The 72,089-nt window shown below is 36.3% G+C and overlaps 6 protein-coding genes and 1 long non-coding RNA gene across 10 annotated transcripts; all 7 read right to left on the bottom strand.

Moving 5' to 3' along the window:
• Positions 1–586: 586 nt before the first annotated feature.
• On the bottom strand, positions 587–6,346 carry LOC145062249 (putative nicotianamine synthase 4). The gene is made up of 3 exons (XM_079009879.1): positions 5,921–6,346; position 4,363; positions 587–1,264 (listed from the first exon to the last, which is right to left on the bottom strand). Exons 1-3 carry the CDS (start codon positions 6,344–6,346, stop codon positions 714–716), a joined length of 978 nt encoding a protein of 325 aa, XP_078866005.1. The 3' UTR covers positions 587–713.
• A 7,228-nt stretch (positions 6,347–13,574) lies between these two features.
• On the bottom strand, positions 13,575–14,776 carry LOC145062093 (putative nicotianamine synthase 4). Its single transcript, XM_079009713.1, has one exon. It carries the CDS (start codon positions 14,695–14,697, stop codon positions 13,720–13,722), a length of 978 nt encoding a protein of 325 aa, XP_078865839.1. The 5' UTR covers positions 14,698–14,776; the 3' UTR covers positions 13,575–13,719.
• A 7,363-nt stretch (positions 14,777–22,139) lies between these two features.
• Positions 22,140–23,341, bottom strand: LOC145062147 (nicotianamine synthase-like). The gene has a single exon (XM_079009784.1). The coding sequence runs from the start codon at positions 23,260–23,262 to the stop codon at positions 22,285–22,287; it is 978 nt and encodes a 325-aa protein (XP_078865910.1). The 5' UTR covers positions 23,263–23,341; the 3' UTR covers positions 22,140–22,284.
• Positions 23,342–30,697: 7,356 nt separating this feature from the next.
• LOC145062146 (nicotianamine synthase-like) lies at positions 30,698–31,899 on the bottom strand. The gene has a single exon (XM_079009783.1). The coding sequence runs from the start codon at positions 31,818–31,820 to the stop codon at positions 30,843–30,845; it is 978 nt and encodes a 325-aa protein (XP_078865909.1). The 5' UTR covers positions 31,821–31,899; the 3' UTR covers positions 30,698–30,842.
• A 7,356-nt stretch (positions 31,900–39,255) lies between these two features.
• On the bottom strand, positions 39,256–40,459 carry LOC145062086 (nicotianamine synthase-like). Its single transcript, XM_079009707.1, has one exon. It carries the CDS (start codon positions 40,376–40,378, stop codon positions 39,401–39,403), a length of 978 nt encoding a protein of 325 aa, XP_078865833.1. The 5' UTR covers positions 40,379–40,459; the 3' UTR covers positions 39,256–39,400.
• Positions 40,460–59,964: 19,505 nt separating this feature from the next.
• On the bottom strand, positions 59,965–62,975 carry LOC145062153 (uncharacterized). Of its 4 annotated transcripts, none has more exons than XR_013687448.1 (3): positions 61,712–62,943; positions 61,526–61,563; positions 59,965–61,255 (listed from the first exon to the last, which is right to left on the bottom strand). It is a non-coding gene; the product is annotated as an uncharacterized LOC145062153 (long non-coding RNA). The 4 variants fall into 4 exon arrangements; XR_013687447.1 differs by having other exon boundaries at positions 59,965–61,251; XR_013687449.1 differs by having other exon boundaries at positions 59,965–60,942; positions 61,712–62,942.
• Positions 62,976–67,120: 4,145 nt separating this feature from the next.
• On the bottom strand, positions 67,121–69,658 carry LOC145064360 (uncharacterized). The gene is made up of 3 exons (XM_079011825.1): positions 69,163–69,658; positions 67,945–69,051; positions 67,121–67,827 (listed from the first exon to the last, which is right to left on the bottom strand). Exons 1-3 carry the CDS (start codon positions 69,656–69,658, stop codon positions 67,121–67,123), a joined length of 2,310 nt encoding a protein of 769 aa, XP_078867951.1.
• Positions 69,659–72,089: the final 2,431 nt, after the last annotated feature.

The raw sequence follows: 72,089 nt of genomic DNA, 5'->3' as shown, positions 1-72,089 counted from the left end.
CTTTTAATGCTAAATTCATTTTCATAGGTGTGATCAAAGTGTGTGGTTTTCGCATTAAGTCACATAACCTTTTTGACATTAAAAAGGTTATTTGACGCAATAAGCTCTTGAAAAATGCTCATTATGTGATTGCGCCAACAGTCTATATATTTCATAGTGAAAATGATTGTCATTAATTCGTCTACACAAATGGATATTTCTTTCGTTTTACATGCAACTTTATGATCATTTTAGCATCATAAGAACTTAGATTCAAGCATAACTAATGAACATAACAATGTAAGTTGCAATCGCTACAAGTGTTAAAGTTCTTTTTCTTGTGTCTTCATATCTCTTTGAATTCTGTGGTGGTGTAAATATTTCTTTGAACATAGTCAGAACTTATATTTAAGCATGATTTCCTCTCTTGCCAGCTGACACGTTCCAAGAGTGTAAATATTTCTTTGAATTCTGTGGTAGTGTAAGGGCTTCTTTCTTAAGATACACAGGATATTATAAGAGGAACTATAATTTAGTGAAAAAAGTAAATGAGTTTTTGAATCAACCGTTTGTAAATAGGCCGATGATATAAAACATAATATAGGGTTCTTTATTTCCGGAAATTCAAGTAAGATAAGAGAAAACCGAGACAATCAAATTCATTCTCACACTTTCAAGCAAGCACATATGATAAGTTTATATGCATACCAATCCTATTTAACGTAGAATGAGATCTAATTATCAATCATTTTTATCTGGCCAAGAGGATTGTTGAAAGCTTGGAACTCACAATACTTGCAACTTAATGGCATGAGGGACTCGATCCCCAACTCATGGTGATGACCATGATTATCACCATGATCATTGTTAACAGGATCTGCAATCTTACGTGAAATCACGACTGAATTGATGACGTCATCATTTGGATGAAAAACGGAGAGAACTTCGAACCCTTGAAGTTGTTGTGCTTCTACCACTGGATAGAGAAAGACACGGGCACCATGAGAACTCCTCAGCATGAGCAAAGCACCTGGGGCCATGTACTTTGCCAAATGATCAATGACCTTAACCTTCTCATCAACATCCATCCCTACAAGTGCAGCCAAGAAAATGACATCATATCCCTTCAACTCATCTGTCACATCCATTATATTGACAATGTGGAATACCATTCTTTGGGACAAATCAGAATCAGAGGAAACAAGATGAGAGGCCATCAAATTTGCAGAAGAGTCTATATCATAGTTGTGAAAAATGGTGTCCTTGAGATGATAAGAGGCTAATACTATTAACCAAAATATATACCTTCTATATATTCCTGATCTTATATTTACTGTGTAATTAATGCATATTACTTCTTCCTTATTTAGCCTAGATTTTCCCCTATTTCCTCGTGTAATCACTCTGTACAGTGGGTATTTAATCCCATCCTTTATCAATGAAAGGCATCGATTCCTTTATAATTATATGGTATCAGAGCCAAGTGCTCCTTACCTCAAAATCTCTCCCCACTGTCTCAGCTACTGCGGGACATCTTTACTTTGTTTCTGCTCATCCTCACTATTCACGATGACAGACAAACAAGACCCAACTCTTGTCAAAGCTCTCCATCCCGTCTACACGGTCACAAACATACAGAACAAGATCCGCACCCTTGATGGTACCAAGGTATCATACTCTTCGTGGGTTCGCTTGTTCAGACTTCATGCTAGAGGTTACAAAATTCTTGCCCATATCAATGGTTCCGACCCTCCATCCAAGACTGACCCGACCTATGAAAACTGGTTAGAGATTGATGCCATCGTCCTCCAATGGATTTATGGAACGATTTCAGACGATCTCCTTGCGCGGGTGCTTGAACCGGACTCCACAGTATATGAATCCTGGTTCAAAATTCAAAATATCTTCCTTAACAACAAAGGATCTCGTACTGCTACTCTTCAACACGAGTTCACAAACCTTACCCTTCGAGCAATGTCGTCCCTTGAAGCTTATTGCCAACGTCTCAAAGATCTGGCAAGTCAACTGAATGACGTCGATTGCCCTGTCAACGAGAAACGTCTAGTTCTTCAACTTATCCGCGGGTTGCCATCCGAATTTGACACAGTCGGGGCCTACATCAATCAGACCCTACCTCCATGGGATACCGCATGCTCCATGCTTCAACTTGAAACTCAGCGACAACGTGCTCGAGATTCTCACTCATCCACTGAGACCGTTGCTGCTGTTGAACACAACCCACTAGCAAACTCTAATTTCCGACGTGGCGAATCTGGAAACAAAGGCCGCCCTAACCAGTAGCGGAACACAAATCGTCAAGCGCCTGTATCTGCATCTCCTTCTCGACTTGGTTATATGTCCTCTGGTCGGCCAACACAAAACCAGTCAAATAATCGTAGAAGCCCTATGTCCAATAAAACACACCCTACATGGGCCGGATACCCACCACCATTCTGGGCCCACCCATATTGGGCTTCAACACCACCTTTTCCATATCCTACTCAAGCTGGATGGGCTTCTCCCTGGCCTACCTCCTCTTCCCAGCAGCAACCACGACAACCACTAGCTGAAGCCAATCTTACGGAGGCAAACCCACTTGAACCTTCTGAACTCGGGGCTGCTTTTTCAGCTATGACTCTGGACCAAGAGCATGCTGATTGGTACATGGACACTGGATCTACATGTCATCTCACAGCCAACAAAGGTAAAATCTCGATCCATAGTTTGTCTTCTATTAAATCTGTGATTGTTGTAAATGGAAATCAAGTACCAGTTCTTGGATCAGGTCATACAACATTACCCCATCCATCCAAACCTATTCATCTAAAAGATGTACTCCACACACCTCATACCGTTAAAGATCTTATATTTGTTCATAAATTTTTTCATGATAATTCATTTTCTGTTGAATTTGACTCCTTTGGTTTTTCTATAAAGGATTACAAGACCAAGAAACGGACACGACAGTTCCTGCGATCTCTACCCCTTCACCAAACAAGCCAACGCTCCAGCTTCATCTTTTTATGTTTCTTCTAGTTTGCCTCTTTGGCATTTTAGACTCGGTCATCCGGATCATCATGTAATAGATTTTCTTAGTCAAAATAAAAATATTTCTTGCAATAAAAATGATCGTTTATCAGTTTTTCATTCTTGTCAACTTGCTAAACACAAACGTCTACCATTCAAAAACTCCACATCCTTTACTCTCAAACCATTTGATCTAGTTCACGCCGACCTTTGGACCTCACCTATCCACAACAAAACTAATTTTAAATACTACCTCATCATTATTGACGATTTCAGCCATTTTACATGGGTGTTTCCCTTAAAATACAAATCAGAAACTTTTCCCAAAATCACAGCCTTCTACAAATATATCCACACTCAATTCAATATCACCCTCAAAACCTTCCAATGTGACAAGGGCGGTGAATTTGACAATCACCACTTCCATAATTTTGCTTCCACCACCGGTCTTCACATTCGCTTCTCGTGCCCACACACCTCTCAACAAAATGGCACAGCCGAACGAATGATCTGTCGCATAAACGAAATCATGTTGTCCTTACTTACCCATGCTTTTTTACCACCTTCCTTTTGGGTCGAGGCCCTTCATACCGCTACCTATTTGCACAACATCCTTCCTACTCCACGACTTGACAACCGAACCCCTACCTCCGTCCTCAACCTCAAACATCCAACTTACGACCACCTACGAATCTTTGGTTGTGCCTGCTTTCCCAACCTAACCGCCACCCACCAACACAAACTAGCACCTCGGTCTATACCTTGCCTTTTTCTAGGTTACCCAGCCCAATACCAAGGATATAGATGCCTCGACATGTCCACCGGTAAAGTCATTCTCTCCCAACATGTAACGTTTGATGAAACTTCTTTTCCTTATGCATCTCACACACCAAACCCACCATACAATTACTCTTTCCTTGAAACAGAACCCTCTCCTCTCCTCTTCCACCCTCCAACAACATCAATATCCACTCCCACTCAACCACCTACGTCCCACCCTACCCCTCCTCCACCCTCATACTACCCACTTACTTACTCCCGGCGAAGCCAACCACCCCCTCCACCTCCGCCACCCCCTCCTACATCATGTCACCCCATGACTACCCGGTCCAAAGTTGGGATCACCAAACCAAACCCACCACTCAACCTTCACACCAACACCAACACCTCCACCATTTCACCTCTTCCTAAATCCCACAAACATGCCCTATCTGATCCAAACTGGTACTCCGCCATGACCGATGAACATCGAGCTCTAATAGATAACAACACATGGGAACTTATACCTCGTCCCCCCGAGGCTCATGTCATACGTTGTATGTGGATATACCGGCACAAATTTCATGCAAACGGAACCCTTGCACGATATAAAGCATGCTTAGTGGTTAATGGAAAATGCCAACAAGTCGGAGTAGACTGCGATGAAACATTCAATCCCGTAGTGAAACCTATCACAATCCGCACTGTTCTTAGTCTTTCTGTTTCCCGATCATGGCCTATACACCAACTAGATGTAAAGAATGCTTTCTTACATGGGAATCTCAACGAGATCGTGTATATGTCCACCCCCTGGTTTCACGGATCCGCAACACCCAACACATGTGTGTCGGTTACGCAAATCTTTGTACAGGCTTAAACAAGCTCCGCGAGCTTGGTATCATCGTTTTGCAACATTTATTCACACATGCGGTTTTAAAAGCACCAAAAGTGATACCTCTCTTTTTGTCTTCCAACAAGGCACAAAAATGGCATATCTTCTTCTTTATGTGGATGACATCGTCTTAACCGCTTCCAACAACGCAACTCTTCGCCAATTCATCACTCTATTATCCAAAGAGTTTGCTATGTCGAACCTTGGGCCACTTCATCGCTTCCTCGGCATCCAAGTGAAACATCAAAATGGAGGATTATTTCTTACACAAGAACAATATGTGGATGATATTCTTCACCGTGCGAACATGCAACAATGTAAACCTTGTGCCACTCTAGTCGACACTAACTCTAAACTCAGTGCAACTGCCAGCGACCTAATGCAAGACACAACTCCATATTGCAGCCTTGTTGGAGCATTACTGTACTTAACCTTCACTCGCCCCGACATTGCGTATGCTGTCCAACAAGTATGCCTTTTTATGCATGCCCCTTGCGATCCACATTTTAACTTTCTAAAACGTATTCTACGATATCTCCAAGGCACCCGTCATCATGGACTTCATATTTCTCCCTCCAAATGTACAAAGCTCACTGCTTACTCCGACGCAGATTGGGGGGGGGGGTTGTCCTGACTCTAGACGGTCCACATCTGGCTACTGTGTATTTCCCGGTGATAATCTCGTTTCATGGTCGTCCAAATGACAACCAACTATCTCCCAGTCCAGTGCTGAAGCCGAGTACAAAGGCGTCGCCAACGCCGCAGCTGAAACTACATGGCTACGCAACTTACTCCTCGAGTTACATCTTCCGCTTCGCCAGGAGACGATTATATATTTTGACAATATTTCAGCTGTATATCTTACTCAAAACCCGGTTCAGCACCAACGCACGAAGCATATTGAGATCGACATCCATTTCGTTCGCGAAAAAGTTCGCATGGGTTCCCTTCGCGTTCTTCATGTCCCTGCTGATTACCAATACGCAGATATATTTACCATGGGATTACCCCGTCAGCTATTCACCCGCTTCCATTCCAGTCTCTCTATTCGGCCAGCCAACCATTCGACTACGGGGGAGTATTAACCAAAATATATACCTTCTATATATTCCCGATCTTATATTTACGTAATTAATGTAGATTACTTCTTCCTTATTTAGCCTAGATTTTCCCCAATTTCCTCCTGTAATCACTCTGTACAGTGGGTATTTAATCCCATCCTTTATCAATGAAAGGCATCGATTCCTTTATAATTATAAATACAACAGATGTGAGAGTCAAGGGGCCAGAACCCACAAAGGCAAGACGCTTAGGGGCTTGTCCAAATGAAGAATAGTGTTCAGTAAGAATGTCAAACTCAAGACGGCTAAGCTTTAGGTAATTGGAGTAGTAAGGGAATTCTTTTAGATGGTGAAGTGGATTTGGGAAAGAGCCTAAAATGGTGGAGAAGTGGGCTTCAAGATGGCCTTCAGCCTCACCACAAAGTCTTATGAGCTTTGACCTTATTTCTTGAATATTGGCCGGGAGACTGGATATGTTAATAGAAGAGGGTGGGATGCATGTGCGGACCAGCTCAGTGAACAGGCTATCAACATCTTTGGAGGGTTTCAGATTGTCAAGCTTTGAAATTTTGTGATAAATCTCACACACTTTCTCTACCAAAACATTCTCTTTCTGGAGTGATTCCATGTCTGACACTAAACAATCGGATATTTCTTGGACCAGCTTTTAAGATAAACTCTTTGTATGTCAGAAAACAAAGAACTAATTGTGTCTGTATGTAATTCTCAAATTAAGGATGTGTGTTATTTATAGCCATCTTCAGGCCCCACATAAAATTGGTGAAGAGGGACGATCCTTGCTCTATTTTTTATTTGACAGCAACACCAAATATTCTAAGTTCATTAGACCCCTAAAAACATAGAGTTTTTATTTTTTAATACCATTAATGGTCCAATTATCAGCCGAGGACTGTAATGCGTATTTTACATTCGGGTATGTTATGATACGTTTTCAACCCGTTTGAAATGACTCATGTGTTTTGAATACGAATTACGTAACTATTTGAGTTTAGTTATTGTTTTTTTATTACCGTAATATAAAGATATATATTAAACTTTTTCTTCACTTTTTCTTTTTTTATGTTGTTTTAGGACCTCAAAAAAAAATATGTCAATATATAAATTATACTCTTTTAGATGAAAAAGTTATAAGAAATACTTGGAAATGAAATAAGATCTACATACAAATATATATTAAGTAGTACTTAGTGGATGTGCTTAACCCAAGCCTTGTTATTATTTAACTACATATGACATGACATTATTAAATTTATTAAGTTTGTGAGACTAGATGCTTTTAAATTCTTATGCTTTCACATTTCAATTGTTCATACATGTTTTATATCTTTAAAATTTCCTCGCTCATTTCTAAACTAAGACAGTTACTAGAAACAAGCATCGACAACAAAATGTTGTTGCTCCATCGCCGTACTAACTCCAGATGTCGCTACAAGTGCTTCACGAGTGTTTTACGAATGAATTAATTTCGTACTTATAGACGGGTTTTGTCATTATTGCTTTACTAATTTCTATGTAGATAACCAACGATGAATGAATAACACATGTATAAAACATAATTTAAGCGACTTCTAGAAACTGATGTTCCAATCTGATGGTATTTTAGAAGAAAAGTAACAATATATAGGCACTAGATAGTTCAACAATATTATTGGTCTTATGTTTTCAAATATGAGTGTAATAGATATCAACACTTCTTAATTGATTGAATGAAAACATGTCCATAATATAAATACAAGAGACGAGATAAAATAGGAAGGGATAATCACTAAAGCTAAACAAAATACCCTAAACAAAACAAGATACATAGAAAATGGACGGTTTCCTTCACTCCCCCTCAAGCTCGAGCATGGATAGTACGAATGCCCAATTTGCCTCAGAAAGAACGTAGATCTTTGTCATTGAGAGCTTTAGTAAAAATGCCAGCCACTTGATTTGTAGTGATGATGTATTTTGTAACGATTTGTTTAATCTCAACTCTCTCTCGAACAGAATAACAATCCTTTGCAACATGTTTGGTAAGTTCATGGAAGACGGGATTATTAGCGATTTGCCTAGCAGCTTGATTATCACAGAAAAACTTGGTAGGACCATCTTGAATCACGTTTAGTTCACTTAATAGCCAACGCATCCAAAGAATCTCACTTAAACCGGTAGCCATTGTTGTGTATTTAGGTTCAGTTAAAAAACGTGAAACGATTGATTGTTTTTTTTGTTCGCCATGAAATTGGGGCTCCTCACAACAAAACAAGGCATCAAGTTCAATATCGTCTAGAGAACTGACACCCCAACCATTCAGCATTACAGCATCACAACATGACAACATCAAAGTAAGCCTAAGGCCTCTTGTTTTTCGAAGAAGAATAACTTAACCTTGGGTGGCTTTTAAGTAATGAACGATACACATGACAACATCCAGGTGTTTTTTCGAGGATAGGAGACAAATTAGCAGAGCAAATTCACTGCACAAGAGATGTCCGTTACTCGTAAATACAAGAGTCGGCCAATCAGTCGAAGATATTTAGTGTTATCAACATAAGGGCTATTAGTTTCTAGACCGAGTCGTAAATTGTACTCCATGGGAAAGCACTTGGTCGACAACCTTCTTGACTACTGTCTTTAAAGATATCTAGGGTGTACTATCTTTGACTAAGCACCAACCCTTCAGTTGTGCGAATTGCTTCAACTCCCAAGAAATAATTTAGAGGACGAAGATCTTTGATGTTGAACTGATTGTGTAGATGTAGTTTTGAATTATGTAATTTAGCACCAACCCTCTTGTCTCGGCTTTCAGTAGTACGAGCCCATACTACCTTCCACATCTATCCGTACTTTCCTCAAGAACCGCCTTGACTCCACCAAGTCACTTCTACAAGTGCTAATCTCTGCTACTCTCATCCTAGGCTTGCCCTAGGGAAACCTCAGACTCAACTCAATTAGTCCTCAGCTGCTGAAGGTCTCCCTATAATGCTAGTTAGCCACCACCTGAACACCATCACATGTGACGAGGATCAGATAATCCTTAAAGTAAAAGACCCGTCCCTATAACGGTTGGACTCAAACAAGAGTTGCGCCATAGGGCCAGTTCCAGCACTCTGGGATTATTCAACCCTGATCACATGTGATGTGACGTGTTCACCTAATGGCTAACTCCCATCATTCAGAGTCCCACAAGGCACAAAGCAAGCAGCATTCGGATAAGGGAAACATACTCAGGCAAAACTATCCTTATAACGAGAAACTGTACTAGCATACAGTGCTAAGCTCATACTATCAGGCATAACCTAAACAGGCTATCCTACTGCTGTCTGGTCAATACTAGCATGCAATACTCATAAAGCTGTAACACATAAAGCAGGCACATAAGGCATCCTCCTAGATCCTTAGTCCTATACTAGCATGTTGTTCTACTGAAGCTGGAACAATTAATCATAATAATAAAACTCGTATTGGTAATTTGGGAGTACTTACTTGAGCTCGGCTGATCGCATGCACCACACCCTTATCTTGTTAAAAAAAAAATTCTTTGTTTCTAAGTGCTTTCAAAATTCTTTTAGAAAACATTTCCTTTTTAGAAAAATCTTTTTATTTCCCTTAGTTTGAGTTCAGATACACCCGGAAGTGCATCCGAATCCCTCAAACCAGGGCTCTGATACCAACTTGTAACAACCCAAAAATACGACCCAAAAAAAATTTTCATTTTTCAATATAACCAAAACCATAATCTGAGTGTCACATCATAAAAACCATAAATGATGTATCCCAAAAATAATAAAAACAACACTGTGCGGAAACTGTATCATATCCATGTCATATAAAAATCAAAAACTAAATCAACTCCCAGGCTAAAAGCTGAAGCTGTGGTGTGTGCGATGTCATCATCCCGAGCTCTTCCCTCTGCTAGCGGAAGTACCTGAAACCAAAACTAAAACTGTAAGAACGAAGCTTAGTGAGCTCCCCCAAACTACCACATACCATACAATACACATAAGCACATACTGGGCCTTGCCCACCGCATCAGACCGAAGTCTGAAACTAGCTGCATCGGACCGAAGTCCGGAACTGACTGGGACCTTGTCCCCTGCATCGGACCAGAGTCCGGAACTGACTGCATCGGACCAAAGTCCGGAACTAACTGCATCGGACCGAAGTCCGGAACTGACTGATCATGGCATAGCATAAAACATAACAACTATTATAAACACATAAACTGCATACTGCATCGGAACAGAGTCCGGAACACATAACACAAACATGCTTGAATCACAAAGACATCAAGCACTCTAGCTACTGCATCAGACCAAAGTCCGGGACTACTGATAATTAAACGGGCCGGCATTGTGGCCGTAGACCCGTTCCTACTGAAGGGAAACTCACCTCGTGAACTGGCTGCTGAGTGAATAGCTCTGAGGGCTAACTGCTGTTGCTCCGGTATCTCCCCGGCTGCAAGCCAATAAATACACTCAATCAAATACTAAACACTGCACTGGGTAAAATGACTCTTTTACCCTTGGTCAAAGTCAACTGTTGGTCAAGGTCAACTCTCAGACAAAGTCAACCCACAGTTGACCTGACTCGCCGAGTTGGGCCGCCAACTCGCCGAGTCCTTATTCTAACTCCTCGACTCTATTCGCTGCTACTCGTCGAGTATGGCATCGACCCGACGAGTACTCTCCCGATCCAAGAATTCAGACAATCTTCATCTGACTCGCCGAGTCCTATGAACAACTCGACGAGTTGTTCTTGAGCTTAAGAAGATTGCCTTGGACTCGCCGAGTTATATGAACAACTCGCCGAGTCCCTCCATTACTGAGTCTACCCTCAAACTCGCTGAGTCCACTCCACTACTCACTGGTCCCACTCGACACCGCTCAAAAGGAAGAAATCGGGGACTCGCAACTAGACTCGCCGAGTCGTTCTTCCGACTCGCCGAGTCACCGCCATGCAACTATTCTACACTCGATTCTGCTCGAATCCAATACATACAAATGATAGATCTGAGTCCAATAAGCTGATTTACCACGTAAAGTTTCCAACTTTACGTGTACAACGCATAAACAAGGGAATAAAGGCTAAAAGATGCTTAAAAGGGGTAGATCTAGGGTTAATATGCAAAATAGCTCCATAAAGGCAATAGATCTGGGCTCTACAACTCCTAAAGGAACACATCTAAGGTTATCTCGGCATAAGAGAGCTTCCATATCAACATAAAGCTTTGAGAAAGGCATTAACAAGATCTAGAAAGGGTTTTAAGGCATAAAAGAGAGGGAAAACTGAAGAATACCTCAAAGAGCTCTTGCTTTCCCTTGAATCTCTGCTCTGAAATCCTTCTCCTTGCTCCTTTCTTCTTCTCCTTCTTCAAGCCTTCACAAATGCACACAAGATCACTAAAACAAACACTCAAGATCGAATTAGGGTTTTCTCACAGCTTTAGAGGGTGAAGGAGGCGAGATTGGGGGCTATAAGGTGGCTTAAATAGTGGGCAACCCGGGGATTTAGGGTTTCTCCCAGACGGACAGACTCGCCGAGTCCAGAATATGGACTCGCCGAGTCGCCAGCTAATCACGTGCTCGAAATCCCGACCCTACTCGGCGAGTCAGGCTATGAACTCGCCGAGTCCCTCTTGCAAAACTTCAAAATAAATACCAAGGAATTATCATACCGGATACGGGTCGTTACATGAGCATTGGAATAAACCCGCGCTTGCTGGAATCACTTTATGGAATGTGACAAAAGTGATCGCAAGACGATAATATCATATGGTCTTAAAACCTATATATATGGTTTATTATTTACTAATTGATTGTGCATTGATAATGCGAAACCGCATCAGTAAATTGATGTTATAAAATGCATTGTTGTGTATAGTTGATTAGTGGATAAGTAAATGCATATAAGTCAAAGTTTATCTGTTACTTTTATCCTAAGAGGGTAAAAGCGATATCACGGCCGCTCGATGATTTGATTTGACTTATGTGCCGGGCCCGATCAAGACTGAATTGATGTGTTCAATTAAGTTCTATGTCAAATGAATTTGAGATCGAGAAACCAACTGCTGGACAAATTAGTTCCATGAGATCGTCTGCACAATATCTAAACAGAGGACTATACGATCCCTTATCTAAAGGACATGTTACTGATAAGATCAAAGTTCGACAACGTCTTTGAGAGCTACGATTGCTAATCGAGTTGTACGTTACTTTTTTGGTTACTAGACTTATCCAAGTGAGAGACTGTTGGATTAGTGTCTAAGCCCGTAACCATATTTGGTAAGTACTTGACCCGGTTGTGCATGGTCCTTTTGGGTTGCCTTCACCAAAGCAACTTGACTGGAGAAATAAATAGAGAAAGAGGTTATTTTGATTTATTAATATGTTGTAAGAATAATATATTAAAGGAGAAATCATATTTGTTTAATTAATATTGGTCAATAATTAATTAGGGATTAATTTTGTGATCAAGTGTAATTAATTAAACTAGAGGGGCTGAATTGTAATTATGTGATAGTTGCAAAATAGGGCAATGGTTATCCTTGTTAAAGGATGGACGAATTCATGGATAAGGATATCCTTAAAATCGTCCAAGGTCCAAGAGATAAGGGTTTTCAAGGCTTATCTTGTGGTTGCTTGGTGGGCAAGTAACTGGATAAGGATAAGGACTGAAACCTTAATCCCAACCCTATATAAAGACCCCTAAGGCCTTAGGATTTCATCGACTTGATCCCTAGATCATCTAAGGACGATTTCTACCTCCTCCCTTCTCTCTCTATAGCCTCTCCAATTGCTTGTGGTGTTTGTGAGCCATTAGAGGCACTACACTTGTGGTGCTTGCTTTCAAGACTAAGGGTTTGAAGATTTAAGTTGTTATTGCAATATAACAACAAGAGGTATGTGATCTAACATTATATATGAATTTCGAAAATAGCATGCTACATTAGGGTTTTATCCATGTGTTCATAATGTTGTGTATCTAATAATGAAAACATAGATCCAAATTAGGGTTGCATGCACTCATAGGATTGTTTGTATAAAACCCATCAATTACAATGTAAATCCCCCATATTCACAAAATTTGGCTCTACCCCTACTGGTGCTAATGTTCTCTCCATATGTGGATGTATCGAATTTCAAAAAATATAGGTTCCAAATATTCACCTTATGTGTTTTGATACTTCTATAACCTGTGTTAGGATATGACTTTTAATGTTAAATTCATTTTCATAGGTGTGATCAGAGTGTGTGGTTTTCCCATTAAGTCACATACCTATAGGGACATATATGAATGGTTCCAAGCTGTCTATTCACAATTTGTACTAATTAATAAGCTCACACAATACCTTTTTTGACATTAAAATGGTTATTTGACGCAATAAGCTCTTGAAAAAAGCTCATAATGTGGTTGCGCTAACAGTCGATATATTTCATAGTCATAAATGATTTTCATTAATTCCTCTACACATATAGACATTCCTTTGTTTTTACATGCAACTTTATGATCATTTTAGCACCATAAGAACTTAGATTTAAGCATACTTGATGAACAGAACATAGTAAGTTACAATCACTACTAGTGTTGAAAGTTCATTTTCTTGTGTCTTCATATCTCTTTGAATTCCATGGTGGTATAAATATTTCTTTGAACATAGTCAGAACTTAGATTTAAGCATAATTTCCTCTCTTGCCAGCTGACACGTTCCAAGAGTGTATATATTCCTTTGAATTCCATGGTAGTGTAAGGGCTTCTTTCTTAAGCTACAGAGGATATTATAGAAGGAACTATAATTTAGTGAAAAGGTAAATGAGTTTTTGAATCAACAGTTTATAAATAGGCCGATGATATAAAACATAACATAGTGTTCTTTATTTCCAAAAATTTCAGTAAGATAAGAGAAAACCGAGACAATCAAATCCATTCTCACACTATCAAGCAAGCACATACGATAAGTTTATATGAATACCAATCCTATTTAACGTAGAATGAGATCTAATTATCAATCATTTTCATCTGGCCAAGAGGATTGTTGAAAGCTTGCAACTCACAATACTTGCAACTCAATGGCATGAGGGACTCGATCCCCAACTCATGGTGATGATGATGATTATCACCATGATCATTGTTAACAGGATCTGCAATCTTACGTGAAATCACGACTGAATTGATGACGTCATCATTTGGATGAAAAACGGAGAGAACTTCGAACCCTTGAAGTTGTTGTGCTTCTACCACTGGATAGAGAAAGACACGGGCACCATGAGCACTCCTCAGCATGAGCAAAGCACCTGGGGCCATGTACTTTGCCAAATGATCAATCACCTTAACCTTCTCATCAACATCCATCCCTACAAGTGCAGCCAAGAAAATGACATCATATCCCTTCAACTCATCTGTCACATCCATTATATTGGCAGTGTGGAATACCATTCTTTGGGACAAATCAGAATCAGAGGAAACAAGATGAGAGGCCATCAAATTTGCGGAAGAGTCTATGTCATAGTTGTGAAAAATGGTGTCCTTGAGATGATAAGAGGCTAATACAATAGATGTGAGAGGCAAGGGGCCAGAACCCACAAAGGCAAGACGCTTAGGGGCTTGTCCAAATGCAGAATAGTGTTCAGTAAGAATGTCAAACTCAAGACGGCTAAGCTTCAGGTAATTGAAGTAGTAAGGGAATTCTTTTAGATGGTGAAGTGGATTTGGGAAAGAACCTAAAATGGTGGAGAAGTGGGCTTCAAGATGGCCTTCAGCCTCACCACAAAGTCTTATGAGCTTTGACCTTATTTCTTGAATATTGGCCGGGAGACTGGATATGTTTATAGAACAGGGTGGGATGCATGTGCGGACCAGCTCAGTGAACAGGCTATCAACATCTTCGGAGGGTTTCAGATTTTCAAGCTTTGAAATTTTGTGATAAATCTCACACACTTTCTCTACCAAAACAATCTCTTTCTGGAGTGATTCCATGTCTGACACTAAATAATCAGATACAATTTCTTGGAAAAGCTTTTAAGAAAAACTCTTTTGATGTCAGAAAAAAAAAAGAACCAATTGTGTCTGTATGTAATTCTCAAATTAAGGATGTGTGTTATTTATAGCCATCTTCAGGCCCCACATAAAATTTGTGAAGAGGGACGATCCTTGCTCTGTTTTTTATTTGACAGCAACACCAAATATTATAAGTTCATTAGACCACTAAAAACATGGAGTTTTTATTAATTTTTTTATATCATTAATGGTCCATTTATCAGGCGAGGACTGTAATGCATATTTTACATTCGAGTATGTTATGATACGTTTTCAACTGGTTTGGAATGACTCTTCTGTTATGACTACGAAATTACGAATTACCTTACTATTTGAGTTTAGTTGTTATTGTTTTTTTTTATTACCATAGTATAAAGATATATATTAAACTTTTTCTTCACTTTTTCCTTTTATGTTGTTCTACAACCTCAAAAAAAATATATCAATATATAGATTATACTCTTTTAGATGAAAAAATTATAAGAAATATTTGGAAATGAAATAAAATCTACATACTAATATATAATAAGTAATATTTAGTGGATGTGCTTACCCCAAGCCTTGTTATTATATAACTATATATGACATGACATTATTAAATTTGTTAAGTTTGTGAGACTAGATGCTTTTAAATTCTTATGCTTTCACATATCAATTGTTCACACATGTTTTATATCTTTAAAATTTCCTCTCTCATTTCCAAACTAAGACAGTTACTAGAAACAAGCATCGACAACAAAATTTGTTGCTCCCTCGCCTTCCGGACACCATATGTCACTACAAGTGGTTCACGTGTATTTTACAAATGAATTAATTCCATATTTATACACGGGTTTTGTCACTACTCATTTACTAATTTCTATGTAGATAACCAAAGATGAACAAATAGCACCTGTAAAAAAAACATAATTTAAGCCACTTCTAGCAACTGATGTTCCTATCTGATGGTATTTTAGAAGAAAAGTAACAATATATTGTCACTAGATAGCTCAACAATATTAATATTGGTCTTGTGTTTTCAGATATCCGTGTAATAGATATCAAAACTTGTTAATTGATTGATTGAAAACACGTCCATAATATAAATACAAGAGACAAGATAAAATAGGAAGGGATAATCTTTAAAGCTAAACAATATATCCTAAATAAAAAAAAGATATAAATAAAACGGACTGATTCTTTCATTCCCCCTCAAGCTGGAGCATGGAGAGTACCAATGCCTAGTTTGCCTCAAAAGGAGCATAGACCCTGGGCAATGAGAGTAATAGTAAAAATGTCAGCCACTTGATTTGTAGTGCTGATGTATTCTGTAACGATTTCGTTAGACTCAACTCGCTCTCAACAAAATAACAATATCCATTTCAACATGTTTGGTATGTTCATGGAAGACTATTTGCCTTGCAGATTGATTATCACAGAAAAGTTGGGTAGGACCATCTTGAATCACGTTAAGTTCACTCAATAGCCGGCGCATCCAAAGAATCTCTGTTATAGTGGTAGCCATTGCTCCGTATTCACCTTCAACGAAAGAACGTGAAACAACCGATTGTTTTTTTTTTATCGACATGAAATTGGGGCTCCTCACAACAAAACAAGACATGCAGTTCGAGATCGTCTACAGATTTGATACCCCAACCAATCAGCATCACAGCATCACAGAAGTCAGTAAGCCCAAGGCCTCCCGTTTTTGGAAGAAGAATACCTTGACCTTGGGTGGCTTTTAAGTAACGAACGATACACATGGCAGCATCCAAATGTTTTTCAAGGACTGGAGACAAATTGGCTGAGCAAATTCACTGTATAAGAGATGTCCAATCTGGTTAATTGTAAATACAAGAGTCGACCAATCAGTCGTTGATATTGAGTTTTATCAACATGAGGGCTATTCGTTTCTAGACCGATTCTGCTCCGTGGGGAAAGCACTTGGTCGACAACCTTTTTGACTACTGTCTTTAAAGATATCTAGGGTGTACTTTTTTTTTACTAAGCACCAAACCTTCTATTTTGTGAGTTGCATCGATGCCCAAGAAATAATTTAGAGGGAGAAAATCTTTGATGCTGAACTGGTTGTGTAGATGGAGTTTGAATTATTTAATTTAGTATCATCATTCCCCATTAGAATGACATCATCAACATAAATAAGAACATCGATAAAGGAGATGTATGTTTTGTAGACGAGGAGTGAATGATCTGGCTTCTTTGAAAACGATGTTCACTATGGCTCAAGTGAACTTTTGATACCAGTTTCAAGGTGCTTGACGAAGACCATAAAGTGATTTATTTTAGACGACAAATCCGAGTTTCTTTGTTTCTGAAAAAGCCTTGAGGGATCTTCATATAAACTTCCTCTTGTAAATAGCTATGAAGAAAGGCGTTATTTACATCTAGTTGATGGATGGACCAATCTTTCTTATCTTCCACGACCGTGAACAGTGACTAACTTAGTAACAGGATAAAAAGTCTTGTGGAAGTCGACCCCTTCCATCTGTGTAAAACCTTTCCCAACAAGGCGGGCTTTGTAATGATCCAATTCTCGAGTTGGCATGCACTTGATTTTGTACACCCATTTTGAAATAATCTCTCGTTTTCCATGAGGAAAATTCTCAAGAGTCCATGCCCCGTTTCATTCTAGAGCATTGATTTCATTTTGCAAGACTTCTTGCCACCGAGCATCTTTAGGGCATGGTGATAGTTTCTTGCCTCATCATGTTCAGTGATGGAAGGTAGATAACATTTGTGAGATTTATAAATTTTTTCATAAGAAACAATGTTAGACATAGGGTTTACCTTTGAGCTATGGTGACTGGCTTCGGGTCGAGTGTGGTCTATGTAGGGAGGCAGTCTCGTAGTGAAATCATTAAGATGATTTGGTTGAGTTTTGACCCTTTAACTGCGTCTTATAAGAGTCATGTTCATCAGCTCTTTATTCACTATAATATTTTCAGTGGTTTCTGAACAACCATGATCAACGGTAAGGGCATAATTTCCACCTGTAGGGACAAAATTCAAAGCTTGTTCGTCACTTACCAACGTTTGATCAACATCTGTTTTCTGGTCATTCATCGTCGTTTGCAAGGCTTGCTTCAGGTATGTTGACCTCATCATCAATAATATTTATAAACAAGTCTTCATCGTCTTTATTTTCTAAAGTTATATTTGTGAAATGAAAGTTGCTTTATATGAACACCACATCTCAAAAGACATTTATCTTTCGATCTACCAAGTCAGAAACTCGATAAACTTTCTGATCTTGAGGATAACCAATGTTGATAGGGGTTCTCCCCCTTACTTCAAATTTATCTCCTCCTATCTTTTTTTATGACGTTTGCAAGACATTCAAATACTCGCATGTGGTCATATGTGGGATTTTGTTTGAACACAATTTCAAATGGGGTTTTGTTCTTTATAGACTTCAAACGAAGTCTATTAATGACGTAAGTGGTTGTCATGATACACTCTCCCCAAAATCTAACCGGTAGGTTGGCCTAAACCAAATAGCACAAGCTATTTCGAGGACGTGTTTGTGCTTTCGTTTTACCACCCCATTTTGTTGCGGGGTGTGGGCACAAGATGTTTTAAGAATGATGCCATGTTTAGCATAAAGTGCTTGCCTGAAGTTAGAAGTTAACTCTCCTTCGATGTCACTCTGTAATCTTTTAATCTCTTTTCCAAATTGAGTTTTTACCATGTAAAAATTAATCTCTTTTCCAAATTGAGTTTTTACCATGTAAAAAATAAGCAAACATTCACTAGCCACATTTTTGTGCTTAATCAAACATACCCCGATTGCATAACTAAAATCGTCAAAAATAGTAAAAAGGTAACATGCTCTAGACGTAGACGGTACACGATAACTTCCCGATATGTCGCAATGCATTAATTCAAAACAATCAATCATTTTTATTTAACTAGGAAAAGGTAAATGAGGTTTTTTGGGCTTTATACAAGAATCACATAACTTTTTTTCCATGGAGTTGTTGGATTTAGACAAACACTCACTTTAACGAAGTTTCTCTTTAGACGCATGCCCTAATCTCATGTATCATTGTCCATCTTTTGAGACTGCCATCTCCACCCCTCCACTTATTCCATACTTCATGCAATAAATACCATATTTACACTAACCCGTGTCAATCACTCTCTTCGTAACTAAGTCCTGTATAACATAAAAGTCATGAAAGAATGCCACAGCACAATTGAGACCCTTTATTAGTTATCTACCACAAAATAGGTTAGTTTTGAACGAGGGTATGTAAAGGACATTTTCCAATTTTAAATCTTTGGTTATGGTGGTCGTTCCAACCCCTGTTATTCTGAATTTTTCACCATGAGGAATTATGATATTATCAAGGGAGTGTTTTGTCCATTACTATAAAAAAAATCAGGGTCCACAACCCAATCATTGTTCAATTTTGTCTTACCATCTACTCAGAGGTGGAATAATTAGTAGATAAGTGCTTCACCAATCTTGCATATGGGAATGGACTTGAATTCACACTGACTTCTGCCACATTTGGTCTAACTTTAGTCTCCGTTGGTTGACTTTCGCCATTTCTTTTATTCTTGTCTGGCCACCATTCCAGATAGTCGATATGTTCAAAACAAACTTCATATTTGTGCCCATATTTTTTGCAAAATGTGCAGCGGATCGCTTCGCCATTCATACCATATTGCTTATACTATTTTCATCTTCCGTTTTTACTCGAACCACGATCTTTGTCTTCATTTTGTGAGAATGCTTGAAAGGAAGAAGTTTATACAATGCTTCTTCAGCTAAATGATGGCACTTTGTTGTTCATCTTTAGCAACGAGGTGGTAGGTTGTCCTAAAAATTGGTGTTGGCTTCACACTTCTTCTGATGGCCCTTTGTTGTTCATCTTCCCATATTTCTCTGGCATTCTTGGCATACTTGACACTACTTCTGATTTCTTTCTCCATGGTGGTGGTGAGCCATCCCTTGGTCATGGCATCACACCTTCTCCATATCATCAGATGGGGAGTTCCATCCTCAGGCATCTCCAACGTTCCATCAACAAAGCTGATTTTGTTTTTTGTGAAAATGAAATTTTGCATATTTTCCTTCCAATAACCATAGTTGTTATAAAGAAGATCATTAAAATGAATATGTTTTGGATAATCAGATGCATGCATGTAATAGACGGAGTTGACATCGATCTGCTTGCCACTTGTGCCATCTTTGACAACGCCACTCTCATATCTAGGCTTGGTCATGATAGGGAGGTTTGCAACTGATACCATAATAGATATCAAAACTTCTTAATTGATAGATTGAAAACATGTCCATAATATAAATACAAGATACTAGATAAAATAGGAAGGGATACTCAATAAAGCTAAACAAGATATCCTAAATAAAAGAAAGATATAGATAAAATGGACAGATTCCTTCATAGTGTTCGATAAATTTTTATTAAATCAAGGTGATAAATGTTTTAATAGTTCACTTTGTTGAGGCAATATGTGGAGTATTAGTGAAATATTGAAGCAGTATGCATAGTACTTAGTGAGGTATTGGGATTTCGGAACATTGTAGGGGAGCAACTCCGAAGGAGAATTTTTCTTAAAATTTTCTTGAGAGGATTCATAACCGTTAATAGTTTCTGCATTAGAAGGTTCTCCCGTTTAGTAATCCTCATGGTGCTCGGTAGTGGAGATAGTACGGGCGGGCAGCTGGATGATGCAGTGTCTCCCCGAACTTTTCTAATTGAAGTAAATTCTAATCTACTTTAACTGCAACTGAAAAGGCCCATATTGAATTTGATAATTAAACCCCATAGCCCCTCTTATCAATTTAAATCATTATTTACCATAAATCCCAATCCACAGTTAATTATTTTGGAAATTTAGTGTTGCTTCTCTACTCCAATCTCCAAGTTAAGGTTATTTATACTTTTCTATACATTCTAACTTTTTTCTAATTTCCAATTAGTAACATTATTATAACTAGTAATTTAATTTATTATAAATATAAGGTAAATCGTAAGAAACAACGAACCGCGATTTTTTTTTTCTGTTCCAAAATAAGATGTTAATAACCACAATTGCATCCGGTTAATGATAAACATAGAAAAATATCGTCACAATACCTGCCTACAACCTAACGTGATTAGAAATATCGAAAAGCCAATATTTTTAGTTCAAGTTTACTAACCATATTACGCTATTTAGTTATAAATATATTTTGTTATGTTATTACAATGTAAACCCCCCCCCCCCCCCCCTTATTCCAAAAATTTGGCTCCGCCCATACTACTATTAATGTTTTCTCCCTATGTGGATGTATCGAATTTCAAAAAATATAGGTTCGAAATATTCAACTTTTGTGTTTTGATACTTCTGTAAACAGGATATAGATCGGTAATCAAAATTTTTTGGTTGGAAGGTAAGAAAATATTTTTTCAACTTATTTTTTTGGCGAACAAAACAAATTAATCAATAATAACATGATTCACCAAAAAAAATCTCGAAAAAACATTTCGATGTTTCACTTTTATGATGATTTTGTTGATATTCATTAAAATTGTCATAAAAGTGAATTTTTTTCTTGATTTATCTAAAAATGAATCATAAAGGTGTTTTTTTTGGCATTTTTTCTTTTGAATCATCTAATGATTCATTCCATTTTTTTGCTACGAAAATATGCATATAAAAAATTTCTTACCTTCCTACCAAAATTTTCCTTCTTATTTGATCTTGACTCTCTGTAAACATGCGTTAAGATATGCCTTTTAATGCTAAATTCATTTTCATAGGTGTGATGTGGTTTTCCCATTAAGTCACATACCTGTAGGGACATTTATGAATGGTTCCAAGCCTTGTATTCACAAAATTTGTACTAAGTAATAAGCTCCCACAATACCTTTTTTGACATTAAAAAGGTTGTTTGACGCAATAAGCTCTTGAAAGAAGCTCATAATGTGGTTGCGCTAACAGTCGATATATTTCATAGTGTTAATGATTGTCATTAATTCCTCTACACAAATAGACATTCCTTTGTATTTACATGCAGCTTTATGATCATTTTAGCACCATAAGAACTTAGATTTAAGCATAACTGATGAATCAGAACATAGTAAGTTACAATCACTACTAGTGTTGAAAGTTCATTTTCTTGTGTCTTCATATCTCTTTGAATTCCGTGGTGGTGTAAATATTTCTTTGAACATAGTCAGAACTTAGATTTAAGCATAATTTCCTCTCTTGCCAGCTGACACGTTCCAAGAGTGTATATATTCCTTTGAATTCCGTGGTAGTGTAAGGGCTTCTTTCTTAAGCTACAGAGGATATTATAGAAGGAACTATAATTTAGTGAAAAGGTAAATGAGTTTTTGAATCAACAGTTTATAAATAGGCCGATGATATAAAACATAATATAGTGTTCTTTATTTCCAAAAATTTCAGTAAGATAAGAGAAAACCGAGACAATCAAATCCATTCTCACACTTTCAAGCAAGCACATACGATAAGTTTATATGAATACCAATCCTATTTAACGTAGAATGAGATCTAATTATCAATCATTTTCATCTGGCCAAGAGGATTGTTGAAAGCTTGCAACTCACAATACTTGCAACTCAATGGCATGAGGGACTCGATCCCCAACTCATGGTGATGATGATGATTATCACCATTATCAATGTTAACAGGATCTGCAATCTTACGTGAAATCACGACTGAATTGATGACGTCATCATTTGGATGAAAAACGGAGAGAACTTCGAACCCTTGAAGTTGTTGTGCTTCTACCACTGGATAGAGAAAGACACGGGCACCATGAGCACTCCTCAGCATGAGCAAAGCACCTGGGGCCATGTACTTTGCCAAATGATCAATCACCTTAACCTTCTCATCAACATCCATCCCTACAAGTGCAGCCAAGAAAATGACATCATATCCCTTCAACTCATCTGTCACATCCATTATATTGGCAGTGTGGAATACCATTCTTTGGGACAAATCAGAATCAGAGGAAACAAGATGAGAGGCCATCAAATTTGCGGAAGAGTCTATGTCATAGTTGTGAAAAATGGTGTCCTTGAGATGATAAGAGGCTAATACAATAGATGTGAGAGGCAAGGGGCCAGAACCCACAAAGGCAAGACGCTTAGGGGCTTGTCCAAATGCAGAATAGTGTTCAGTAAGAATGTCAAACTCAAGACGGCTAAGCTTCAGGTAATTGAAGTAGTAAGGGAATTCTTTTAGATGGTGAAGTGGATTTGGGAAAGAACCTAAAATGGTGGAGAAGTGGACTTCAAGATGGCCTTCAGCCTCACCACAAAGTCTTATGAGCTTTGACCTTATTTCTTGAATATTGGCCGGGAGACTGGATATGTTTATAGAACAGGGTGGGATGCATGTGCGGACCAGCTCAGTGAACAGGCTATCAACATCTTCGGAGGGTTTCAGATTTTCAAGCTTTGAAATTTTGTGATAAATCTCACACACTTTCTCTACCAAAACAATCTCTTTCTGGAGTGATTCCATGTCTGACACTAAATAATCAGATACAATTTCTTGGAAAAGCTTTTAAGAAAAACTCTTTTGATGTCAGAAAAAAAAAAGAACCAATTGTGTCTGTATGTAATTCTCAAATTAAGGATGTGTGTTATTTATAGCCATCTTCAGGCCCCACATAAAATTTGTGAAGAGGGACGATCCTTGCTCTGTTTTTTATTTGACAGCAACACCAAATATTATAAGTTCATTAGACCACTAAAAACATGGAGTTTTTATTAATTTTTTTATATCATTAATGGTCCATTTATCAGGCGAGGACTGTAATGCGTATTTTACATTCGAGTATGTTATGATACGTTTTCAACTGGTTTGGAATGACTCTTCTGTTATGACTACGAAATTACGAATTACCTTACTATTTGAGTTTAGTTGTTATTGTTTTTTTTTATTACCATAGTATAAAGATATATATTAAACTTTTTCTTCACTTTTTCCTTTTATGTTGTTCTACAACCTCAAAAAAAATATATCAATATATAGATTATACTCTTTTAGATGAAAAAATTATAAGAAATATTTGGAAATGAAATAAAATCTACATACTAATATATAATAAGTAATATTTAGTGGATGTGCTTACCCCAAGCCTTGTTATTATATAACTATATATGACATGACATTATTAAATTTGTTAAGTTTGTGAGACTAGATGCTTTTAAATTCTTATGCTTTCACATATCAATTGTTCACACATGTTTTATATCTTTAAAATTTCCTCTCTCATTTCCAAACTAAGACAGTTACTAGAAACAAGCATCGACAACAAAATTTGTTGCTCCCTCGCCTTCCGGACACCATATGTCACTACAAGTGGTTCACGTGTATTTTACAAATGAATTAATTCCATATTTATACACGGGTTTTGTCACTACTCATTTACTAATTTCTATGTAGATAACCAAAGATGAACAAATAGCACCTGTAAAAAAAACATAATTTAAGCCACTTCTAGCAACTGATGTTCCTATCTGATGGTATTTTAGAAGAAAAGTAACAATATATTGTCACTAGATAGCTCAACAATATTAATATTGGTCTTGTGTTTTCAGATATCCGTGTAATAGATATCAAAACTTGTTAATTGATTGATTGAAAACACGTCCATAATATAAATACAAGAGACAAGATAAAATAGGAAGGGATAATCTTTAAAGCTAAACAATATATCCTAAATAAAAAAAAGATATAAATAAAACGGACGGATTCTTTCATTCCCCCTCAAGCTGGAGCATGGAGAGTACCAATGCCTAGTTTGCCTCAAAAGGAGCATAGACCCTGGGCAATGAGAGTAATAGTAAAAATGTCAGCCACTTGATTTGTAGTGCTGATGTATTCTGTAACGATTTCGTTAGACTCAACTCGCTCTCAACAAAATAACAATATCCATTTCAACATGTTTGGTATGTTCATGGAAGACTATTTGCCTTGCAGATTGATTATCACAGAAAAGTTGGGTAGGACCATCTTGAATCACGTTAAGTTCACTCAATAGCCGGCGCATCCAAAGAATCTCTGTTATAGTGGTAGCCATTGCTCCGTATTCACCTTCAACGAAAGAACGTGAAACAACCGATTGTTTTTTTTTTATCGACATGAAATTGGGGCTCCTCACAACAAAACAAGACATGCAGTTCGAGATCGTCTACAGATTTGATACCCCAACCAATCAGCATCACAGCATCACAGAAGTCAGTAAGCCCAAGGCCTCCCGTTTTTGGAAGAAGAATACCTTGACCTTGGGTGGCTTTTAAGTAACGAACGATACACATGGCAGCATCCAAATGTTTTTCAAGGACTGGAGACAAATTGGCTGAGCAAATTCACTGTATAAGAGATGTCCAATCTGGTTAATTGTAAATACAAGAGTCGACCAATCAGTCGTTGATATTGAGTTTTATCAACATGAGGGCTATTCGTTTCTAGACCGATTCTGCTCCGTGGGGAAAGCACTTGGTCGACAACCTTTTTGACTACTGTCTTTAAAGATATCTAGGGTGTACTTTTTTTTACTAAGCACCAAACCTTCTATTTTGTGAGTTGCATCGATGCCCAAGAAATAATTTAGAGGGAGAAAATCTTTGATGCTGAACTGGTTGTGTAGATGGAGTTTGAATTATTTAATTTAGTATCATCATTCCCCATTAGAATGACATCATCAACATAAATAAGAACATCGATAAAGGAGATGTATGTTTTGTAGACGAGGAGTGAATGATCTGGCTTCTTTGAAAACGATGTTCACTATGGCTCAAGTGAACTTTTGATACCAGTTTCAAGGTGCTTGACGAAGACCATAAAGTGATTTATTTTAGACGACAAATCCGAGTTTCTTTGTTTCTGAAAAAGCCTTGAGGGATCTTCATATAAACTTCCTCTTGTAAATAGCTATGAAGAAAGGCGTTATTTACATCTAGTTGATGGATGGACCAATCTTTCTTATCTTCCACGACCGTGAACAGTGACTAACTTAGTAACAGGATAAAAAGTCTTGTGGAAGTCGACCCCTTCCATCTGTGTAAAACCTTTCCCAACAAGGCGGGCTTTGTAATGATCCAATTCTCGAGTTGGCATGAACTTGATTTTGTACACACATTTTGAAATAATCTCTCGTTTTCCATGAGGAAAATTCTCAAGAGTCCATGCCCCGTTTCATTCTAGAGCATTGATTTCATTTTGCAAGACTTCTTGCCACCGAGCATCTTTAGGGCATGGTGATAGTTTCTTGGCTCATCATGTTCAGTGATGGAAGGTAGATAACATTTGTGAGATTTATAAATGTTTTCATAAGAAACAATGTTAGACAGAGGGTTTACCTTTGAGCTGTGGTGACTGGCTTCGGGTCGAGTGTGGTCTATGTAGGGAGGCAGTCTCGTAGTGAAATCATTAAGATGATTTGGTTGAGTTTTGACCCTTTAACTGCGTCTTATAAGAGTCATGTTCATCAGCTCTTTATTCACTATAATATTTTCAGTGGTTTCTGAACAACCATGATCAACGGTAAGGGCATAATTTCCACCTGTAGGGACAAAATTCAAAGCTTGTTCGTCACTTACCAACGTTTGATCAACATCTGTTTTCTGGTCATTCATCGTCGTTTGCAAGGCTTGCTTCAGGTATGTTGACCTCATCATCAATAATATTTATAAACAAGTCTTCATCGTCTTTATTTTCTAAAGTTATATTTTTGAAATGAAAGTTGCTTTATATGAACACCACATCTCAAAAGACATTTATCTTTCGATCTACCAAGTCAGAAACTCGATAAACTTTCTGATCTTGAGGATAACCAATGTTGATAGGGGTTCTCCCCCTTACTTCAAATTTATCTCCTCCTATCTTTTTTTATGACGTTTGCAAGACATTCAAATACTCGCATGTGGTCATATGTGGGATTTTGTTTGAACACAATTTCAAATGGGGTTTTGTTCTTTATAGACTTCAAACGAAGTCTATTAATGACGTAAGTGGTTGTCATGATACACTCTCCCCAAAATCTAACCGGTAGGTTGGCCTAAACCAAATAGCACAAGCTATTTCGAGGACGTGTTTGTGCTTTCGTTTTACCACCCCATTTTGTTGCGGGGTGTGGGCACAAGATGTTTTAAGAATGATGCCATGTTTAGCATAAAGTGCTTGCCTGAAGTTAGAAGTTAACTCTCCTTCGATGTCACTCTGTAATCTTTTAATCTCTTTTCCAAATTGAGTTTTTACCATGTAAAAATTAATCTCTTTTCCAAATTGAGTTTTTACCATGTAAAAAATAAGCAAACATTCACTAGCCACATTTTTGTGCTTAATCAAACATACCCCGATTGCATAACTAAAATCGTCAAAAATAGTAAAAAGGTAACATGCTCTAGACGTAGACGGTACACGATAACTTCCCGATATGTCGCAATGCATTAATTCAAAACAATCAATCATTTTTATTTAACTAGGAAAAGGTAAATGAGGTTTTTTGGGCTTTATACAAGAATCACATAACTTTTTTTCCATGGAGTTGTTGGATTTAGACAAACACTCACTTTAACGAAGTTTCTCTTTAGACGCATGCCCTAATCTCATGTATCATTGTCCATCTTTTGAGACTGCCATCTCCACCCCTCCACTTATTCCATACTTCATGCAATAAATACCATATTTACACTAACCCGTGTCAATCACTCTCTTCGTAACTAAGTCCTGTATAACATAAAAGTCATGAAAGAATGCCACAGCACAATTGAGACCCTTTATTAGTTATCTACCACAAAATAGGTTAGTTTTGAACGAGGGTATGTAAAGGACATTTTCCAATTTTAAATCTTTGGTTATGGTGGTCGTTCCAACCCCTGTTATTCTGAATTTTTCACCATGAGGAATTATGATATTATCAAGGGAGTGTTTTGTCCATTACTATAAAAAAAATCAGGGTCCACAACCCAATCATTGTTCAATTTTGTCTTACCATCTACTCAGAGGTGGAATAATTAGTAGATAAGTGCTTCACCAATCTTGCATATGGGAATGGACTTGAATTCACACTGACTTCTGCCACATTTGGTCTAACTTTAGTCTCCGTTGGTTGACTTTCGCCATTTCTTTTATTCTTGTCTGGCCACCATTCCAGATAGTCGATATGTTCAAAACAAACTTCATATTTGTGCCCATATTTTTTGCAAAATGTGCAGCGGATCGCTTCGCCATTCATACCATATTGCTTATACTATTTTCATCTTCCGTTTTTACTCGAACCACGATCTTTGTCTTCATTTTGTGAGAATGCTTGAAAGGAAGAAGTTTATACAATGCTTCTTCAGCTAAATGATGGCACTTTGTTGTTCATCTTTAGCAACGAGGTGGTAGGTTGTCCTAAAAATTGGTGTTGGCTTCACACTTCTTCTGATGGCCCTTTGTTGTTCATCTTCCCATATTTCTCTGGCATTCTTGGCATACTTGACACTACTTCTGATTTCTTTCTCCATGGTGGTGGTGAGCCATCCCTTGGTCATGGCATCACACCTTCTCCATATCATCAGATGGGGAGTTCCATCCTCAGGCATCTCCAACGTTCCATCAACAAAGCTGATTTTGTTTTTTGTGAAAATGAAATTTTGCATATTTTCCTTCCAATAACCATAGTTGTTATAAAGAAGATCATTAAAATGAATATGTTTTGGATAATCAGATGCATGCATGTAATAGACGGAGTTGACATCGATCTGCTTGCCACTTGTGCCATCTTTGACAACGCCACTCTCATATCTAGGCTTGGTCATGATAGGGAGGTTTGCAACTGATACCATAATAGATATCAAAACTTCTTAATTGATAGATTGAAAACATGTCCATAATATAAATACAAGATACTAGATAAAATAGGAAGGGATACTCAATAAAGCTAAACAAGATATCCTAAATAAAAGAAAGATATAGATAAAATGGACAGATTCCTTCATAGTGTTCGATAAATTTTTATTAAATCAAGGTGATAAATGTTTTAATAGTTCACTTTGTTGAGGCAATATGTGGAGTATTAGTGAAATATTGAAGCAGTATGCATAGTACTTAGTGAGGTATTGGGATTTCGGAACATTGTAGGGGAGCAACTCCGAAGGAGAATTTTTCTTAAAATTTTCTTGAGAGGATTCATAACCGTTAATAGTTTCTGCATTAGAAGGTTCTCCCGTTTAGTAATCCTCATGGTGCTCGGTAGTGGAGATAGTACGGGCGGGCAGCTGGATGATGCAGTGTCTCCCCGAACTTTTCTAATTGAAGTAAATTCTAATCTACTTTAACTGCAACTGAAAAGGCCCATATTGAATTTGATAATTAAACCCCATAGCCCCTCTTATCAATTTAAATCATTATTTACCATAAATCCCAATCCACAGTTAATTATTTTGGAAATTTAGTGTTGCTTCTCTACTCCAATCTCCAAGTTAAGGTTATTTATACTTTTCTATACATTCTAACTTTTTTCTAATTTCCAATTAGTAACATTATTATAACTAGTAATTTAATTTATTATAAATATAAGGTAAATCGTAAGAAACAACGAACCGTGATTTTTTTTTTCTGTTCCAAAATAAGATGTTAATAACCACAATTGCATCCGGTTAATGATAAACATAGAAAAATATCGTCACAATACCTGCCTACAACCTAACGTGATTAGAAATATCGAAAAGCCAATATTTTTAGTTCAAGTTTACTAACCATATTACGCTATTTAGTTATAAATATATTTTGTTATGTTATTACAATGTAAACCCCCCCCCCCTTATTCCAAAAATTTGGCTCCGCCCATACTACTATTAATGTTTTCTCCCTATGTGGATGTATCGAATTTCAAAAAATATAGGTTCGAAATATTCAACTTTTGTGTTTTGATACTTCTGTAAACAGGATATAGATCGGTAATCAAAATTTTTTGGTTGGAAGGTAAGAAAATATTTTTTCAACTTATTTTTTTGGCGAACAAAACAAATTAATCAATAATAACATGATTCACCAAAAAAAATCTCGAAAAAACATTTCGATGTTTCACTTTTATGATGATTTTGTTGATATTCATTAAAATTGTCATAAAAGTGAATTTTTTTCTTGATTTATCTAAAAATGAATCATAAAGGTGTTTTTTTTGGCATTTTTTCTTTTGAATCATCTAATGATTCATTCCATTTTTTTGCTACGAAAATATGCATATAAAAAATTTCTTACCTTCCTACCAAAATTTTCCTTCTTATTTGATCTTGACTCTCTGTAAACATGCGTTAAGATATGCCTTTTAATGCTAAATTCATTTTCATAGGTGTGATGTGGTTTTCCCATTAAGTCACATACCTGTAGGGACATTTATGAATGGTTCCAAGCCTTGTATTCACAAAATTTGTACTAAGTAATAAGCTCCCACAATACCTTTTTTGACATTAAAAAGGTTGTTTGACGCAATAAGCTCTTGAAAGAAGCTCATAATGTGGTTGCGCTAACAGTCGATATATTTCATAGTGTTAATGATTGTCATTAATTCCTCTACACAAATAGACATTCCTTTGTATTTACATGCAGCTTTATGATCATTTTAGCACCATAAGAACTTAGATTTAAGCATAACTGATGAATCAGAACATAGTAAGTTACAATCACTACTAGTGTTGAAAGTTCATTTTCTTGTGTCTTCATATCTCTTTGAATTCCGTGGTGGTGTAAATATTTCTTTGAACATAGTCAGAACTTAGATTTAAGCATAATTTCCTCTCTTGCCAGCTGACACGTTCCAAGAGTGTATATATTCCTTTGAATTCCGTGGTAGTGTAAGGGCTTCTTTCTTAAGCTACAGAGGATATTATAGAAGGAACTATAATTTAGTGAAAAGGTAAATGAGTTTTTGAATCAACAGTTTATAAATAGGCCGATGATATAAAACATAATATAGTGTTCTTTATTTCCAAAAATTTCAGTAAGATAAGAGAAAACCGAGACAATCAAATCCATTCTCACACTTTCAAGCAAGCACATACGATAAGTTTATATGAATACCAATCCTATTTAACGTAGAATGAGATCTAATTATCAATCATTTTCATCTGGCCAAGAGGATTGTTGAAAGCTTGCAACTCACAATACTTGCAACTCAATGGCATGAGGGACTCGATCCCCAACTCATGGTGATGATGATGATTATCACCATTATCAATGTTAACAGGATCTGCAATCTTACGTGAAATCACGACTGAATTGATGACGTCATCATTTGGATGAAAAACGGAGAGAACTTCGAACCCTTGAAGTTGTTGTGCTTCTACCACTGGATAGAGAAAGACACGGGCACCATGAGCACTCCTCAGCATGAGCAAAGCACCTGGGGCCATGTACTTTGCCAAATGATCAATCACCTTAACCTTCTCATCAACATCCATCCCTACAAGTGCAGCCAAGAAAATGACATCATATCCCTTCAACTCATCTGTCACATCCATTATATTGGCAGTGTGGAATACCATTCTTTGGGACAAATCAGAATCAGAGGAAACAAGATGAGAGGCCATCAAATTTGCGGAAGAGTCTATGTCATAGTTGTGAAAAATGGTGTCCTTGAGATGATAAGAGGCTAATACAATAGATGTGAGAGGCAAGGGGCCAGAACCCACAAAGGCAAGACGCTTAGGGGCTTGTCCAAATGCAGAATAGTGTTCAGTAAGAATGTCAAACTCAAGACGGCTAAGCTTCAGGTAATTGAAGTAGTAAGGGAATTCTTTTAGATGGTGAAGTGGATTTGGGAAAGAACCTAAAATGGTGGAGAAGTGGACTTCAAGATGGCCTTCAGCCTCACCACAAAGTCTTATGAGCTTTGACCTTATTTCTTGAATATTGGCCGGGAGACTGGATATGTTTATAGAACAGGGTGGGATGCATGTGCGGACCAGCTCAGTGAACAGGCTATCAACATCTTCGGAGGGTTTCAGATTTTCAAGCTTTGAAATTTTGTGATAAATCTCACACACTTTCTCTACCAAAACAATCTCTTTCTGGAGTGATTCCATGTCTGACACTAAATAATCAGATACAATTTCTTGGAAAAGCTTTTAAGAAAAACTCTTTTGATGTCAGAAAAAAAAAAGAACCAATTGTGTCTGTATGTAATTCTCAAATTAAGGATGTGTGTTATTTATAGCCATCTTCAGGCCCCACATAAAATTTGTGAAGAGGGACGATCCTTGCTCTGTTTTTTATTTGACAGCAACACCAAATATTATAAGTTCATTAGACCACTAAAAACATGGAGTTTTTATTAATTTTTTTATATCATTAATGGTCCATTTATCAGGCGAGGACTGTAATGCGTATTTTACATTCGAGTATGTTATGATACGTTTTCAACTGGTTTGGAATGACTCTTCTGTTATGACTACGAAATTACGAATTACCTTACTATTTGAGTTTAGTTGTTATTGTTTTTTTTTATTACCATAGTATAAAGATATATATTAAACTTTTTCTTCACTTTTTCCTTTTATGTTGTTCTACAACCTCAAAAAAAATATATCAATATATAGATTATACTCTTTTAGATGAAAAAATTATAAGAAATATTTGGAAATGAAATAAAATCTACATACTAATATATAATAAGTAATATTTAGTGGATGTGCTTACCCCAAGCCTTGTTATTATATAACTATATATGACATGACATTATTAAATTTGTTAAGTTTGTGAGACTAGATGCTTTTAAATTCTTATGCTTTCACATATCAATTGTTCACACATGTTTTATATCTTTAAAATTTCCTCTCTCATTTCCAAACTAAGACAGTTACTAGAAACAAGCATCGACAACAAAATTTGTTGCTCCCTCGCCTTCCGGACACCATATGTCACTACAAGTGGTTCACGTGTATTTTACAAATGAATTAATTCCATATTTATACACGGGTTTTGTCACTACTCATTTACTAATTTCTATGTAGATAACCAAAGATGAACAAATAGCACCTGTAAAAAAAACATAATTTAAGCCACTTCTAGCAACTGATGTTCCTATCTGATGGTATTTTAGAAGAAAAGTAACAATATATTGTCACTAGATAGCTCAACAATATTAATATTGGTCTTGTGTTTTCAGATATCCGTGTAATAGATATCAAAACTTGTTAATTGATTGATTGAAAACACGTCCATAATATAAATACAAGAGACAAGATAAAATAGGAAGGGATAATCTTTAAAGCTAAACAATATATCCTAAATAAAAAAAAGATATAAATAAAACGGACGGATTCTTTCATTCCCCCTCAAGCTGGAGCATGGAGAGTACCAATGCCTAGTTTGCCTCAAAAGGAGCATAGACCCTGGGCAATGAGAGTAATAGTAAAAATGTCAGCCACTTGATTTGTAGTGCTGATGTATTCTGTAACGATTTCGTTAGACTCAACTCGCTCTCAACAAAATAACAATATCCATTTCAACATGTTTGGTATGTTCATGGAAGACTATTTGCCTTGCAGATTGATTATCACAGAAAAGTTGGGTAGGACCATCTTGAATCACGTTAAGTTCACTCAATAGCCGGCGCATCCAAAGAATCTCTGTTATAGTGGTAGCCATTGCTCCGTATTCACCTTCAACGAAAGAACGTGAAACAACCGATTGTTTTTTTTTTATCGACATGAAATTGGGGCTCCTCACAACAAAACAAGACATGCAGTTCGAGATCGTCTACAGATTTGATACCCCAACCAATCAGCATCACAGCATCACAGAAGTCAGTAAGCCCAAGGCCTCCCGTTTTTGGAAGAAGAATACCTTGACCTTGGGTGGCTTTTAAGTAACGAACGATACACATGGCAGCATCCAAATGTTTTTCAAGGACTGGAGACAAATTGGCTGAGCAAATTCACTGTATAAGAGATGTCCAATCTGGTTAATTGTAAATACAAGAGTCGACCAATCAGTCGTTGATATTGAGTTTTATCAACATGAGGGCTATTCGTTTCTAGACCGATTCTGCTCCGTGGGGAAAGCACTTGGTCGACAACCTTTTTGACTACTGTCTTTAAAGATATCTAGGGTGTACTTTTTTTTACTAAGCACCAAACCTTCTATTTTGTGAGTTGCATCGATGCCCAAGAAATAATTTAGAGGGAGAAAATCTTTGATGCTGAACTGGTTGTGTAGATGGAGTTTGAATTATTTAATTTAGTATCATCATTCCCCATTAGAATGACATCATCAACATAAATAAGAACATCGATAAAGGAGATGTATGTTTTGTAGACGAGGAGTGAATGATCTGGCTTCTTTGAAAACGATGTTCACTATGGCTCAAGTGAACTTTTGATACCAGTTTCAAGGTGCTTGACGAAGACCATAAAGTGATTTATTTTAGACGACAAATCCGAGTTTCTTTGTTTCTGAAAAAGCCTTGAGGGATCTTCATATAAACTTCCTCTTGTAAATAGCTATGAAGAAAGGCGTTATTTACATCTAGTTGATGGATGGACCAATCTTTCTTATCTTCCACGACCGTGAACAGTGACTAACTTAGTAACAGGATAAAAAGTCTTGTGGAAGTCGACCCCTTCCATCTGTGTAAAACCTTTCCCAACAAGGCGGGCTTTGTAATGATCCAATTCTCGAGTTGGCATGAACTTGATTTTGTACACACATTTTGAAATAATCTCTCGTTTTCCATGAGGAAAATTCTCAAGAGTCCATGCCCCGTTTCATTCTAGAGCATTGATTTCATTTTGCAAGACTTCTTGCCACCGAGCATCTTTAGGGCATGGTGATAGTTTCTTGGCTCATCATGTTCAGTGATGGAAGGTAGATAACATTTGTGAGATTTATAAATGTTTTCATAAGAAACAATGTTAGACAGAGGGTTTACCTTTGAGCTGTGGTGACTGGCTTCGGGTCGAGTGTGGTCTATGTAGGGAGGCAGTCTCGTAGTGAAATCATTAAGATGATTTGGTTGAGTTTTGACCCTTTAACTGCGTCTTATAAGAGTCATGTTCATCAGCTCTTTATTCACTATAATATTTTCAGTGGTTTCTGAACAACCATGATCAACGGTAAGGGCATAATTTCCACCTGTAGGGACAAAATTCAAAGCTTGTTCGTCACTTACCAACGTTTGATCAACATCTGTTTTCTGGTCATTCATCGTCGTTTGCAAGGCTTGCTTCAGGTATGTTGACCTCATCATCAATAATATTTATAAACAAGTCTTCATCGTCTTTATTTTCTAAAGTTATATTTTTGAAATGAAAGTTGCTTTATATGAACACCACATCTCAAAAGACATTTATCTTTCGATCTACCAAGTCAGAAACTCGATAAACTTTCTGATCTTGAGGATAACCAATGTTGATAGGGGTTCTCCCCCTTACTTCAAATTTATCTCCTCCTATCTTTTTTTATGACGTTTGCAAGACATTCAAATACTCGCATGTGGTCATATGTGGGATTTTGTTTGAACACAATTTCAAATGGGGTTTTGTTCTTTATAGACTTCAAACGAAGTCTATTAATGACGTAAGTGGTTGTCATGATACACTCTCCCCAAAATCTAACCGGTAGGTTGGCCTAAACCAAATAGCACAAGCTATTTCGAGGACGTGTTTGTGCTTTCGTTTTACCACCCCATTTTGTTGCGGGGTGTGGGCACAAGATGTTTTAAGAATGATGCCATGTTTAGCATAAAGTGCTTGCCTGAAGTTAGAAGTTAACTCTCCTTCGATGTCACTCTGTAATCTTTTAATCTCTTTTCCAAATTGAGTTTTTACCATGTAAAAATTAATCTCTTTTCCAAATTGAGTTTTTACCATGTAAAAAATAAGCAAACATTCACTAGCCACATTTTTGTGCTTAATCAAACATACCCCGATTGCATAACTAAAATCGTCAAAAATAGTAAAAAGGTAACATGCTCTAGACGTAGACGGTACACGATAACTTCCCGATATGTCGCAATGCATTAATTCAAAACAATCAATCATTTTTATTTAACTAGGAAAAGGTAAATGAGGTTTTTTGGGCTTTATACAAGAATCACATAACTTTTTTTCCATGGAGTTGTTGGATTTAGACAAACACTCACTTTAACGAAGTTTCTCTTTAGACGCATGCCCTAATCTCATGTATCATTGTCCATCTTTTGAGACTGCCATCTCCACCCCTCCACTTATTCCATACTTCATGCAATAAATACCATATTTACACTAACCCGTGTCAATCACTCTCTTCGTAACTAAGTCCTGTATAACATAAAAGTCATGAAAGAATGCCACAGCACAATTGAGACCCTTTATTAGTTATCTACCACAAAATAGGTTAGTTTTGAACGAGGGTATGTAAAGGACATTTTCCAATTTTAAATCTTTGGTTATGGTGGTCGTTCCAACCCCTGTTATTCTGAATTTTTCACCATGAGGAATTATGATATTATCAAGGGAGTGTTTTGTCCATTACTATAAAAAAAATCAGGGTCCACAACCCAATCATTGTTCAATTTTGTCTTACCATCTACTCAGAGGTGGAATAATTAGTAGATAAGTGCTTCACCAATCTTGCATATGGGAATGGACTTGAATTCACACTGACTTCTGCCACATTTGGTCTAACTTTAGTCTCCGTTGGTTGACTTTCGCCATTTCTTTTATTCTTGTCTGGCCACCATTCCAGATAGTCGATATGTTCAAAACAAACTTCATATTTGTGCCCATATTTTTTGCAAAATGTGCAGCGGATCGCTTCGCCATTCATACCATATTGCTTATACTATTTTCATCTTCCGTTTTTACTCGAACCACGATCTTTGTCTTCATTTTGTGAGAATGCTTGAAAGGAAGAAGTTTATACAATGCTTCTTCAGCTAAATGATGGCACTTTGTTGTTCATCTTTAGCAACGAGGTGGTAGGTTGTCCTAAAAATTGGTGTTGGCTTCACACTTCTTCTGATGGCCCTTTGTTGTTCATCTTCCCATATTTCTCTGGCATTCTTGGCATACTTGACACTACTTCTGATTTCTTTCTCCATGGTGGTGGTGAGCCATCCCTTGGTCATGGCATCACACCTTCTCCATATCATCAGATGGGGAGTTCCATCCTCAGGCATCTCCAACGTTCCATCAACAAAGCTGATTTTGTTTTTTGTGAAAATGAAATTTTGCATATTTTCCTTCCAATAACCATAGTTGTTATAAAGAAGATCATTAAAATGAATATGTTTTGGATAATCAGATGCATGCATGTAATAGACGGAGTTGACATCGATCTGCTTGCCACTTGTGCCATCTTTGACAACGCCACTCTCATATCTAGGCTTGGTCATGATAGGGAGGTTTGCAACTGATACCATAATAGATATCAAAACTTCTTAATTGATAGATTGAAAACATGTCCATAATATAAATACAAGATACTAGATAAAATAGGAAGGGATACTCAATAAAGCTAAACAAGATATCCTAAATAAAAGAAAGATATAGATAAAATGGACAGATTCCTTCATAGTGTTCGATAAATTTTTATTAAATCAAGGTGATAAATGTTTTAATAGTTCACTTTGTTGAGGCAATATGTGGAGTATTAGTGAAATATTGAAGCAGTATGCATAGTACTTAGTGAGGTATTGGGATTTCGGAACATTGTAGGGGAGCAACTCCGAAGGAGAATTTTTCTTAAAATTTTCTTGAGAGGATTCATAACCGTTAATAGTTTCTGCATTAGAAGGTTCTCCCGTTTAGTAATCCTCATGGTGCTCGGTAGTGGAGATAGTACGGGCGGGCAGCTGGATGATGCAGTGTCTCCCCGAACTTTTCTAATTGAAGTAAATTCTAATCTACTTTAACTGCAACTGAAAAGGCCCATATTGAATTTGATAATTAAACCCCATAGCCCCTCTTATCAATTTAAATCATTATTTACCATAAATCCCAATCCACAGTTAATTATTTTGGAAATTTAGTGTTGCTTCTCTACTCCAATCTCCAAGTTAAGGTTATTTATACTTTTCTATACATTCTAACTTTTTTCTAATTTCCAATTAGTAACATTATTATAACTAGTAATTTAATTTATTATAAATATAAGGTAAATCGTAAGAAACAACGAACCGTGATTTTTTTTTTCTGTTCCAAAATAAGATGTTAATAACCACAATTGCATCCGGTTAATGATAAACATAGAAAAATATCGTCACAATACCTGCCTACAACCTAACGTGATTAGAAATATCGAAAAGCCAATATTTTTAGTTCAAGTTTACTAACCATATTACGCTATTTAGTTATAAATATATTTTGTTATGTTATTACAATGTAAACCCCCCCCCCCTTATTCCAAAAATTTGGCTCCGCCCATACTACTATTAATGTTTTCTCCCTATGTGGATGTATCGAATTTCAAAAAATATAGGTTCGAAATATTCAACTTTTGTGTTTTGATACTTCTGTAAACAGGATATAGATCGGTAATCAAAATTTTTTGGTTGGAAGGTAAGAAAATATTTTTTCAACTTATTTTTTTGGCGAACAAAACAAATTAATCAATAATAACATGATTCACCAAAAAAAATCTCGAAAAAACATTTCGATGTTTCACTTTTATGATGATTTTGTTGATATTCATTAAAATTGTCATAAAAGTGAATTTTTTTCTTGATTTATCTAAAAATGAATCATAAAGGTGTTTTTTTTGGCATTTTTTCTTTTGAATCATCTAATGATTCATTCCATTTTTTTGCTACGAAAATATGCATATAAAAAATTTCTTACCTTCCTACCAAAATTTTCCTTCTTATTTGATCTTGACTCTCTGTAAACATGCGTTAAGATATGCCTTTTAATGCTAAATTCATTTTCATAGGTGTGATGTGGTTTTCCCATTAAGTCACATACCTGTAGGGACATTTATGAATGGTTCCAAGCCTTGTATTCACAAAATTTGTACTAAGTAATAAGCTCCCACAATACCTTTTTTGACATTAAAAAGGTTGTTTGACGCAATAAGCTCTTGAAAGAAGCTCATAATGTGGTTGCGCTAACAGTCGATATATTTCATAGTGTTAATGATTGTCATTAATTCCTCTACACAAATAGACATTCCTTTGTATTTACATGCAGCTTTATGATCATTTTAGCACCATAAGAACTTAGATTTAAGCATAACTGATGAATCAGAACATAGTAAGTTACAATCACTACTAGTGTTGAAAGTTCATTTTCTTGTGTCTTCATATCTCTTTGAATTCCGTGGTGGTGTAAATATTTCTTTGAACATAGTCAGAACTTAGATTTAAGCATAATTTCCTCTCTTGCCAGCTGACACGTTCCAAGAGTGTATATATTCCTTTGAATTCCGTGGTAGTGTAAGGGCTTCTTTCTTAAGCTACAGAGGATATTATAGAAGGAACTATAATTTAGTGAAAAGGTAAATGAGTTTTTGAATCAACAGTTTATAAATAGGCCGATGATATAAAACATAATATAGTGTTCTTTATTTCCAAAAATTTCAGTAAGATAAGAGAAAACCGAGACAATCAAATCCATTCTCACACTTTCAAGCAAGCACATACGATAAGTTTATATGAATACCAATCCTATTTAACGTAGAATGAGATCTAATTATCAATCATTTTCATCTGGCCAAGAGGATTGTTGAAAGCTTGCAACTCACAATACTTGCAACTCAATGGCATGAGGGACTCGATCCCCAACTCATGGTGATGATGATGATTATCACCATTATCAATGTTAACAGGATCTGCAATCTTACGTGAAATCACGACTGAATTGATGACGTCATCATTTGGATGAAAAACGGAGAGAACTTCGAACCCTTGAAGTTGTTGTGCTTCTACCACTGGATAGAGAAAGACACGGGCACCATGAGCACTCCTCAGCATGAGCAAAGCACCTGGGGCCATGTACTTTGCCAAATGATCAATCACCTTAACCTTCTCATCAACATCCATCCCTACAAGTGCAGCCAAGAAAATGACATCATATCCCTTCAACTCATCTGTCACATCCATTATATTGGCAGTGTGGAATACCATTCTTTGGGACAAATCAGAATCAGAGGAAACAAGATGAGAGGCCATCAAATTTGCGGAAGAGTCTATGTCATAGTTGTGAAAAATGGTGTCCTTGAGATGATAAGAGGCTAATACAATAGATGTGAGAGGCAAGGGGCCAGAACCCACAAAGGCAAGACGCTTAGGGGCTTGTCCAAATGCAGAATAGTGTTCAGTAAGAATGTCAAACTCAAGACGGCTAAGCTTCAGGTAATTGAAGTAGTAAGGGAATTCTTTTAGATGGTGAAGTGGATTTGGGAAAGAACCTAAAATGGTGGAGAAGTGGGCTTCAAGATGGCCTTCAGCCTCACCACAAAGTCTTATGAGCTTTGACCTTATTTCTTGAATATTGGCCGGGAGACTGGATATGTTTATAGAACAGGGTGGGATGCATGTGCGGACCAGCTCAGTGAACAGGCTATCAACATCTTCGGAGGGTTTCAGATTTTCAAGCTTTGAAATTTTGTGATAAATCTCACACACTTTCTCTACCAAAACAATCTCTTTCTGGAGTGATTCCATGTCTGACACTAAATAATCAGATACAATTTCTTGGAAAAGCTTTTAAGAAAAACTCTTTTGATGTCAGAAAAAAAAAAAAGAACCAATTGTGTCTGTATGTAATTCTCAAATTAAGGATGTGTGTTATTTATAGCCATCTTCAGGCCCCACATAAAATTTGTGAAGAGGGACGATCCTTGCTTTGTTTTTTTTTTTTTTTTTTTTTTTTTTTTAATTTTTATCATTAATGGTCCATTTATCATCAGAGGATTTAAGTCGTATTTTACATTTGGGTATGTTTTGATACGTTTTCAACTAATTTGGAATGACTGATGTGTTTTGATTACGAATTATGTGACTATTAGAGTTCAGATGTTATCGTTTTTTTTATTAGCATAATATTAACATATATAGTAAACTTTTGCTTCACTTTTTCTGATATGAAGTTTTTATGTTTATTTACGACTTCAAAAAAAAATCAATACAGATTATACTCTTTTAATTGAAAAAAAATTATAAGAAATTTTTGGAAATGAGATAACATCTACATATTAATATATAAGTATGTACTCGTACTTAGTGTATGTGCTTATCCCAAGCCTTGTTATTATATAACTATATATGACAAGACATTATTAAATTTATTTAGCTTGTGAGGCATGTAGATGCTTTTAAATTCTTATGCTTTCACATTTCAACTGTTCACACATGTTTTAGTTATTTAAAATTTCCTTTCTCCTCTCTAAACGAAGAGACACTTAGGGCTCATTTGTTTTTTGGCAAAAAGACTTTTTGTGCGCTTACATCTGCCGGCAGGTAGATATTTACCAAAAAGATTGTTTGTTTTCTGGAAGACAAAAGAACCGCAAAAAAAACTTTTTCATCTCTTTTCCAGAAAGACCTAAAAATACCCCTTCTAATTTGAGAATACATTCATCGCCTCCATTCGCTTTTTCCCTTTCACGATTGCATCCTCCCACACCGAAGATCTCTCCACACCGGCCATACCTCCGGTGGACATCGGTCCTTGATCCGCCTTCGACACTTCTTGCTCTGTAATGCGTATTTTACATTCGAGTATGTAATGATACGTTTTCAACTGATTTGGAATGACTCTTGTGTTATGATTACGAAATTACGAATTACCTTACTATTTGAGTTTAGTTGTTATTGTTTTTTTTATTACCATAATATAAAGATATATATTAAACTTTTTCTTCACTTTTCCTTTTATGTTGTTTTACGACCTCAAAAAAAAATATTAATATATAGATTATACTCTTTTAGATGAAAAAATTATAAGAAATATTTGGAAATGAAATAAAATCTACATACTAATATATAATAAGTAATATTTAGTGGATGTGCTTACCACAAGCCTTGTTATTATATAACTATATATGACATGACATTATTAAATTTATTAAGTTTGTGAGACTAGATGCTTTTAAATTCTTATGCTTTCACATTTCAATTGTTCACACATGTTTTATATCTTTAAAATTTCCTCTCTCATTTCCAAACTAAGACAGCTACTAGAAACAAGCATCGACAACAAAATTTGTTGCTCCATCGCCTTCCGGACACCAGATGTCACTACAAGTGGTTTGTAACGCGCGTAGATCCGGGCTAGTCAATTTAGAGATAATAGGGGTCGAAAACGACTTTTCGGCAAAAGATTATTTATAATAAATAGTCTTAACCATGTTGTAGAATATGTCTCAAGGTTTCCGTACGTATAAAGAATGCTGAAATCCGAGTTATAACGAAGAAGTTATGGCCCGTCGTAGTTTTTCGGCAAAACCGGCACGGCACCGGGAGACGTAAATAGTGAATTTAAGATAGAGGACTTTTTAGCCTTAGTGATCTAAACAAAATTTATAGTATACATTAAACCGAGAACATACAAAAAAAAAGAACGCCTAAATCTGACTTCGTATGATGAAGTTATGATTTTTCTAAGATTTGGCATAGCAGTGCACGGCTCGAAACTCGAATTTTAATTCGAGCGGTTTTTGGCTTACACAGCCTAAATGAGAGTTGAAAATCTCATTAATAGGAACTCAACGGTAAAAAGACAAACGAAAACGGAGTCCGTATGAGGGAGTTACGAATTCTTCGCGGTCATTTAGCAGTCTAATCTCCTTGTACTGTTAAATTTAAGATCGGTCGAGAATTAGCCAACAGAGTCTAAATGAAAGTTGTAGATCTTGTTTTTACCTACGCGTGGATATAAAGAACGTCGAAAACGGAGCTCGTATGTGAAAGTTATGAATTTTTTAAAATCGGCTGATTTCCACCCTGTGTGCGATGCCACGTGTCAGCACCAGGCTGCGCCTGGCTATAGCCAGCCTGGCTCACGACGTGAGTGACCCTCCATCCTCCTATAAATAAGAGGTGAAGCCCTCTTCATTCCTCACACCTCGCCTCACTCCCCTCTCTCTCTAGAACTTATCTCTAGCCCTGAAACCCCCCGAAAAGCCTAGGGAACCTCCCTAGCACGAGGCGGAAGCCCCGGAGCGCCCGACGGCTCCGAGAAGAAGAGCCTTTCGGCTCAGGAACGCTGCTCCAGCGGAGCCCGGTTTTGAGAAAAACTCGCTGTAAGTGAGCTACGTCTAACCTATCTTTAGTATAGCTTATGTTTTAATAGAGTAACATTATTAGGACCTTAAAATAATTATTTGGGCTGTTATTATGAGTTATATAGAGTGTTGTTTAATGCTTATATAATAATAATAATAATAATAATAATAATAATAATAATAGCTAGACTATTAATTAGTCACGGTTAACGTTAGACTAAACCCTAGTGATAATGATACTAGGTTTTATCGAGGGATAATTGTTTTGAGATAACGAAGCGCTGTTCGAAGGCAGAATCACCACCTTTTCAGGTGAGTGCATGGTTACTTTCATCTTGTGACATCCCCAAAATCTCGGCCAGAAAAGACCGATTTTCATTTATGTTTTTAAATATTTTCAGAGTAAATCCTTTTGATTTGAAAGAGTTGCGGAATTTGTTCCTAAAAACAAAACATGATAAAACATTGTTTACCGAAGCATTTCATAAAAGAAATGTATTTTCATTATAATCAAAACTCGGGGTGTCATGTTCCGATACAGACCAATAAGCATAAACGAATACATTACAAGTCATATAACAAATATAAACATATGCAGACTTGTAAACAAAACAACTTGATGGTTCATCCATCTCATGCCCTTCCGCCACTACCTGTAATACAATTTAAAACTGAGTGGGTCAGGCTTGGGAGCCTGGTGAGCATATAGGGTTTTCAACCCACAATAAATATCATATTTAATTTTCACCAACCAACAATAACCCAATTACCCATTCCCGTTATTCTCACTTTAATGTCCCTAAAACAACTAACATAAGGGACCTATTCTAAGAATATTTCATCGGGGCGACAACACATGCTTCGGGGGTACCTCAGCAATATAAGTCAAATAAGGCAACCATGAGGGGGATGGAGTACAGCGAATGAACACCCAAGTTCATTAACACCTACAGGTGGCGAACCTGCTAATGTTTCCACAAGACTGTCTAGAATAGCCAGTGGTCATCATCTAAACTCCGCTAGATGACTCAATCAAACAACAACGAGGCCTCTCATCTGTTTATTACACACCAACTGTCTACCCATGTTCTACCCAACATATTAGTAGATAAAATATACATTTGTATACATAGTTTAAAAACCTGTATAGCATGCTTTAATCAACACATATATCACATAACAGATGAGGCACACACACACATAACACATATCTCATAAAGAAATAAGCAGATCTGTAAGATAGAAGAGAGTGAATACTCATTCACACATAACACAACCAAATATATACACATAGCACGTATTTTATATATAATACTTCGTATTATTGTATTTGGAAGGAAATAACTACACACTCACTTGATCAGAAGATGATCGGACAGCACTACGGCTTATAGAAGTAGTAATCCACAGCAGATCTGGAAGATCTCCTCAAAAATCGAACTTCTCGCGGGCAGAGCTTCGACTCGGGAACCGCACTTCTCGGGATCTTCGGGATCTCGGGACTTGCCTCGGGGCTAGAGTATGATACCGGGGCTTCGGGGTGGCTTCGGGGGTAAAAATGCAGAGCTTCGGCGCAAAGATGAGAAGAAATGAGCAAATAAACCCTGAACCCTCGCATCCTATTTATAGTGAAAATATCTGATGTACTCGCCGAGTAGGGGACACCTACTCGCCGAGTTGGTCCATGTGGCGGCTTTCTGGTGGTGCCACGTGTCAAATTCTGGGTGGTGCCACGTCACCCCTATCGCGTGTTAGCCTTCGAACTTAGAAAAATCATAACTCTCGCATACGAGCTCCGTTTTTGACGTTCTTTATATCCACGCGTAGGTAAAATCAAGATCTACAACTTTCGTTTAGACTCCGTCGGCTAAATCTTGACCGATCTCAAATTTAACAGTAGGAGGTGTTTAGACTGTTAAACGACCGCGAAGAATTCGTAACTCCTTCATACGAACTCCGTTTTCGTCCATATTTTTACCGTTGAGTTCCTATTAATGAGACCTTCAACTCTCATTTAGGTCGCGTAAGCCAAAAACCGCTCGAACTAAAATTCGAGTTTTGGGTCGTGCACTGCTAAGCCGAATCTTAGAAAAATCATAACTTCCTCATACGAAGTCAGATTTGGGCGTTCTTTTTATTAACGCTCTTATCTTAACATATTCTACAACTTTTGTTTAGATTGATAAGGCTAAATCTCGCTCTATCTTAAATTCACTATTTACGCTTCCCGGTGCCGTGCCGGTTTTGCCGTAAAACTTCGACAGGTCATAACTTCTTCGTTATAACTCGGATTTCGGCATTTCTTATATCTCCGGAATCCTTGTTTCGACCGCTACAACTTTATCCAATGATACCAAGTTTATTTCAAACTTAAATTTCGACGCTTATTTTTATTCTTAATTAATCAAACCACATAATTAAGCAATTAAGCACAAAACACATAATACTCAAATAATACATTATTATTATTTCAAAACGGGTTACAAAGGTTAACCTAGACTATTACATTGCTAAAAATGGCAAGCCCGGAAACACATGCGTTACAATTCTCTCCACCTTAGAATGATTCTGTCCCCGGAATCACACATCAACAAACAAATGCGGATAGCGACGCAACATGTCACTCTCCGTCTCCCAGGTGAGATTCGGCCCATTCGCGTGTTTCCATCGGACAAGCACTAACCCAACCATTTTGCGTCGCAACTTCTTAGTCTTTCGGTCAACAATTGCCTCTGGTTCTTCAATCAACCTTTTGTTCTCATCAATTCTCAATTCAGAAATTGGAATTATATCGGGAACTTCTCCCGTGAACTTCCTCAAATAACACACATGAAAGGTGTTGTGAATTCCATTCAGTTCTTCGGGTAATTCGAGCTTGTATGCTTGATTCCCAATCCTCTGAAGGACTTTAAACGGTCCAATAAACCTTGGACTCAACTTTCCCCTTTTTCCAAATCTTATAAGTCCCTTCCACGGCGAGACTTTAAGCAAAACGAATCCCCAACCTCAAAGGTTATCGGTCTCCGCTTCTTGTCAGCATAGCTCTTTTGACGATCCTGAGCCGCTAACATTCTTTCCCTAATTATTTTCAACTTTTCAGCAGTTTGATGAACCAACTCCGGTCCCATAAACTGCTTTTCCCCAGCCTCAAGCCAACAAGACGGCGTACGACACTTCTGTCCATACAAAGCTTGATAAGGTGCCATCTTAATGCTCGAGTGAAAACTATTATTATAGGAAAATTCTACCAATGGTAAATGTTCATCCCAATTACCTAGGAATTCCAAGGTACATGCTCTCAGCATATCTTCAAGTGTTTGTATTGTTCTTTCACTCTGACCATCAGTCTGCGGATGGTAAGCTGTGCTTAAACATAACTTGGTACCCATTTCCTCTTGTAGACTTTTCCAAAACCTTGATGTGAAACGGCTATCACGATCCGACACAATTGTTAACGGAACACCGTGAAGCCTCACAATTTCCTTCACGTAGGAATTCGCAAGCTTCTCCATAGACCATTTCTCCCTGGCCGCTATGAAATGCGCACTCTTAGTGAATCGATCAACGACCACCCAAATCATGTAGTGACCATTCTTTGTTCTGGGCAGTTTAGTGACAAAATCCATAGCAATGTCTTCCCACTTACCCATAGGCACAGGCAAAGGTTCTAAACTCCCGTAAGGTTTCTGATGTTGTGTCTTGACTCTCGCACAAGTCACACACTCGGCCACATACTTTGCAACATCAAGCTTCATCGTCGGCCACCAGTAGTAGGGTTTCAGGTCCCTATACATTTTAGTGCTACCCGGATGAATTGAGTACATGGTTTTGTGAGCTTCTTCCATCAGAAGGTCCCTAATTCCTCCTGACTTAGGTACCCAAATACGATCTTGGAATACCTTCAGTCCATGACCGTTAGTACCAAACACCAACGTTTTACCCAAACGTTCCTCCTTTCGGTCATTTTTCTCAGAAGCTTCCTCTTGAGGCTTCTTTATACTTTCCACAATAGTCGAGACAACTTCAATTCTCAACGCTCTTGGCCTCTTCCTTTCAAGATTGACTTTCCGACTGAGAGCATCAGCAACAACATTAGCTTTACCGGGGTGGTAAAGTATCTCGCAGTCGTAGTCTTTAAGTAATTCTAGCCAGCGTCGTTGCCTCATATTCAATTCTTTCTGATTAAAGAGGTATTGGAGACTCTTATGATCAGTGAAAAGTTTGCACTTCGTGCCATAGAGGTAATGCCTCCATATTTTTAGAGCAAAAACTACCGCTGCCAACTCCAAATCATGAGTTGGGTAATTCTTTTCATGCTCTTTCAGCTGTCGAGACGCATATGCTATCACCTTTTCTCTTTGGGTCAAAACACAACCCAATCCAACACCAGACGCATCGCTATAAACAGCGAAGTCTTCAACTCCATCGGGTAGAGAAAGTATCGGTGTCTCGCATAGCTTCTTCTTTAACTTCTCGAATGCTTCTTTATGCTTCTCACTCCAAGCATAAGTAGCTCCTTTGTGGGTCAAAGCTGTCAATGGAGTAGCAATCGAAGAAAAGCCTTGGATAAACCTGCGGTAATATCCGGCTAATCCTAAAAAGCTTCGAATCTCCGTGGGACTTTTCGGTTGTTCCCACTTCGTCACAGCTTCGATCTTCGCTGGATCAACCATTATCCCTTCTTGGTTGACCACATGACCCAAGAATTGGACTTCACGAATCCAAAAATCACATTTGGAGAACTTTGCATAAAGCCTCTCCCGCTTCAAAACTTCTAACACTTCTCGCAAGTGTCTGCCATGCTCCTCCTGGCTTTTCGAGTAAATCAGAATGTCGTCTATGAACACTATCACGGATTTATCAAGGAACGGGTTACAAACCCTATTCATCAAATCCATGAACGCTGCTGGAGCATTGGTTAGTCCAAACGACATAACCAAGAACTCGTAGTGTCCATATCTAGTTCTGAATGCAGTCTTCTCGATATCTTGCTCTCTTACTTTCAGCTGATGATATCCTGACCTAAGATCGATCTTCGAGAAATAGCTCGAACCTTGCAATTGATCAAACAGGTCATCAATCCTCGGCAACGGATATCTATTCTTTATTGTTGCCTTGTTCAGCTCTCTGTAATCGATGCACATTCTCATACTTCCATCTTTCTTCTTTACAAATAACACCGGAGCTCCCCAGGGCGATGAACTAGGTCTAATGAAACCTTTGTCCAACAACTCCTGAAGTTGCATCATCAGCTCCTTCATCTCCGTCGGTGCTAATCGATAAGGTGCTTTTGCTATTGGCGTGGTTCCTGGTAACAAGTCTATTCTAAACTCCACTTGTCTATCAGGTGGTAATCCAGGAAGATCCTCGGGGAACACTTCCGGAAAATCACACACCACTGGAATGCTCTGCATCACCTTCTTTTCCTTCTTAGCATCAATCACAAATGCTAAATATGATGTACATCCCTTGGTCAAACACTTTCTGGCTTTCATTAGAGAAATGATCCCAGAATTCACTCGCCGTTTGTCCCCATACACCATAAACGAATCTTTTCCAGGCGGGTTTACTTTAACTATCTTTTTCTTGCATAAAATATCGGCATCATTGGCGCTAAGCCAATCCATTCCCAAGACGATGTCGAAACCATTAAGTTCGATAGGCAATAACGCCTCGTGAAACTTATTCCCATTAAGGTCGATCAAGACGTTTTTCATACGATGGCTAACAGGTACAAACTTGCCACTAGCTACTTCGACTAATAAAGCATTATCTAGTCTATCAATAGGCAAAGCTAGCTTTCTACCAAACTCATGCGAAATAAAGGAGTAGTTGGCTCCAGAATCAAACAATATATGAGCAGGTAATTCATTTATGAGAAAGGTACCTGAAGCGACATCAGCTTCATCTTTCGCAGCCTCAAGTGTCATCTGGAAGGCCCTCGCCTTCGGCTTTGGTGGAATGTTGGGCTTTGCTGCCTCCTTCTTCTTCGGACAGTCTTTCAAAATGTGCCCCTCTTCATTGCAACCAAAACACATCCTTTTGCTGTTCGGACATTCATTGGCAAAATGTCCAACCTTTCCACACTTGTAGCAGGTCACATCCTCGCTGCATTTCCCAAAGTGCTTTTTCTTACACTTATCACACCACTTTGCTTCGCCTCCTTTTCCTCCAAACTTTTTCGAATCAGATTTCGAAAATTTGCTCTTCTTACTGGAACCAGATGTTCCCTCAAACTTCCTTTTCTCACCAACCTCAAACTTGACGGTGGTTCTCCCCTTGATCATGTTCTCCACAGACTTGGCAGCCCAGATAGCTGCCTCTAGAGTAAGTGCCTGACGTACTGGCACCTCGTACTCCCATGGAAGTCCCTTCGCATACCGATCCACCTTTGTCAGCTCGTCTGGAACGATACGCAAGGCAAACTCCATCTTATCGGTGAAGTTATTGGTGTACTCATCCACTGACATGCTACCCTTTGTCAATGTCAAAAACTTATTCTCCAACTCCAACAGATTTTGAGCCGAGCAGAACTTGCGCTTGAACTGCACCAAGAACTCTGCCCATGACAATTGCAGTGGCTCATTAGGGCTTAAGGTCTTCCCTAGAGTGTTCCACCAACGAACGGCTCCACCTCGGAATTGACGCACGTCATAGATAGTTTGCAACTTACCTCTGCAGCCACACGTCATGAAGGCTAGCTCCATTTCGGAGATCCAATCCATAACCCCAATCGGATCATCCTTTCCATTGAAGGTCGATGGTTTGCAAGTCAAAAAGTCCTTGTACTTGCATCCCATTCCATCATTCCTTCCATCGCGATTATCTTGCCTAACTATCGGTGGGTTGGCTGGACCAACAGACCCACTGAAGTTTCCACCTTCTGAGTGCCCTTCATTCAGTTCAGGCTCTTCCACACGAATCGACAGTTCTTCACGATTTTGTTGAAGTAACCGTCTAGTTTCATCCATCTGACGATCCAACATCGTCTGAATCATCAATTGCACACCATCCATGGTTATTGGCTCTGGTGCTGCTGCCACGACAGGTATTAGCTCAATCACTGGTGGTTGATTCCTGTTTTCGTCAGCATTTCCAACTCCACTTCTTGTTCTCACCATTTTGATCTACACACCGAATAAGGCGAAATTAGATCCTCAATCATGATAGATATTCAAATCATCATTATCACTCCGAAAAGTTTACATGCTAGTTCTAATATCGTAGACGTACGCTTAGAATCCTACACACATAAGGTTTCTAGATCCGGTCGGCAATAGACCATAGATCCGAACAAATAATAACATATATGGCAAAATATAACATTTAGCACATAAAGCATTTTAGGCAACTTTCCTAAAATAAACTAGTGCTCGTGTCTAAAACATAACAGACACGCATCTCAAAACTTCACTTAGCATTCTAAGTTTAAGTCTAGAAATCCAACAAATTCCTAGTTCGCTTAAACTAATGCTCTGATACCAACTGTGACATCCCCAAAATCTCGGCCAGAAAAGACCGATTTTCATTTATGCTTTTAAATATTTTCAGAGTAAATCCTTTTGATTTGAAAGAGTTGCGGAATTTGTTCCCAAAAACAAAACATGATAAAACATTGTTTACCGAAGCATTTCATAAAAGAAATGTATTTTCATTATAATCAAAACTCGGGGTGTCATGTTCCGATACAGACCAATAAGCATAAACGAATACATTACAAGTCATATAACAAATATAAACATATGCAGACTTGTAAACAAAACAACTTGATGGTTCATCCATCTCATGCCCTTCCGCCACTACCTGTAATACAATTTAAAACTGAGTGGGTCAGGCTTGGGAGCCTGGTGAGCATATAGGGTTTTCAACCCACAATAAATATCATATTTAATTTTCACCAACCAACAATAACCCAATTACCCATTCCCGTTATTCTCACTTTAATGTCCCTAAAACAACTAACATAAGGGACCTATTCTAAGAATATTTCATCGGGGCGACAACACATGCTTCGGGGGTACCTCAGCAATATAAGTCAAATAAGGCAACCATGAGGGGGATGGAGTACATCGAATGAACACCCAAGTTCATTAACACCTACAGGTGGCGAACCTGCTAATGTTTCCACAAGACTGTCTAGAATAGCCAGTGGTCGTCATCTAAACTCCGCTAGATGACTCAATCAAACAACAACGAGGCCTCTCATCTGTTTATTACACACCAACTGTCTACCCATGTTCTACCCAACATATTAGTAGATAAAATATACATTTGTATACATAGTTTAAAAACCTGTATAGCATGCTTTAATCAACACATATATCACATAACAGATGAGGCACACACACACATAACACATATCTCATAAAGAAATAAGCAGATCTGTAAGATAGAAGAGAGTGAATACTCATTCACACATAACACAACCAAATATATACACATAGCACGTATTTTATATATAATACTTCGTATTATTGTATTTGGAAGGAAATAACTACACACTCACTTGATCAGAAGATGATCGGACAGCACTACGGCTTATAGAAGTAGTAATCCACAGCAGATCTGGAAGATCTCCTCAAAAATCGAACTTCTCGCGGGCAGAGCTTCGACTCGGGAACCGCACTTCTCGGGATCTTCGGGATCTCGGGACTTGCCTCGGGGCTAGAGTATGATACCGGGGCTTCGGGGTGGCTTCGGGGGTAAAAATGCAGAGCTTCGGCGCAAAGATGAGAAGAAATGAGCAAATAAACCCTGAACCCTCGCATCCTATTTATAGTGAAAATATCTGATGTACTCGCCGAGTAGGGGACACCTACTCGCCGAGTTGGTCCATGTGGCGGCTTTCTGGTGGTGCCACGTGTCAAATTCTGGGTGGTGCCACGTCACCCCTATCGCGTGTTAGCCTTCGAACTTAGAAAAATCATAACTCTCGCATACGAGCTCCGTTTTTGACGTTCTTTATATCCACGCGTAGGTAAAATCAAGATCTACAACTTTCGTTTAGACTCCGTCGGCTAAATCTTGACCGATCTCAAATTTAACAGTAGGAGGTGTTTAGACTGTTAAACGACCGCGAAGAATTCGTAACTCCTTCATACGAACTCCGTTTTCGTCCATATTTTTACCGTTGAGTTCCTATTAATGAGACCTTCAACTCTCATTTAGGTCGCTTAAGCCAAAAACCGCTCGAACTAAAATTCGAGTTTTGGGTCGTGCACTGCTAAGCCGAATCTTAGAAAAATCATAACTTCCTCATACGAAGTCAGATTTGGGCGTTCTTTTTATTAACGCTCTTATCTTAACATATTCTACAACTTTTGTTTAGATTGATAAGGCTAAATCTCGCTCTATCTTAAATTCACTATTTACGCTTCCCGGTGCCGTGCCGGTTTTGCCGTAAAACTTCGACAGGTCATAACTTCTTCGTTATAACTCGGATTTCGGCATTTCTTATATCTCCGGAATCCTTGTTTCGACCGCTACAACTTTATCCAATGATACCAAGTTTATTTCAAACTTAAATTTCGACGCTTATTTTTATTCTTAATTAATCAAACCACATAATTAAGCAATTAAGCACAAAACACATAATACTCAAATAATACATTATTATTATTTCAAAACGGGTTACAAAGGTTAACCTAGACTATTACATTGCTAAAAATGGCAAGCCCGGAAACACAGGCGTTACACATCTTACACATAGATATGAAGTATTTTAATATAAATTACGTGCTATGTGTTCATATTGTCTGAATACTTGTTGTCTATGCTGGTGAAAGATTTTTATACATGTTTTAAATGATGTAAACTGTATAAAGTATTTTATATCTACAAAATATGTTGGGTAAAACATGGGTAGATGAATGATGAGGAATAAAAGCTGAAATAGAGGAACATTAGTAGTACGGACCTAGTGCCCTATAGGTATACATTGGCAGCAGTGGACCTAGTACCCTATAGATGAGCACTGCCAGCTGTGCCACAACCCGTAGATGTTTTAGATCTACGGTAAACGTCCTAGCAACTGTGCTCTAAGGACAGTATCGGCAGTTGTGCCTAATAGAGAGCCTTATGACCATGACAGTAGTGTTTAAAGGTCAATACCGCGGCAGAAGCGCCTCATAGAAAAAGTCTCAATTCTGGCAGCTGCTCCTAAGTGATAACATTAGCAGGCGCAGCTACGTTTGACCACTGTGTCATTGGCAATAATGGACTTCATGTTGTTTCCTTAGGATGATCCTTAGGAATAAAGGAACGAGGGTTAGCTAATCCTTAGGGTAAATCCTTAAGAAGATAATGGGAATGGGAAATTGGGTCGATTATTTGATGTTTAAATATAATAATTATATTATTGTGGGTTGAAAACCCTATGTACTCACCAGGTTTCCCAACCTGGCCCACTCAGTTTATTTATATCACAGGTGTCGATATGAAGTTACATTACACTAAGAGATTTAAAAGAGATGTAGATCAGTAGTGTAAATAAATGTAAGTTATGTTTATACTTATGTTTCTGTATTGACGATGACATCCCAAATGTTTTAAAAGTGAATAAAAATATATTTCTTTAGAAATGCTTTGATAACGCGATTATCATGTTTTTCTGGGAACAAATTCCGCAACATTTTTATTAAAAGAGATACTCTGATTTTTATAAAGCATAAAAAAATCGGTCTTTTCTAGCCGTAAAAATGGGGATGTCACATGGTTCACGTGTACTTTCCAAATGAATTAATTCCATATTTATACACGTGTTAAATTTGTCACTACTCCTTTACTAATTTCTATGTAGATAACCAAAGATGAACGAATAGCACCGGTAAAAAAACATAATTTAAGCCACATTAAGCAACTGATGTTCCTATTTGATGGTATTTTAGAAGAAAAGTAACAATATATTGTCACTAGATAGTTCAACAATATTAATATTGGTCTTATGTTTTCAGATATCAGTGTAATAGATATCAAAACTTCTTAATTGATTGATTGAAAACACGCCTATAATATAAATACAAGAGACGAGATAAAAAAAGGAAGGGATAATCTTTAAAGCGAAACAATATATATCCTAAATAAAAGAAAGATATAAATAAAACGGACGGATTCTTTCACTCCCCCTCAAGTTGGAGCGTGGAGAGTACAAATGCCTAGTTTACCTCAAAAGGAGCATAGACCCTGGGCAATGAGAGTATTAGTAAAAATGTCAGCCACTTGATTTGTAGTGCTGATGTATTTTGTAACGATTTCGTTCGACTCAACTCGCTCTCAACAAAATAACAATATCCATTTCAACATGTTTGGTATGTTCATGGAAGACTATTTTCCTTCCAGCTTGATTATCACAGAAAAGTTGGGTAGGACCATCTTGAATCACGTTAAGTTCACTCAATGGCGGGCACATCCAAAGAATCTCGCTTACGATGGTAGCCATTGATCTGTATTCAGCTTCAACGAAAGAACGTGAAACAACCGATTGTTTTTTGTTCCCCATGAAATCGGGGCTCCTCACAACAAAACAAGACATGCAGTTCGAGATCATCTAGAGATTTGATACCCTAACCAATCAGCATCACAGAAGTCAGTAAGCCCAAGGCCTCACGTTTTTGGAAGAAGAATACGATGACCTTGGGTGGCTTTTAAGTAACGAACGATACACATGGCAGCATCCAAATGTTTTTCAAGGACTAGAGACAAATTGGCTGAGCAAATTCATTGTATAAGAGATGTCCGATCTGCTTAATTGTAAATACAAGATTCGACCAATCAGTCGATGATATTGACTGTTATCAACATCAGGGCTATTCATTTCTAGACCGATGTTGCTCCATGGGGAAAGCACTTGGTCGACAACCTTGTTGACTACAGTCTTTAAAGATATCTAGGGTGTACTTTTTTTGACTAAGCACCAACCCTTCTGTTTTGTGAGTTGCATTAATGCCCAAGAAATAATTTAGAGGAAGAAGATCTTTGATGTTGAACTGATTGTGTAGATAGAGTTGAATTATTTAATTTAGTATCATCATTTCCCATTAGAATGACATCATCAACATAAACACTACAAGAAATTAGGGTCTTTACCATATAGTAACATTTTATATAAAATAGATTTTTCTCTCTAAGATTTTTGATTTACATAATATGAAATTACCTACACATGATAAAAAAACAATTATGTGTAGGTAATATACCTACACATATATATTGATTAAATGGATGAAAAAATTATAAGAAATATTTGGAAATGAAATAAAATCTACATACTAATATATAATAAGTAATATTTAGTGGATGTGCTTACCCCAAGCCTTGTTATTATATAACTATATATGACATGACATTATTAAATTTATTAAGTTTGTGAGAGATGCTTTTAAATTCTTATGCTTTCACATTTCAATTGTTCACACATGTTTTATATCTTTTAAATTTCCTCTCTCCTTTCCAAACTACGACACCCACTTTCCAAACTACGACACCCACTGGTTACTAGAAACAAGCACTACAGGAAAAATCATGAATAGCTACGGAAAAGTGCTACGGAATCTTACTCCGTAGCTATTTTGCTACTGAATGGCTTTCCGTAGATTTTTTGTTACATAATTTTCTACGAATCTTACTCCGTAGCTAGTTGTAGCTATTTTTGATACAGGGAAAATCCATAGTTCTTTTGTTACAAAAACTTCTAAGGAACCGGCTATTTTGCTACCATAGGCGGATCTAATTAAGGACCATGGGGTATCACAGGAGGCCCCCCAAAAAAATTAATAATACAAATTTTTTCCAAGAAATTATTGTTTATATGCACCATAAGTCTAAAATATATTTTAGGCTACCTTTTTTTTGTGTGTTTTTGTAAATGTATAATCCAATTAATAAGTATCCCAATTGCCCAAACTTAAAGCCCAATGCCTAATACCAAAAAGAAACTTATGAACGCCAATTCCCAACAATTAACAAATCTTGACTTCAGACTTTGTTTTACTCCCTGCCCTGCGACGACACGCTGCTGTGGTGGGTGATTATTGATCAAAGTGGTGCACAATGAAGCAAGTAAGTAAAAACTTTGTGATTATTTTTAGGTTAATTGAAATCCAATTTTTTGGCATTGTGTTGAAAAAATAGAAATTGCCAATTAAGATTGTTAAATTAGAGACTTAGGGTCAATAATTAGTGATTATTTGTTGTTGAAACTTAAAATCAAGTTATAGAATTAGAGTTGATTGTTGATATATTTTGATTGTATGTTGCTATTAACAAATTTTTCAAAAGAAAATTAGATGTTGGAGACAACAATGGTGAAGGAACTTCAAAAAAAATAGGGCTAATGAAAGTACACAAGTTCCACAACCTAATCAACACACCAAGACAACAAGAACCACAATCTAATGAACCTATTTCAAAACTACAAGAACCACAATTTAAGGAGCATACTCAAAAACCAAAAGTGTCACATTCTTTTGATTTGAATGATCTTCCTTCGGACCCAGGGGAGAGGCCAAAGATTAGATCTTATAATCCTAATCAAAGGGATGGAATAAGGAGGGCTTACTTGATTAAAGGACCTTGTCAACCAAAGGGGCATAATTTTGAATTTACCTTATTTGGTGAGAAGCAAAGACGTTTTGTTGTGGAATGGTTTACGAAATTTCCATGGTTAGAGTATAGCATTAAAAAATATTGTTTTTGTTGCTATTTGTTTAGAGACATGGTAGGTTGTCAAGGTGGAAAAGATGCTTTTATAACCGAAGGCTTTGACAATTGTAGCAAAACAAATCATTCCAGAAACATATGGTTCAGATTCATAGTTCTCACCATAAGGCCGAAGAAAAGTGTCATTTGTTATTAAGAAAAAACCAATCTATTGGTGAGGTTTTGCAAAAGCAAACTGAACTTGAGCAAAGTAATTATGAAACACGATTACGTGCTACAATCCGTAGTTGTAGATTTTTATTGAAAAATGCATTAACATTTCGTGGACATGATGAGACGGAAAAGTCTAATAATAAAGGACTTTTCCTTGAAGTCTTATCTTTCATTAGAGAAGATAATGAGAAGATTTTTAAAGATACCTTATAAAATGCTCCAAAAAATGAAAAGTTGACTTCTTCAACGATTAAAAAAGATATTGGTAATTGCTTTTCAAAAGAGATAATCAAGTCTATTTGTGATGAAATTTGTAAAGATGTGTTTGGTATATTAGTTGTTGAGTCTAGTGATGTTTCCAAAAAAGAACAAACGGCTATAGTTTAGAGATATGTTGATAGACTTAGGATCGTAAAGGAAAGATTTATCAGAGTTGTTCACGTGTTGGATACATCCTCTTTGACTCTTAAAGCCGCCATCGATACCGTTTTTTCCAACAACAACTTCACTATCGATCAGGTGAGAAATCATAAAATATTTATTCCTTTAACATGTTATTAATTTTATTTTTATGTCTTATATTTTTTTATTAATTTTTTCAAATATATAGGTGAGGGGGAAAGGTTATGATGGAGCAAGTAATATGAGTGGTGCATTCAACGGTTTGAAATCTTTGATTTTAAATGAAAACAGTTATGCACATTATATACATTGTTTTGCACATCAACTTCAATTAGTGGTTGTGGCGGTTGCAAAGAAACATGATGATGTTGAAGAATTCTTTGAACAACTAGGTTTGGTGGTTAGTGTTGTTTGTGGGTCTTGTAAGAGAAAAGATATGATACGAGAGATGCAAAAAAGAAAGAGTGGCATCCGAAATTGGTATTGGTGAAACTGAAACAAGAAGTGGGTTAAATCAAGAGATTTATCTTGTTCGAGCTGGAGATACTAGATGAGGTTCACATTTTAGACCAATTGTAGGTTTTTTGAATTTGTTTGTAGTAGTTGTTGCAGTCCTTAAATATGTCAAAGAGGAAGGGTCTACTTTATCTAACCGTAATCAAGCAAAGGGTATTTTGTCATATTTCAAAACACTTGATTTTGTATTTCTTTTACACTTGATGCTGGAAATTCTATGCCTCACCGATACTTTGTCAAAGCATCTTAAAAAAAAGATCAAGATATTATGGAAGCGGCTTCGTTAGTAAAAGGGACAAAAAAGCATTGCTAGTTTTAAGAAAATATGGGTTTCCAGAAATTTGGAAGAATGTGTGTGCTTTTTGTGAAAAGCATAGAATTGGAATTGTGGACATGTCAGAATATTATGTTACCTCACGAAAGCGTAGGACCAGTAAGACTAATCAACATCATTTTGAAGTTGTGTTTTTTAACACGGTTTTAGATATGCAATTCAAGAATTTAAAGATAGATTTAGTGAAGTTGGTACGGAGTTGATGGAGAACATGGCGGCTTTGAGTCCTTGTGACTCATTTTCTAGTTTTGATAAAACAAAGTTACTAAAGTTAAGCGAGATATAAAAAAAGGATTTTAACGATTCAGAAAGGGCGCAACTTAATGGACAACTTGATATTTATTATCACGCTTTGCTCCATGATGAAAGATTTTTCAATTTGAAGGGAATTGCAGACCTCTCTTGTTTGTTGGTGGAAACCGGGAAGCACCTCTCTTTTCCTTTGGTTTATAGATTATTAAAACTAACTTTGGATTTGCCCTTCGCGACCGCAACCGTTGAACGGTGTTTTTCTGCAATAATGTTTTTGAATACCAATTTGCGTAATAGAATAGGTGACAATTTTATGAATGGTGCTTTGATTTATAGTGTAGAAAAAGAAGTACTAGAGAATGTTAAGAATGAAAATATAATTACCGCAACCGTTGAACGGTGTTTTTCTGTAACCCCTACCGCCCATCCCACTTATTCCTATGGAATTATAGAATTTAATTGGTTGCACTATAACACTTTTACAAGAATATAATTAAACCACTCGTAATATGTTAAAGTTTTACATAAAGAATTTCTATTCAAAAATACCACCAATCTTAGTATTTAATTGGTTGCACTATAACACTTTTACAAGAATAATTATTTTATCGACATGTTTGTAAGTTTTTCAAATATCAAACACAAAAAATAACTTCACTTACTTTTACCCCCTTCAACTTATATCCATATTACAAGCGGATACCTTATAATTTTCTCGACTTTTATATTAGACACCAACACACCTTAATGCCTACGTGTAAGACATCTCACTTGGGCCTAACACGCTCACTTGTGCCTGACAATCGTGTCATGTTCGGGTTGGCGGGTCGCAGATTGGCGTGTCAAAATATACCAACTCGAACACAACCCGTTTAACTATACAGGTCATGGGTTGACGGGTCACGTGTTGGCGGCTTTGGAACATAAACCCAGACCCGTCAACCCATTTATTTATAGGGGTTCACAGGTTGACAGGTTTGTGGGCCAGATTTGTATTCGTGGGTTAGATTGGGGTTTGTGTGTTCATGTGTCAGATTCCATAAATAAAATTAATAATTAAACATGAATAAATTCTTGATGCAAACATATCTGGATTTTAGAAACTTAAGTCTTAAACATCCAAATGAAAATTAACAACATTCATGGAAACATGTTTAAACTAAAACACTAATACAAACATAGATAAATTCAATCGTATGCTTCGACGCCGTTAGATAATGATTTAATCATTCATGTCTTCGTTCTTCGTAAGTTCATTCTGTCATTCATCACATAAGGGAGACTGGGAGAGGGCTAGTAGATGCTTGTAAATTCTTATGCTTTCACATTTCAATTGTTCACCCATGTTTTAGTTCTTTAAAATTTCCTTTCTCATCTCCAAACGAAGAGACACTCACTAAGCATTGAGAACCAAATTTGTTGATTCGTCGCCTTTCAAACTCCGGATGTCGCTACAAGTGGGTCACAAGTATTTTAGCGATGAATTAATTCCCAAATTATAGACGGGTATTGTAGATAACCCAAGATGAACAAATAGCACCTGTAAACAACATAATTTACACTACTTCTAGCAACTGCTTTTCTCTGTTGGTATTTTAAAAGAAAAGTAACAATATGTTGTCACTAGTTAGTTCAACAATATTATTGCTCTATAAATACAAGTGTTTGATGCGTTTTTATTAAATCAAGGTGAGAGTTTTTTCTTAAAAAGCATTTTGTTCAGCGGATATGTGGAGTATTAGTGAAATGTTGAAGAAATATGACAGGTACTTAGGGAGGTAATAGGAACATTGAAAGGGAGCAAACTAGAAGGAGAATCTTTCTTAATTTTTTTTTGAGAGGATACTTAACCGTTAATATATATTTTCCACATTAGAAGGTTTCTCCCGTTTACTTGCCACCACATAAAATTTGTGCAGGGGGACGATACTTGCTCTGTTTTTAATTGACAGCAACACCAAATATTATAAGTTCATAGACCCCTAAAATATATTGTTTTTTATTTTATTTTTTATTTTTTTATATCATTAATGGTCCATTTATATTGCCCATCGATATGTATTGAACTTTCACACAATAATGGTAGTATTTGTCTTCTCGTTCTATTAGTTGTATCTTGGTTGAAGTAACCAGTTCGTATACGTTTTAAGCAAATATTCATATTTATCAGCCGAGGACTGTAATGCGTATTTTACATTCGGGTATGTTATGATACGTTTTCAACCGGTTTGAAATGACTCATGTGTTTTGAATACGAACTAGGAAAAGGACCCATGCGGTTTTTTCAGACATGTTTGTTTCGAATTTATGGTTCTTTTGTATACATGTTGTTCATTATATATATATGAAATTCATACTTTCTTGCATTATATTAAAAGGTCATACAGAGCATGATAATATTTCTTATTTAGACTTTAATGTACACCAACTCTTGAATTTCTGCTTACCTTCAACCTAACCTTCAACTGCCCAATTATGCCCATACCTCTCAAACTCTTTAACCATCTGCCCACCTTAAACTTTCTAGCTATACCCTTTCCTCTCAAACATGTTTAAACTTCTCTCAATCCATTTTGACTATTCTCTTCTCCAAGTCAAAAGTCTTAATCTTCAAATTTTCAGTTGTGTCCCTGCCCCAGGTCAAATTATAAGTCACACATGTATATAAGTCATATCATGGTTAGGAAGCGAAGTTAATACCAATAATAGCACTTTACTTACGTTTCCTTACACACGTCTAATATGATATAGAAAAAGTAAAAACTAAAAAAAATGGCCTGGTCAAAAAGTTAAAAATAACAAATTAACAAAAAAAAAAATAAGAACAAAGCAAAAAATATTATAAAAATTAAGAAGAATCAAAAGGTAAAATACAATAGCACAATGTCTCTTAATACGTCAAATACAAATCAGCATGAGCTTCATCCTGTGGTTGGAACCTACCTAACCAAAAATGTCAGCACCTTTTGTTGGAATTCATCATTAGAGAGGATACTAATTGAATTTATACCTATGTTATAATTTATTAAATTTTATACGTAAAACTACTTAAATATAACCGTTTGTGAAGTGCAAGAGATGCGATAACAATTTATAAATGAATTGATTACAGTAAAAATAAAACCAAATTGCACATTCCTCTTTCATTACAATGGAATGAATGTATCTAATATACCAGAAAATAACATCCAACTTTATCATGGATAAACATACCTGGATCTACCCATGAAGAGTCGACTTGGCTTCATCATCTGCATAAATTTCCAAATGGCATTAAAATTAAAACTTGTAATGAAGTGAAATTGACCTAAAGCATCCACAATCTAATCCTTAAAATTAAACAAAAAACATAATAACGGAATAAACTTCAATGATAAGTTGAAGCAGTTAAAGCAAAACCTTGTAAAGAGGGAACAACTCGCTGTATCTCTCTGAATAGAAATCAGCTGTTTCCCATGGAGGAGCAAAGATGGTTAAACATAAGTGTATAACCAACAATTTTACAAAAAAAAAACATACAAATGTTGATGATGAAAACTGATTACTAAATAGTAAATGTTATAATCAGATAAAATTAAAACCAAGCAAAAAATGTTAACACAAAATGAATACATGTCCTAAACTCAAGCAATTACTTTTTTTCTATATTTCCAGAAGAAAAAAACTGATCTTTTCTAGGCATCCTAGTTCAAGCATTTCATCGAGCAGTTGGGGTGCGTAGTAAGACCCTATTTCAAATGTCAATATGAAGTGGTTGGAGTATAACTGAATCTTTTTCTTGGGTTATGATGGAGGCAAGTGATCAAATTCCCTGCAGGAACAAAGATAAAAATAAAGAAAAAGGGTAAACATCCTTAAAAGAAATAGGAAAAGTTTATTTGGTGTACAAATTGTGAAAGTAGAATGGGAATCTAGAGAAAACTTGCTGTAAGATGAAGAAGTTTTGAGTTGGTGAAGAGTAGAGATAGTCTAAGCATTTCCGGAGGAAATCTGAACATCTGGGATTTCACCGAAATCGACTATCAGTTCCCGGGTATGATGACGGCGATAATTCCCTCCGACCAGCCTTCGTTGTAGTAGGCGTCGACCTCATCACGTAAGAGGATGAAAAACGTTGAATCGAGGATTCACTCTTTCAGAACCTCGACGATAACTTCTACGGTTTCTCCCAAATCTAAAATCGATGGTCGGGGATAACAAAATCGCAGAGAATGGGTGGGGATCATTGATTGAAGAAAACTTCTACCAAGTGAGAAACGGTGAGCCTTAAATCGAGGTTAAAAACTCCAGAGGGAAATTTGAGGAATACAAAAGGCGGCATGTTTCTACCTATGTTTTTCATCATCTCCGACAACAATCACCTGGAAGAAACACGATTAGAGGTGAATCAGTTCCGAAAAAAAGTCCTCTTTCTGTGTGTGACCATGCTTCTCTCCTGAGATTGATATTGAACTCGTGACACTGATATTGAATGAAGCAAAAACGGTGGGACAGCAGCTCCGCTCTTAAGCCGATCAAAACCGGGAGAGAGATAAGAGAAGATGGAAGGAAGTGAAAGGTTGTTTGGTAGAAGAACGATATACTGGATTATTTTATGTGGAGAAGCTGTAAATTAAAAGAATGGCGGTGAGAAGCATCAGAGTCGGTGAAGGCTCGTTGACACGAATACCCAACATTGACTAAGGGCCAAACTGCCATTCACACGAATCCCCAGCATTGACCAAGGGCCAAACTGCCAATTTGAAAATTTTATGTGGCAAAAATATGAAGTAGCAGAATAAAGTGGCAAAAATCAGAATGAGGAAAAATATACTGTTGAAACATCCCATGAGCTTTAATAATATATATAATATATATAATTACCTTACTATTTGAGTTTACTTGTTATTGTTTTTTTTTTCTTATTACCATAATATAAAGATATATATTAAACTTTTTCTTCACTTTTTCTTTTTATGTTTTTTTACGATCTCAAAAAAAATATTAATATATAAATTATACTCTTTTAGATGAAAAAAATTATAAGAAATATTTGGAAATGAAATAACATCTACATATTAATATACAATAGGTAGTACTTAGTGGATGTGCTTACCCCAAGCCTTGTTATTATATAACTATATATGACATGAAATTATTAAATTTATTAAGTTTGTGAGACTAAATGCTTTTGAATTCTTATGCTTTCACATTTCAATTGTGCACACATGTTTTATATCTTTAAAATTTCCTCTCCTTTCCAAACTACGACACTTACTAGTTACTAGAAACAAGAACTACAAGAAAAATCATGAATAGTTACGGAAGGATGCTACGGAATCTAACTCCGTAGCTATTTTGCTACGGAATGACTTTTCGTAGATTTTTTGTCACAAAATTTTCTACAAAATTAAATTCCGTAGCAAATTTTAAATTAATTACGGAATTGTAAATCGGTAGTTAGTATGCTACCAAATTTGATACAAAACCAAAATACATTAGCTATTTTGCGATGAAAATTACTACAAAATTAAATTTTTGTAGCTATTTTGCTACATAGTGATATTCCGTAGCTATTTTGCTATGGAATTTGGTTACGGAAATGAATTTCGTAACTATTTTGCTATGAAATAAAATATCATAGCTATTATGCTATGCAATTTTGCTACGGAACTGAATTTGTAGCTATTTTTGATACGGGGGAAAATTCATAGTTCTTTTGTTACAAAAGCTTCTAAGGAACCAGCTATTTTGCTACAGAATGAAATTTCATAGTTCTTTGACCTTAATGTTTTTTTTAAATATTTCTAATTCTGTTTTTTCTTTCAAAAAAAAAAAAAAAACACAACCCATATTGATCGTAACCCCCACCACCCATCCCACTTATTCCTACGGAATTATAGAATTTAATTGGTGCACTATATCACTTTCACAACAATATAATTAAACCACACTCGTAATATGTTAATGTTTTACATAAAGAATTTATATTCAAAAATACCAGCAATCTTAGAATTTTAACGCTTTATTTATTTTATAGACATGTTTGTAAGTTTTTCAAATATCAAACACAAAAAATAAATTCACTTACTTTTACCCCCTTCAACTTATATCCATATTACAACTAGATACCTTATATTTTGCTCGACTTTTATATTAGACCCCAATACACGTTAATGCCTATGTGTAAGACATCTGACTTGGGCATGGCAATCATGTCGTGTTCGGGTTGGCGGGTCAAAATATATCAACCCGAACACGACCCATTTAACTATACAAATCATGGGTTCGTGGGTCACATGTTCATCGGTTATGCTTAAATCTAAGTTCTTATGATGCTAAAATGATCATAAAGTTGCATGTAAAACGAAAGAAATATCCATTTGTGTAGACGAATTAATGACAATCATTAGCACTATGAAATATATCGACTATTAGCGCAACGACATTATGAGCTTTTTTCAAGAGCTTATTGCGTCAAATAAACTTTTTAATGTCAAAAAAGGTATTGTGGGAGCTTATTAATTAGTACAAATTGTGAATAGACACCTTGGAACCATTCATATATGTCCCTACATGTAGACTTAATGGGAAAACCACACACTCTGATCACACCTATGAAAATGAATTTAGCCTTAAAAGGCATATCTTAACGCAAGTTTATACAAGTATCAAAACACATAAGGTGAATATTTGGAACTTATATTTTTTGAAATTCGATACATCCACATAAGGAGAAAACATTAGCACCAGTAGGGAGATTTGAGATTTGACTGAGATCTCGAGGCAGAGAGATTTGAGAGAGAAAGGTGTGACGAAATGAGGAGACTTGAGTCTCTATTTATAGTGTTAGGATTTCTTAACCACTAAGTTTACTTAGCCATTAAACTTAATTAATTCGTTTTTATCCACATTATTTAATTCGATCTTATCCACGTTATTTAATTCATTTTTATCCAGATTATTTAATTCATTCTTATCCAAATCATTTATTATTAACTAACTTGATATATATATATATATATATATATATATATATATATATATATATATATATATATATATATATATATATATATATATATATATCATTTACAAAACTATATTCATGTAACTTATATGATTAAATATTTATTGATATATACATATATCTTTGGATATAATATAAATTGTAAGTAATGAAATATATGTTAATAAATTCTGAATTAATATAATATATGAAATATAACTCGATATAATTATTCTACGACCTACCAAATTTTAATAATAGATAGTTGACGTAGTAAAATAATCATAGTCAATTATTATTGAAAATATGGGTGTTACATTAAGTCAGATTTGAGTGTTGGGTTGAAGTTCTAATCGATTAAGAGCTGATTAATGAAAGTTGGCCAAAATAGGGAGTACGTTGAGCGTACAAGCTGGTACGTTGTGCGTACAAGCCCCAAAGCGAGTACACTAAGAGTACGACTGAGTACGCCCTACATACTCAGCAGTGGGCTTCGAAATTGTGGGCTACTTGGTTTTGGGCCCATGTTGGATGATATTGTCATATTTATACACATTTTAAGCAATATTTTAATACGTTTTATTAACATTGTGGTTATTTTCAAAGATATGTGATACTTATTACATTAAATTGAATTTTGCAACCAATAAGAACACTCTTGAAGAATAAGGACCAGAACTGGAACTTTGGTGGATGGAAGCTTAAAAGAAAAAAAAAATTCAATGAAAAACCCAAATCACAACGTGACCATCAACATCATGACGTGGAATGAGTATTCCAGAAGATTAGTACACGGGAAGTTAGAATCCTTGCCCGATAAGGATTTTTACCCAAGTCACGATGTGAAACCCTTGTTCACGTCGTGAGGCACGAAATTCCCAAAACTATAAATACTCATATTATCTTATGATTTGAAGAAGTTTTGAAGGCTTTGGACAACTTTTGGAGAGTCTTTCTGAAGGAAAGGTATTCTGAAACCGATTTTGAATTCCATACACAAAGAATTATTTTGAAGAAGATCTATTTAGAGATCAAGAGATTGAAGAACACATTCATTACATTGGTTTGTTTACTTTAATCATGTCAATTTATGTGGAGATTTTGCTTATGTTTTCAGCCATGAGTAGCTGAATTTAGTTACTTTCGTTTAGATAGATGAAGCTTTAACGCTATGGTTTAGTTTATTAAATTATGGATTTTAATAGTTGGTTTTGAGCTTTTTTTTTATTGTCATTACCTATAAAGTTATTATTTGATACTTTGATTGCTTGAATTCAAGTTATGTGTAGTTTAGTGACTATTAAATTACATGAACTTGTTACATAGTAGTTTAGTGACTATTAAATTGCTAGAACTAGGATCGACCAAATCTTAGATAAGTGATAAAAGTAACTAATTTAGCTATGTTGGAGAACATAAATTATAACCATAATTGTGTTTATTTAGATAAATCTTACATAGCTTATCTATATCCAATAACTAATTTTGTGTTTTGCTTATGTATGACCATACAAGGTAGTTCATGAATTAGTGAAAACATTAGCAGGGCCGGTCCTAGACAATTTGGGGCCCGGGGCCAAAGCAAAATTCGGGGCCCTCATAATGTTTTTTTTAATAAAAAAAAGAGGGCGGCACCTCCAAAAATTTTATTAATTAAAAAAAATAATACAATTGAAGGCTGGGGACTCCCCACCTATGGAAAAAAAGACTTCGGGACAGGCCCCGTAAGCCAAACAACCTAGCAACTATTAATACAAAACAATAAATAAAAAAGCCAAAACATGCTCTAAACCAAAATACATAAACATATCAAAGAAAAACTAAAGAAATTTACATTTACGAGCTTTTTTAGATGCAAAGTCATCAATTATAGAATCAAGTTCAATATTATCCAACAAATCTTTTTCAATGCATAACATAGCCAAACCATTTAATCTTTCTTGTGACATTGATGATCTCAAATAATTTTTTAATAATTTTAGTTTTGAAAAATTTCTTTCTGCTGATGCTACAGTAACTGGTACGGTTAATAAGATTCTATATGCAATACAAACATTTGGATAACAATCTTTACCTTTGACAAACTCTAAAATTTCAACCGATGACATAACAACATTTGGCAAAGTTTTTTGTAATACTTTAAGTTCCGTCAAAAATTCATTTAAATCCACATCACATAAGTTATTATGAGTAAACTTATTTACAAAAACAGCACAACTTTTTTTAAGTTCAATATCATCCAATGACTTTAACCTTTTTGAATCATATAAAAATCCAAAAATGTTCTCAAAGTTTGTTAATTGCTCAAATCTACTCTCTAATGATGCAATTGCCACATCAACAATATATATATATAAAATACTCGATTCTAAATGATTCTTCCGGTGATAGTAATTCATCTTCACAATTAATTTCATCAAATTGTTTTTTTCTAGTAACTTGGCGTTTTTTTGTGAATATAGGTTCAACTTCCATATCCGATGCAATGGCCTTAGCATTATCAATACTAATGGCATAACCTTCATTTCTATAATTTTTAAAAAATGTTATCATATTTTTTAATAGATCAATTGTGGCATCAATACATATAGTTTTGGTTTGCATTTTCTTACTAACTTTATTTATAGCAAATAAAATATCATACCAAGTAAAAAGTCATAACTTTCAATAGCATTAACTAAACTTTCAGCTTCACTTTTAGACTTTGCATCATCACATGATGAACTTAATTCTATCAAGGCATCCCTTATATGAGGAGCTTGAAACCTAATGGCTTTGACACTTTTTATTCTACTCTCCCAACGTGTATTAGATAAAGATTTTACCGTTAAGTTAGGGACTTTATCAAGTAATATTGACCATCTTTGGGTTGAACTAGAAAATAATACAAAAATGCGTTGCAAAACTCCAAAAAAAGAAATCGCTTTGGCACAAGAATGAGCCATATCACTAACCGTGAGGTTAAGACTATGACAAGCACATGGCATAAACAATGCTTTTGGATTAATTTCAAGTAATCGTTTTTGAACACCTTGGTGTTTTCCTTTCATGTTAGAACCATTATCATAACCTTGTCCTCTTACATCATCAATATTAAGACCATAAGATTTAATTGCATTTAATAACTCATTAAAAAGTCCTAAACCCGATGTATTTTCTACCTTTAAAAATTCTAAAAAAAATTCTTCAACTTTTATTTTATTATTAGACATGTTCACACATCGAATAACAAGAGTCATTTGTTCTTGATGGCTAACATCGGGGGTGCAATCAAGAATAACAGAAAAATATTTTGATTCTTTTATAATAGTAATTATAGAATTTCTAACATTATTAGCTAAAATAGAAATGATTTCATTTTGAATTTTGTGTCCTAAATAATGAAGATGAGTTTGATGATTTTCTATGTGTCTAACATGTTCTTGCATTATAACGTCAAATTCTGCCATCATTTGAATTGCTCCCAAAAAATTACCATTAGATTCTTGAAAAAGTTTTTCGTTACAACCTCGAAAAGCCAAATTATATTTTGCCAAATATTTAATGACAGCAATTATTCTTTTTAAAACTTGTCTCCAACGTTCTTTTTCAGTTAAAACTTTATTTTGCAAATCTTTATCAATTGTTTTATTCTTATCAAATCTTGCTATTAGTTCATCCCAAGAATCCATACAAAAAAGATGTTGTGAACTATTTTCATGTTCTTTAAGTCTATCAAAAAGATGTTTCCAATCATTAAATCCATCATTTGCTAAAGAAATTTTATTAACATAATTATTAGGTTTAAACAATTTACAACAAAAACAAAACACTTTATCAACTTTTTTTGAGTAAATTAACCATTTTCGATCTATTGTGTCACCATTACTTAACTTTCTAGTATAAGAAGCATAAGAAAAATGTCTAGATAGATTATCTTTAGGATACACAAAATTTGATTCTCTTATTGGCCCTTTTTCAATCAAAATATCTCTTAAGTTATTATCAAGATTATCCCAATTACTAGGATCATATATATCTAAAGGTGGAATAAATTGTTCATTGTTATCATTCATGACATTTTCATTCTCATTCTCATTTGAAATGTTAACATTTTCATTATTGACATTAACATCTTCATTATTAATCTTTTCATCATCAAAATCAACATTTTCATTTGAAACTTTTTCTTGAGAAAAATTTTCATTCATGACATTATCTTGCACATTAAAAATAGTTTCATGTGTGAGATTATCTTGTTCATTTACTTGTACATCAGCAGAACTATTTTTTTTTAAAAACCTGTGCATAGACCCTTTTTGAGTTTTATTATCTTGTTCGATTTTTTGTTTTTTCTTTCTTTTTTCACTTCCAGACATATACTTTCTAGGATGCATATTCAATAGAGTGATAAGAGGCAATGATGCAAACAAACAACAAGCACACAGTGACACAGATAACAAATAATAGAAGATTAGAGTTCGTGTTGTTTGTACCTACTGTTGACTGTTGATGCTGGTAAACTGTTGATGCTGTGAGCTTTTAAATAACCTCTAAGCAGCAACTGGAAGTGATAAGCTGCTAATTCTCAATCCTCAGATTCTACATAGCATAAAATTATGAATATTAGATTCATAAAAAATTAGAAAATCACAGATAAATAAGAAATTTGAATGCTAGAAATTAGAACAATAGAACTTACAGATAAAATTGGACTTCAAAATTGAAAAATGAACTTCAAAATCGAAAAATGAACTTCGTCTGTGAGGACTCACGACTCAGTGGTCACAGGTCCGTGAATCTGTCACAGTCTCACAATTGAACTTCAAAATCGAAAAATGATCGGTAGAAATCGTGATTCGTGATTACCGAGAAAGAAGCGAAGGAGAAGAAGCACTGAATCGCCAAATTGGAAATTAGAAAAGTGAGAATTGGGGAATAAATAACAGATCGATTCAAATCATTCAATTAAAATCGAAGAAGAAATATAAGAACCTGATTATTATTGAGACCGTTGCAGCGATTGCTTAACTTAGAATCCGGAGAAACGTTTCGATTCCATAGCCAATCTTAATTGCGCCTTGGAAGTCGGCATCTCTAGCAGTCTCGCTCTCAGCACGCAGTCGTTCCCCATTCCGCTTTCCGCTGATTCCTCCCGCTGACCCGCTTTCTTTTTGGACTTTTGTTGGCGTTGATAAGAATTAAGAAACATTGGGCTTCAACAATTAGAGTCCATTAAGCTTAAACCTAATGGGCTAATACTATACAATTAATATAAGACATATAAAATGGGGGCCCTATGGCATTTGGGGGCCCGGGGCGGTCACCCAGCTAGCCCAGGCCCATGGGCCGGCCCTGCACATGTCATGGCCATCGATACTGAAGAAGACACTATTTTTGAGTTCCTAGAAGCCTTGGAAGAAGAGAAAAAACAGCCCAAATCACAGCCAAAGTGGATAAAAATCGAAGACAATATTGTTGTTGAATCACCATCTTCACGACATTGGGATTCAGTCTCCATGACGTGGCCTAGGTCTGAACAGAAAAATATTGTTGATGTTCGAGCTTATCAACCATCACTACCTTTCCCTTCTCGAGCTAGAGTTCACCCACTAGAGCAAGAGTATATGAAATTCATCAAGCAATTTCAGGTTATTCCTATTAATACTCCTTTCATTGAATCCTTGGCACAAGTACCCGAATATGCCAAGTTTTTGCAGGATTTACTCGATACTCGACAACTACTAGAAAAGACATCTGAGGTATCCTTAGTGAGCAGAGTTCTAAGGTTATTAGGGAGGGGATACCAAAGAAGATGGGAGATCATGGACGCCTTACACTTCCATGTGAGTTTGAAAATAATATGAAGACTTTTGCTTTAGCCGATTTTGGAGCAATCATAAATTTGATGCCTTTTTCGTTCTATCAAAAGCTCAACCTTCCCGGATTTAAGGCTACAAGAATGACAATTCACATGGCAATTCGTTTAGTGACTCATCCTCGAGGCATAGTTAAGGATATTTTTGTAAAAATTCATAATTTTATTTTTCATATTGATTTTGTGGTACTTGACATGAAGGAGGATAAAAATGTCCCGATTATCATTGGACGTCCTTTGCTTAATACCAAATGAGTCTTGGTGGATGTACGCGATTCAAAGCTCACATTACGAGTAGGGGATGATGAAATGACTTTTGGAGTGGTGGACGGATTCAAGAATGACTCTACTCAAAGTGTAGCATTCAATATAGATGAAGAAAACGAGCTTGAAGAGTTAGAGAAATTGATGCAAGAAGAAAATCGAGCAGTTAAAGAAGTCAAGCGTACAAAGCCTATAGCATCAATTCCGACGGTTTTTGAAGTCTTTGCTTATAAAACTCCAAGTTCTCTAGTTAGTGAGGAGAGTGAAGAAAGATTGGTGGCAAGAGATGATGAAGAAGAAGTTACCCAAGTTTTGAAACCACCAACTTTGGACAAGGAGAATGTTGATGCTATGGAGCTACAAAAAGAAGAAAGGGAAGGTCCTAAATTTGTTGTGAATAAAGGGGATAAACGAAAGCTCGAAGAAGGTGATTCTAAATTGAAAAAAAAAAATAAATAAATAAATAAAAAATAAACTCTAAGAATGCCAACTTAAGGAGAGTGTAAGTTTACAAGAAAAGGTAGAGGGATCAGAAGGTGCACTTGGTGAATGAAAATCCAAACGAATCAACGTGAAGTAGCACGGATTCCAGCTCATGACTCCTATAAGAGAAGCGCTTTTCGGGAGGCAACCCGAGCTCGGTTTGCGTTTTTTTTTCTCGTTTTTTC

Source organism: Lactuca serriola, chromosome 7 (assembly GCF_051521515.1).
Source record: "Lactuca serriola cultivar US96UC23 chromosome 7, Lser_US96UC23_V15, whole genome shotgun sequence".
Taxonomy (NCBI): domain Eukaryota; kingdom Viridiplantae; phylum Streptophyta; class Magnoliopsida; order Asterales; family Asteraceae; genus Lactuca; species Lactuca serriola.
This window is presented reverse-complemented; position numbering and strand designations above follow the sequence as displayed.

Bases quoted from the DNA above. Each gene is read 5' to 3' on its own strand.
- LOC145062249 (XM_079009879.1), bottom strand. From the start codon at position 6,346: ATGGAATCACTCCAGAAAGAGAATGTTTTGGTAGAGAAAGTGTGTGAG.
- LOC145062093 (XM_079009713.1), bottom strand. From the start codon at position 14,697: ATGGAATCACTCCAGAAAGAGATTGTTTTGGTAGAGAAAGTGTGTGAG.
- LOC145062147 (XM_079009784.1), bottom strand. From the start codon at position 23,262: ATGGAATCACTCCAGAAAGAGATTGTTTTGGTAGAGAAAGTGTGTGAG.
- LOC145062146 (XM_079009783.1), bottom strand. From the start codon at position 31,820: ATGGAATCACTCCAGAAAGAGATTGTTTTGGTAGAGAAAGTGTGTGAG.
- LOC145062086 (XM_079009707.1), bottom strand. From the start codon at position 40,378: ATGGAATCACTCCAGAAAGAGATTGTTTTGGTAGAGAAAGTGTGTGAG.
- LOC145064360 (XM_079011825.1), bottom strand. From the start codon at position 69,658: ATGTCTGGAAGTGAAAAAAGAAAGAAAAAACAAAAAATCGAACAAGAT. The intron at 69,052-69,162 runs GTGACACAATAG...AAATTTCTTTAG, and splicing joins TACTAGAAAGTTAAGTAATG to CAAATGATGGATTTAATGAT. The intron at 67,828-67,944 runs GTATGATATTTT...TAAAAATTATAG, and splicing joins AAGTTATGACTTTTTACTTG to AAATGAAGGTTATGCCATTA.